This window comes from Populus nigra, chromosome 2 (genome assembly GCF_951802175.1).
Source record: "Populus nigra chromosome 2, ddPopNigr1.1, whole genome shotgun sequence".
NCBI classification, from domain to species: Eukaryota; Viridiplantae; Streptophyta; class Magnoliopsida; order Malpighiales; family Salicaceae; genus Populus; species Populus nigra.
The window spans coordinates 36,633,982-36,703,799 of NC_084853.1; the positions used below are offsets into that span (position 1 = coordinate 36,633,982).

At 33.9% G+C, this 69,818-nt stretch overlaps 8 protein-coding genes across 15 annotated transcripts; 3 read left to right on the forward strand and 5 right to left on the reverse strand.

The window, feature by feature from the left end:
- Positions 1-11,667: 11,667 nt before the first annotated feature.
- LOC133681633 (ribulose-1,5 bisphosphate carboxylase/oxygenase large subunit N-methyltransferase, chloroplastic) lies at positions 11,668-15,974 on the reverse strand. The gene is made up of 12 exons (XM_062104725.1): positions 15,523-15,974; positions 15,268-15,431; positions 15,056-15,139; positions 14,887-14,944; positions 14,638-14,691; positions 14,067-14,138; positions 13,884-13,964; positions 13,305-13,477; positions 13,113-13,215; positions 12,902-13,033; positions 12,603-12,725; positions 11,668-11,995 (listed from the first exon to the last, which is right to left on the reverse strand). The coding sequence occupies exons 1-12, from the start codon at positions 15,901-15,903 to the stop codon at positions 11,909-11,911; spliced, it is 1,512 nt and encodes a 503-aa protein (XP_061960709.1). The 5' UTR covers positions 15,904-15,974; the 3' UTR covers positions 11,668-11,908.
- Positions 15,975-16,406: 432 nt separating this feature from the next.
- LOC133681704 (uncharacterized) lies at positions 16,407-19,472 on the forward strand. Its single transcript, XM_062104812.1, has 6 exons — positions 16,407-16,905; positions 17,064-17,209; positions 17,702-17,870; positions 18,628-18,723; positions 18,895-18,977; positions 19,078-19,472. The coding sequence occupies exons 1-6, from the start codon at positions 16,531-16,533 to the stop codon at positions 19,208-19,210; spliced, it is 1,002 nt and encodes a 333-aa protein (XP_061960796.1). The 5' UTR covers positions 16,407-16,530; the 3' UTR covers positions 19,211-19,472.
- A 1,300-nt stretch (positions 19,473-20,772) lies between these two features.
- LOC133682946 (uncharacterized) lies at positions 20,773-25,228 on the reverse strand. Its single transcript, XM_062106473.1, has 6 exons — positions 24,975-25,228; positions 24,197-24,850; positions 23,902-24,107; positions 22,395-22,786; positions 21,432-22,259; positions 20,773-21,225 (listed from the first exon to the last, which is right to left on the reverse strand). Exons 1-6 carry the CDS (start codon positions 25,226-25,228, stop codon positions 20,773-20,775), a joined length of 2,787 nt encoding a protein of 928 aa, XP_061962457.1.
- Positions 25,229-27,457: 2,229 nt separating this feature from the next.
- LOC133683174 (indole-3-glycerol phosphate synthase, chloroplastic-like) lies at positions 27,458-30,906 on the forward strand. Its single transcript, XM_062106716.1, has 10 exons — positions 27,458-27,731; positions 27,809-28,042; positions 28,131-28,307; positions 28,874-28,948; positions 29,089-29,133; positions 29,239-29,403; positions 29,722-29,800; positions 29,969-30,051; positions 30,206-30,274; positions 30,565-30,906. Exons 1-10 carry the CDS (start codon positions 27,579-27,581, stop codon positions 30,646-30,648), a joined length of 1,164 nt encoding a protein of 387 aa, XP_061962700.1. The 5' UTR covers positions 27,458-27,578; the 3' UTR covers positions 30,649-30,906.
- Positions 30,907-33,629: 2,723 nt separating this feature from the next.
- LOC133681430 (protein NOI4-like) lies at positions 33,630-37,214 on the reverse strand. Of its 2 annotated transcripts, none has more exons than XM_062104475.1 (3): positions 37,052-37,214; positions 34,778-34,966; positions 33,630-33,995 (listed from the first exon to the last, which is right to left on the reverse strand). In XM_062104475.1, the coding sequence occupies exons 1-3, from the start codon at positions 37,055-37,057 to the stop codon at positions 33,954-33,956; spliced, it is 237 nt and encodes a 78-aa protein (XP_061960459.1). In that variant the 5' UTR covers positions 37,058-37,214; the 3' UTR covers positions 33,630-33,953. The 2 variants fall into 2 exon arrangements, with proteins under 2 accessions (XP_061960459.1, XP_061960458.1); XM_062104474.1 differs by lacking the exon at positions 37,052-37,214 and adding an exon at positions 35,054-36,747.
- Positions 37,215-38,885: 1,671 nt separating this feature from the next.
- On the reverse strand, positions 38,886-43,284 carry LOC133683163 (acetyl-CoA acetyltransferase 2). The gene is made up of 15 exons (XM_062106700.1): positions 43,128-43,284; positions 42,573-42,622; positions 42,270-42,368; positions 41,986-42,159; positions 41,769-41,874; positions 41,544-41,682; positions 40,941-41,018; positions 40,794-40,859; positions 40,598-40,683; positions 40,170-40,269; positions 39,940-40,050; positions 39,813-39,854; positions 39,522-39,608; positions 39,290-39,393; positions 38,886-39,150 (listed from the first exon to the last, which is right to left on the reverse strand). Exons 2-14 carry the CDS (start codon positions 42,598-42,600, stop codon positions 39,304-39,306), a joined length of 1,206 nt encoding a protein of 401 aa, XP_061962684.1. The 5' UTR covers positions 42,601-42,622; positions 43,128-43,284; the 3' UTR covers positions 38,886-39,150; positions 39,290-39,303.
- Positions 43,285-46,446: 3,162 nt separating this feature from the next.
- Positions 46,447-53,702, reverse strand: LOC133682511 (protein ACTIVITY OF BC1 COMPLEX KINASE 7, chloroplastic). Of its 2 annotated transcripts, XM_062105873.1 has the most exons (19): positions 53,497-53,702; positions 52,948-53,195; positions 52,550-52,914; positions 52,219-52,362; positions 51,952-52,077; positions 51,486-51,573; positions 50,871-50,964; positions 50,309-50,402; positions 50,088-50,142; positions 49,827-49,918; positions 49,515-49,685; positions 48,549-48,605; positions 48,353-48,436; positions 47,982-48,066; positions 47,675-47,736; positions 47,504-47,578; positions 47,268-47,372; positions 46,972-47,113; positions 46,447-46,848 (listed from the first exon to the last, which is right to left on the reverse strand). In XM_062105873.1, the coding sequence occupies exons 2-19, from the start codon at positions 53,159-53,161 to the stop codon at positions 46,775-46,777; spliced, it is 2,127 nt and encodes a 708-aa protein (XP_061961857.1). In that variant the 5' UTR covers positions 53,162-53,195; positions 53,497-53,702; the 3' UTR covers positions 46,447-46,774. The 2 variants fall into 2 exon arrangements, with proteins under 2 accessions (XP_061961857.1, XP_061961856.1); XM_062105872.1 differs by having other exon boundaries at positions 52,550-53,195; positions 53,497-53,701.
- An 8,355-nt stretch (positions 53,703-62,057) lies between these two features.
- On the forward strand, positions 62,058-65,033 carry LOC133682164 (nudix hydrolase 2-like). 6 transcript variants are annotated; one of them, XM_062105433.1, is made up of 10 exons: positions 62,058-62,590; positions 62,740-62,779; positions 63,108-63,300; positions 63,424-63,489; positions 63,566-63,703; positions 63,789-63,866; positions 63,960-64,010; positions 64,130-64,164; positions 64,367-64,475; positions 64,615-65,033. In XM_062105433.1, the coding sequence occupies exons 1-10, from the start codon at positions 62,404-62,406 to the stop codon at positions 64,795-64,797; spliced, it is 1,080 nt and encodes a 359-aa protein (XP_061961417.1). In that variant the 5' UTR covers positions 62,058-62,403; the 3' UTR covers positions 64,798-65,033. The 6 variants fall into 6 exon arrangements, with proteins under 6 accessions (XP_061961417.1, XP_061961421.1, XP_061961419.1 ...); XM_062105437.1 differs by having other exon boundaries at positions 62,060-62,649; XM_062105435.1 differs by having other exon boundaries at positions 62,061-62,590; positions 63,074-63,300.
- Positions 65,034-69,818: the final 4,785 nt, after the last annotated feature.

Genomic DNA, 69,818 nt, shown 5'->3' on the forward strand with positions numbered 1-69,818 from the left:
TTATGACACTAGCAATCAAGGGAAAATAAACTCCAATAAACCATAGAAAAGAAAAATATAGAATGGTTAAATTTAGATTAATACATGAAAAAAAAAACAAAACTTTCTGCACTGGATGCGAATCAGCAAATAAACACATGACTAAGAACGAAAGGTTAAAAAATAAATATATCCATATATATTCTATCAAACATATTATAAGAGGTAAAGAAGCAAGAAATATTAAAAATGAGAAACAACCAAATCAAAAGCAACCTAAAATGGGTTATATAATCAATTAACACAACAAAATCTCATTAATGGTGTACTATACATCCCTATGCAAACTGCAAGCATTGACAAGTGCAATCCCACCACTAAAAAAAATAAGTTTATAAAGTATTCCTGATAATCAACTAAATAATCTTAAACTGAATTCTTTCCAAATAAAATCAAAACAAATGAATCAAAGAGGGAAGTAATGAAGATAAAGAGGAAAAAAGGGTTAATAAGCAAACACTTAACTTGAAAATCATCAACCTATAACCGAAGAAGTAAAACTTGAAGTTATGAAAAGCCAAAAATAGTACCTAGGATGCACATCGTGAATTTAGAGTTTTATCTCCAAACCTCCATAAACTATCAAAGCTTAAATGTTGTCTACATGTAACCATAAAGTGTGATTTTCAACTTTTATAAAGTTATTTACAATTTTAAATTTATCTAAGTAGCAACTTAAAACCTATATCTTACTCATGCTAACCTTTTATATAGATATTTTCTATAATACTAATGACTTGAAATTTTCCAAGCTTCATGGAGAACGATTTATTCTTTTTGGTGATGAATGTTGACTATTAAAGCTTTGAATTACAATTTTTTCTTCCTTAACATTTATCCAATTTGAAACATCAGAATATGAGCAAAGATGGAAAACATGAAAAATACACTCTTAAAATAAAATTATATGTTGAAATATGGAATTATGAGATGTTCCAATATTATTATTATTATTATTATTATTTTCTACTTTAGTTTATATTGAGTATATGAAAATGTTTGGGTTTTTGGTTCTGTAAAGAAGTAATCGAACCAATGAGAATTTTAAACTAAAGGTGTTGGAAATAGTGAATTTTAAACTAAAGTAATGGAATTGTTGATTCCTCACATCTTTTAGGGTTCTTTTTTATTTTAGAAATCATTAGGAACAAGGACTTGTCATAAATAAAATCAACTAGTTTGTGACTACATATTATTGATGCGTATTTGCAAGTAGTTAAATTGTGGGTAGTCTCTTGTATAAGAAAAATGGTGCTAATTTGTTTTTTAAAAGGAATGTTATTATGTTTTTTAATCATTTAATTTGTGTAGATGCTAAGAAGAAAGTCAGTAGTGCATCGTATAAACAAGATTGTTGCTAATTCTTCCAGCAGCACTTCTGACAACCATGAGTTGTTAAGTGCCAACCATGAAAAGGCAATTGAGGCACATACAGCCTCTCTCGACACAGGCTCGTCGAGTGTGATAACACCTTATCGAAGGGGGATCGTTCAGAGCAGGATGTATACACTGAGAAGTACATTGCCTAGTGGAAGCCCGACCACTTAATGTAAGTTTGTTTTCCTTCTTGCACAATTAAAAAATAAAAAACAGTAAATAATTTTTGAAAAAGAAATTTCAATTAACGAATGAATTTTAGGTTTAGAAATGTTGAGGATGCTCGCACGATAACATCGGTGATGAAATATTTGATGGAAGTGTCCTTGTTTCAATGCAGTCAAGTTTTCAAAAATCCTGAATGGAAGCTCATGATTGATCCATGGTTCGTAAAGTTCAAGGTTAATATGTACTTAAATAGTTTATTATTATTATTATTATGTTAATTAATTTAGTTTATTAATTTTATTGACTAACTCTTTTACAAATTTGACATGCAAGGATAGGGCTACCAATATTGTTGCCAAGAGAACTTGGAAGAATCATATCGCAACCAGGTAAGATTGAATTCAAAATGTTATATTTTTTATTTAAATGTTTAATTTTTTTTAATTAATTAATTAATAATTCATTTCGATCATATAAGTTGCATGATTTTTGGTATGAGGGATATAAAAAAGCAAACAATTATGCTAAAGAAAGAGGTCTTCCATGCTAGAAAAATATGGTGGTTTGAAGGGGTTTCAGACCTCCATATATCTTGAAGGATATATGGGAAAAATATATTTAGCACGTGACGTTCAAGTGTTTTATGTAGTGGTCACAATCTAGTGCGAAAAACTAGAATAGGGAGATTCACGGTTTCATTACCACGCATACTAATGAATCCATTATGTTCATTTCCATTGCAAAGCGGATAATGAGATTCTTTTTTTTATTACATCTATTTTTTTTCTAAATTGTTGTTTTATATGAAAATGTTTAACTAATAACAATTTTCTTTTGCAAGCTACGATTCTTGGACGTAAACAAGACTGATAGAGCTTTTTATAGAAACTTACATGTGAAATGATGATCATTGTAAAGAGGTGTAACAACTCATGGATAGTTGAGCTCAAAAGTTCATGGTATGTTGGGTTTCAACAAGTTATTTTCTTAATTTATTATATTTTTTAATTAGCTAACTTTTTTTTAGAAAACATAAAATGTCCGGTTGTAAGAGAAATATGAGGATGATCATTCGACCAATCCAAAAATCGATATGGATTTATGGTTAGAGGTAAGATCCTCCAGTGGAGTCAATAAAAATCAGGTTTACAATATCTCAAACACCATGACTTAGGAGTTGTAGATGAACCGAAGTGTTTCAACCATTGGATGCTCGCAATTGATTTCAAGCACTCATTCTCCAAAGTTCCAAGCAATTTTAAACCAACATGTTGAAGCTCAAATGACTAATCTTGTTGTTGAGATAAAATAACTTAGTGCTAAAATGGTCGAACTCTAGTGATTGTACATGGAGCTAAAATCACACATAAGTGGTATTTGTGGTCCACCTTATCGCCTCCCGGTCTCGACAAAAACCTGCCTCCTCCTCCGCCTTCTCATTTAACCCTTTTCTTCTAGATGAATTGTATTTAACTGATAGTTCTTTAAATTTGTAACAAATATTTGATTTTTTATTTGATTTTAATTTCTTTTAAATTTTTTCTACTTTTTTATTATATTTTTTTAAAATATATTTAAACAACTTACCGACGTACTTACCACATAATAAGCCTGTCGAAAGATTCCAAAGAGTTGGAAAAGAATTATAAGAAATGCCACTGACACTATTTGATCACTAACAAGTTAATTCCAGCGGTAATATGAAAATAAATCACTGATGGAATTACAAATGGTCTTTTTTGTCGGTGATATGTCATCTTCACTGATTAAAATACTGATGGAATGATGTCAATAAATTGTTTTTGTTTGGTGTGCTTTTTTATTTATAGATCAATTGATGATTATATTACCGACAGAACAGAAATCATTGATGATAAGTTTTTGAATGAACAATAACCATCTATGATCCTGTCGGTAAAAATAGTATCGACGAAATAAGTGTCTAAAATACTGATGAAATGTTTTGTTGGTAAAATGCAAAATTTCGATAGTGAATTGTATTATTGCCATAACTTCTACCAATGCATTCAAGTACAAGCCATATTTTTTTAATCTTCATCAACCATCATACCATTATTATCTTTTTTTGCTACATCTATAAATTCATTTTTTTCTTATCTACCCCTTCTATCATATGCAAACCTTTTTGCATTATAATGATGCCCTAGTGTACACTTCTCTCTACATCTAAAACAGTGCCATAGTCTTCTTTTTTAGCTCATGTTAAGTTTCAGGTTGTCGTTTAAAACTAAGCATTAGCTCACCTCTTGGCTTACTAAAAGATTTAGAATAAGAATTACCTGTTGGCTTTCTTAAACTACATGAAGGATTGTTTCTTTGCATTAGTTTGTTCTTTTTGGCCAAGTCATTGTTGGATTATTCTTATCACTTGGCTTGATTAAAGGCTTGTATCAATACTACTACTTTGAGAATCTTACGTATTGGCTTTATATTCTTTTTAAGCTCACTTATGAGACTAGAAATGTAGTAAGATTATGACAATAAATGATTCAAAATATTCATCAAAGACTTAAGCATTTCAAATCTTTCCATATACTTCTTCACACCTTTATTCAGCACAAGTTTATTGAATTCTTCCACCATATCTTTCATATTTCCAAACCTCATACAAATGGCTCTTGTGAATTCCTTTTAACTAGCATGATCTTCTTCTCTATACAAGTAACCTCCGTACCATATTTATACATTACCTTCCAAATACAAAGAAGCTATCTTAGCTTATCGATGCACTAGGGTGAAATTAATTTTCAAGAATTTCTTGCATTTCTTTTATCCATTCCTTTAGTTTTTCTCCTTAAAAAGTTGGTAATCCCACATTTGGCAGGGCTATATTATACTCTATTTTTTGAAATTCTTGATTTCTTATGCCTTCTCCTCATTGATTCATTATTTGACTAGAGATCAATCCTTTAGAAACTATATTAGCCCTTCCTTTCCTATATATCTACTCCTTGGCATCCCGTTAATGTCTTTAGTGTAGCCATTGTAGCATCCACCTACAAACTGAATCGATCATTCCTCCTGGTTTGTTCTTCTGTCACTTCTTGAAGTTTCTCACGTATTTGTTGAGTATGTTCATCCATCTTCTTTCAAAGCTCTTCTAAAGTTTTGATTTTATTATTCTCCACTATTATTAACTAATGTAACCTTCCTTTTACCCATGGATTGTCTACTCTAATACTAATTTGTTAAGGCTTCCCTTAAAAATAATTATTGTGAAAGAAATATAAGAAAAAAGGAGAAGAATTAGAGAGAAAAGAGAAACAAATGCAATTTTGCATTAATGTATTTTTATTGCTTGACTTTCAAGGTTTTTTTACATTGCATATTTATACAATAATTCTACCTCTTAACTTCCTTCCTTCTGACTAATTAACTAATTATTAACAAACTTCCTAACTAACTTCTAACATCCAATTAATTGTCTACATGCATCAATCTTTTCTAACATCCATAATTATTGCTTCCTTGTTCTACTAAAGTCCTTTACTACCATTGCCTTCTTCTGCTAAATTGAAACTAATTATTTTCATGCTAACACCTATTCACGTAACAGTAAATAAACATATATGATAATAATATGGAAATAACATAGAGATTAGGGTTTATATTAGAGGAATATATATGATGTAAGACTACAGAGATGCCTTCGAAATCCTTGTTCGTACGTGATCGATAAAGAGTGGTTTTATCATACAAGTAGTCTGGAACCTATTCAAACACACTAATGAGTTTAGTTTATCTTTAAAGATGATGAAAGGGGAAAAGCTATGTGGATGGTTGTCGTAGTGACTAACCTGAGGCATATCAATGAGTTGTATATTCCTAATTAGTCTACGTCATGAGTTGTATGTTCCTACGAAATAATTATTTAATTTTGCAAGATTATAGGCCCATAATAACATTCCTAAAATAGTTTCCTAGGCTTTGTATATATAACCTTTTGTTGTTATACATAAATGATGAATAAGAGAGCATTATTTTCACCAAATCTGATATGGTATCAGAGCAGTCAACCTTGACTATCTCTTGCCTTAATTTTATAAATCGCTTCTGCAATAGTAGCCATCATACAAACCCAACAACATCCTTCATAGTAACAACCATTATCTATACAGTTAAATCATTCACATTCCACCCCACAAATAAAAAGAAATATTAATTAACTTTTCATTGTTCCTTTAGCCAAATTACTCTATTTGTTTTTTCTTTTTTTTTTCTCATCACTTGTAAGCAATATCATGGCCGATGATGATGGTTCAACAAACATTAATCAATCCTTCATGTTGAAAGACTCCAACACTGCCATATAAAAAGTCATGTTGCAGAGTGACACCTCCAACTTCTTCGCAGGAATCAAACTAGATGAGAATAATTATTCTTTATGGCATCAAATCATAGAAATGAAGATAGTTGGGTGAGAAAAACATGGCTATCTGATCGGTGATATTGCCCAGCCTGCAGTCATAAATTCCACATTTAATAAATAGCGTGCAAAAGATTGCCAAATCAAGAGTTGTTGTTTGATGTCATGCAACTTAATTAGATTAAAAGGTTTATTCATTATGACACAACAAAGCAAGTCTGGGATACAATCAAGTAAACTTGTTCAGATGGTGCTGATGAAGCTAAGATTTTTGACCTTCATAGAAGGTCATTCATAATAAGACAAACTGGTGCATCAATTACAAAATATTACAGTAAGCTTACTAAGATTTTTCAGGAGCTTGATTAATTAAGTCCAAGCACCATGGAACATCAATCAAACATTGAAACAAGACAAAAAAAAAGGTTGATTGTCTCTGAGTTTATATATTTCTTGCAGGTTCGGACAATAATTTTAATCAAATCCGAGGAGAGATTTTGAGGGTGAAGCCTAAGCCAGAACTTGAGGCTGGATATGCACATATTAAAAAGAAAAGTAACTGATAGGGAACCATGTTTGAAGCTTGTGTAACCTCTAAAGTCACAGCCTTGGCTACTACCAGGTCCAAACAATCTTGGCTGCACAACTATAATGTCGACCCCGCTTGTAACCGATATCCAATGAAATGTACCAAATGTGGTTTAGATAATCGCACAATTAAGGGTTGTTATGAGATCATTGGTTATCCGAAAGGATGGGTTCACAAAGGGCATAAAAGGGATTCAAACCGAGCCTCATTTCCATCCATCTAGTCTTCTCAAAAGACTACATTAGAAACTCTATCAGGTACATTTGACTCCAAGGCCTTGGTTACCTCATGTAACTCTTGCACATCTTCATTTACTTGTAATAGATCATGGATTATTGACACCAGTGTCACTGTTCACATGACATTTAGTTTTATTAGGTTACACTCTTCCATACCTTCCAGCCAAACACATATTGTCAGTGCCAATGGCACCACCTCCCGAGTTGTAGGAGAAGGGTTTTTATATTTTACATCCTTATTAAGTCTTGATCATGTATTAGTTGTCCCTTCAATTAACTATGACTTGTTATCCGTTCCTCAAATCATTGATTCCTTTAATTGTACCGTGTGTTTTTTGCCATTGTATTGTCTATTTCAAGATCTTCTCACCAGGTCTGTGATTGGATGTGGTACTAGAAGGGGAAAGTTATATTATCTAGACTTGATAGATGACACCACTAAAAGATTGAGTCATGCACATCATATGAGAGGAGGTGGGTTTATCAGGATGAAGAAAATTTGGTGATGGCATAGACGATTAGGGCATGCCTTTTTTGGTTATCAGAAACTTTTATTTTTAGATTTGTTTTCTCAGTTTACTAAAGCAAACTTTCATTGTGAAACTTGTATTTTGGTGAAAAGTCATTGTATTTCTTACCCATTAAGGTTGAATAAAATTTTTATGCCTTTCATGATTGTCCATTCTAATGTTTAAGGGCCATCACGAGTTCCTACTATTAATGGTTATAAGTGGTTTCTGATGTTTATTGATGTTTGCACCCGGATGACCTGGGTTTGTCCTTTAAGACAGAAAAGTAAAGTCACCGTCAAATTCAAAATATTTTATTAATATGTTACTTCTCAGTTTGACAAAAAAAAACATGACACTTCAGTCTAACAATGAAGGACAATACATCAACCATGACCTATATAATTTTTTAAGTCAACATAGTATTGTTCATCACACCACATGTGTATATGCATCATAACATAATGGTGTCGCAAAGTGTAAGAATCGACATCTCCTGGAAGTTGTTCGTGCCTCTTTATTTGAGGCTTGTTTACCTCATCATTTTTTAGGGGAGGCTCTTTATTCTACTGCTTACCTCATTAATAGAACACCATCCAATACTCTTCAGTATAAAACTCTATTTCAGACATTAACCACTCACATCACCATGCCATCCATACCAATTCTCGAACAACATATCTTTGGATGTGTTGCTTATGTTTAGGTGTATCCATACCAGCGTGGCAAGCTTAATCCATGTGTTATGCGTTGTGTCTTTGTGGGTTATATTGACACTCAGAAGGGCTATAAATGTTTCCATCCTCCCACTTAGACCATGCACATTATCGCAGATGTGACTTTCCATGAGAGTGAGTTCTATTACTCGGGGGAGTCTTTAAGCATTCTCTGCGGTAGGAAAGCTTTATCTTTATAAAAGATACTCAGATCATCCAAATTCAATAAAAGGTTTTGGAGCAGTCAGTGTCCGAACAACTAGTTACAACGGTGCAACAAGATCAAAAGTCACTAAGAACTCCAGATACTGGTACTGGTTCAAATAATTTCCCCTCTACAACTCCTACTACAGTACCATAACTACTCATCCTATTAGGTCCTAAAGATTTACCACAAGTACTTAAATATTCAAACTCCAACTCAATCACTTTACCTGAGTCAAGTAATACATGAAACACAAGTTATTAACTACCTCCTCATATGACTAGAGGGATTCCTAAACAACAATATGACCTTGACCCTAAAATAAATGTTAAATACCCTATTACTAATCATGTGTCCCTATATAGGCTATCTTCATCATGTACATAATTTATATGTCAATTATCCACTGTATCTATTCCAAGTAATTTGTAAGAAGCTTTAAAAGATCCCACGTGGACCCAAGCAATGAATGATGAAATGGAGTCGTTCTAAAAGAATTCCACTTGGGAGATAACTATCCCTTTCAAAAGGGAAGAGAACAGTGGGTTATAGATGGGATATATACAGTAAAGTTCAGGACAGATGGCTCCATTGAGCGATCAAAACAAGATTGGTGGCGAAAGGATACACTCAAACTTATAGGATTGACTATGGGGAACCGTTGCTCCTATAGCCAAGATCAACATAATTCGAGTACTTCTCTCTCTGGCAGCAAACCTAGACTAGCCATTACACTAGTTTGATGTCAAAAATGTCTTCTTGCATAGCGACCTAGAATAGAAAATCTATATGGATTCCCCTTCGGGATGCAAGATGGGACCTGCTAATTTAGCAAGTCAATGAAGGAGTTTGGATACAAGAAAAGTAACTCAGATTATACCCTTTTCTTAAAACATAAAAAAGGTAAAGTCACTGCTCTTATTGTATATGTTGATGACATGGTAGTTACAAGGAATGACCTAGAGGAAAAGGAACCATTGCAGCACCACTTGGCAAGTGAGTTTGAAATGAAAGATCTTGGTACTCTAAAGTATTTCTTAGGCATCAAAATGGCTCGTTCTGAATAATAAATATTTCTATCATAACAGAATTATATCCTTGACATTTTAACTGACACTAGAATGTTAGCTAGCAAACCAACATATACGCCAATGGAGTTGAATCATCAACTTGGTGAATATCCTAATTAGGTACCCACCAACAAATAAAGATATCAATGCCTTGAGGGTAAGTTGATTTATCTAGGACACACTAGACCTGATATAGCATATGTTTTAAATGTGGTGAGTTAGTTCATGCATACACCAAGTGAAGCCCATATGAATGCGGTAAACCGAATTCTGAGATACTTGAAGTCAGCTCCTAGAAGAGGATTGATGTTCTCACGACATGGTCATCTAGATATCAAGGGTCACACTGATGTAGACTGGGAAAGCTCTGTTACTGACAAGCGATCTACATCTGGATATTTTACCTTTATAGGAGGCAATCTAGTATCTTGGTGAAGTAAAAAACATAATGTAGTGTCAAGATCAAGTGCTGAAGCAGAATATTGAAGTATGGCACATGAAGTATATGAGCTATTCTGGATAAGGAATTTGTTAAGGGAACTGAGGTTCAAACCCAATGATGTTATGCAACTGAATTCTGACAACAAAACTGCAATAGACATTGCACATAATCTAGTACAACATGATAGAACCAAACATGTTGAAATTACAGACATTTCATCAAGGAGAAACTCGAGGCAAAGATTATTGAGGTATCTTTTGTTAAATCTAAAGATTAACTTGCATATATCCTCACCAAAGCAGTTACACGCTGAGTATTTCACAGCTCACTTAACAAGTTGAGCATGAGCAATATATATGCTCCAACTTGAGGGGGAATGTCAATTAATTGTATATTCCTAATTAGTCTAAGTCATAAGTTGTATATTTCTAATTAGTTTGAATCAACTATTTAACTTTGCAAGATTATAGACCCATAATAACATTTCTAAAATAGTTTTTTAGGCTCTGTATATATAACTTTATGTTGTTATACATAAACGATGAATAAAAAAGCAATATTACTATGGGTTTAATTATGGTGGCCATGTGGATATTAGGCAAGAAGCCTACCATATGAAACATTTACTTTTACAGGGAATCAACCTAGACATAACTCTAGATATATTTTCCTAATTGCTTGCCAAATAAAAAAAGGAAGAGGTTAGAGAAGCTAACCTGCAGACTATTGGTTCACCTCTTTAGTAACCCCCTCCTCGGGTAGTTTCAGAAGTTTGCCTTCCATGTTGTAGGAATCTCTCCTTTCATGATGCTTTTGGTCATAATTTGGATTGGTGTCGAGATATGGTATGGATTGTTGATTTAATCTCATGAATATCTTTATTAAGAGTAAATCCACAAGTTCAGAAGCCCAAAGTGCTTCTCCCGTAGCACCATCACCATCCTCTCTACAACTTTGCGCTTACCCACTCTCATTTATTGATCTGGTTTACAAAAAGTAGTAGAGCGATTGAAAAACGTGGTTTGAGGTGAAAAAAGTCATAAAAGAGAAAGAAAGGATGTTGTAAAAGAGAAGATGAATCCATAATAAAAAGAAGAATGAGAAATTAAGAAATAAAAAATGAAATCATTGTTTGAATCCATAGTAATAGTAAGAGCTCTTAGTCTACAGTATAATCCCGAGCTTGTTAAAATTAATGTTAATAGTTTTTTCTTCAATTAAATGTGTTATGTTTGAGAAATATCCTGGTTTTATTTGGAACACTGTTTTATCTTATATAATCTCCTGGCATTATTGAATTTAATAAAAAATATTTGCAGCAAAATCAAACACCATAATGGTAATTGCTCACTTCTCATTTCATGCTTTCTAAATCGTCCAATTGGTAATGAATAAATCATAGTTTTGAAACACAGCCTGGCAAGTCGACCCGAGACCCGGCCGACTCGAGGCTGGAACCGGGCCGGGTTGAAAAAAAAATAAGAAAAGAAAAAACCCAGCGTGACCCGGCAACCCGGTTGACCCGACAAGACTCGGTTAAAAACCTAGTTACAACCCGTTGACTTTTGTTTTTTTTACTAAAACGTCGTTTTGATATTTAAAAAAAAAAAAAATTGACCCGGGCAACCCAGTCAAAATCGGAAATCCAGGCCTTCCACCGGTCTAAAAACTATGGAATAAACAGTGCAATCGGTAGCAGCATGCCACGAACGGATCATTTCATTTGATCCTTAAGCCACTGCCTAAAATCTCTATTGAAGCAGTTCAGTATACGATCAGCCCAGTACTTAACAGCCATGCAAGACATGCAAAGCGGTTTCCTGAAACGAACCACATCTGTCACCAAGGAACTAGAAGCCACCTCCCTCAAGTAACAAGCCCTATATCTTCTCATAATGAAAATATTTGCGCATGATATCAAGGGTATAGTAGTTGGAAGCTATTTGATTGTTCATAAATGTCTCTATGGTATTACAATACAATGAAAAAATGGTTTAAAAAACCCAGTAAATACTTCAATTACTCAAATTTTACTTCAAGGACATGCATGCAAAGCCTGCACATCAACATCCTTTGTAATGCCTGGCCTCGACTCCTGTTTCTTTGCTGTCTTGCTGCCCGATCAGCAAGAGAGATCCATCTCTGATTCTAAACACACACTATGAAGTTATCTAAAAAGGTTTCTGAACCCATTAAAAATCTTCAGACCTCTCAATTCACCGCTCCTTATATCCCTCAATCTTCTCCTCAGTACCTGATGAATAAAACATTAAGAATAATATAAAAGCAACTGGCATGATAGGCCATCTGTGAAATTATAAAGAGGGCGTGTTCGTGTCATCTGTAAGCATACAGGAATATGTAACATTTCAGAATGCTCACTGATTAGCACATTGAAAAGGGTTTCGACAAGATATCTAATTCATGGTTTGCACTTTGCAATGGCTTGTTGATTGTATGCTTATAGATTATGGGGCAACTACAGATGCACGATCTCATTCTAATCCTGATCAGTCATTGATCATCAAGCATGAGATGCCATGTTGCATAACAAGAAGATCAGATAAATTTCAATTGGTTAATCATAATTTGCACCAGCCAAAGGAAAGTAAATGATACTAGTAACGCAGTGTTGGGTCAAATAAGTAGCAGGTAGATCTAATACGAACACTTAACAGAGAAGCCATGGCCTAACTAAACGTATATGGCAAAACAAGTTAGTGACTGGATTCAGAACCTGCCAAGTGAGAGTTGAAATAAAAGCTTTAACTAACCAACAATTGATGATAATAAACATGGAATGCATAACACTCAAATAAGAATTATCATGCTGCAAAAGAAAAAGGGATTTTTTTTTTTACATATTGAGCACGAAATAGTATTCTGCGTTCACTGCTACACAAGTCCACTGCTAGCTGTTTCAGGAACAATCTTCTGTTAAGTTGCTTTGGAGATGTCACATCCAAATCCATTGATCCACTTGCCTATGATAAAAGAATAATAAACTAATGTTAAAAGTAGTAAGTAAACGAAAGAACATTGATTCTTGCACTTGCATCCATGTAATGCCATCATTACATCAGAATTTTGCTATGATAATTACAGTTATTCTGTACAACGCATAAGCCACAAGGTTAGAAATAACAACAAAAATTCTCACCTGCAAGAATTTGGTGTATTTTGATATGCTTAACTCACAACTATCCAATATGAATTGCAATGCTTGTTCCTCGATATCAGGGTATGTTATATTCTTGTTGGTGGTTGTCTTATTTGATGCTGCAGCAGCCATCTGGAGTAACCGTTTAGAGTTTAGACAGAAGCACAAGTTCTAGACAAATTTCCTAACTAAGAAGATAAATCTGACAAACCTCTTCGAACTGCCTGCTCATGCTTGGAGGGCTGACTGCCAGATAAGCATATGCCATTAACTCTAACGGCCAACCAGTGACTTGTAGAGGAAAACATTGAGATCTGCTAGTTGAACAGAAATATGTAATGTCACACAACGATTTAAGGATGAACAGTGATTGAAGATGATGCTGCCAGCTATCAATACTTACGCTGACAAACCGTGCTTCTTCAGAGCTTGTAACTTTTCTTTGTAACATTTATCAGATTTTTTCAGAGACAATGACAACTCCACTGAATCACTAGGATTGGTGCCCTCCCTTGGAACAAATCCATAAGATAGCAACAGCTCTCCATTAGATTTCCTTCCATATGATATGAAAACCTGCACAAAATGGCATCCTTATTGCTCCTTTATCTGCTACACTTGGATCTAGTAAATTGATAGTGAAGTTCATAGCACCAATTTTTTATTCATCTTAGAAAACTTTCCATTACAGAGAGAAAACAGTTTTGCATGACCACCTCTTTCATTCTTATGTTCATGCCATCATCTCAGTGACAGCACTTTTGTGAATAAATATATTTAATAGTTTAAATTCAGAATCTATTTTCAAAGCATTTTTTTTTCATGAAAACAACAAAAATAGATTTTGATTGTTGCTCTTTTCCCTTACAACGTTGTCATTTAAGAACTAGTCTTACATTATCAATGCAGTTCAATAAACGGTTTATCTAGCAATTCTCATAGCAACTTATGACTTGAGTTTCACAACGAAAATCTCATTTACCTGCTCACCTGGCTGGTATGGTCGATCTGTTGTAAATACCACTCCCTTTGATGATTTATCATAATCCAAAAAGGTCTCCACCTAGATCATCCAATTTCAAGTATGCTTATTAAACATTGATTCTTGTACTATGTAATTAGCTCATATTTCCAAGGAGAAATTTCTGATGATTAATCAGCATACCTCAGAACTGTGATTCAGCATATCTGCCCAGGGAACCAAGGCAACTCTTCCATCCATCGATGGTAAACGAACCTATGTAGAAGAGATAAATCAATTCCACACAAATCACTATTTAAACACTACTATTAAGCCTTCAGATTTAAAATTCAATTGACAGAAAGGATCTAATATGTAAGTACAAGTGTTATAGAAGGCCTGCAAGTCATTCAATACCAATTCAGCAAAAAATGAGGTATCCTCGAGTTTTTCCATTAAAACAATTACATTGATTTTTATATTTGCAGTCTTAGTAGCTGATTTCATGAGTGATCATATCAAACACGTCAAGACTGAGCGCTGTAGCAATTTATGGTAAAAAAGAAGACAGAAAGACAAAATGAAAGACAGAATTTCATATTTCATTTTGTTCAATTCACACATCAACATGGAGATGATTTTACATGACAAGCTTGGTTTACTCAATCTCTCAGAAAAGCAATCTAATGCCACCCGCTTCCAAAACGTCCTTCATAGCTCCTGTATATGGATTGGGAAACAAATTTACAGAAACAGTGTTAACTAGATTACTTACCAAGCGAGAGAAGAGAATGCCAAACGACCACTTGAAAGTCTCCATATTGAATACCTGTAAGTCATATGTAACGGAAAAATCAAACAAACGGTGAGCTGTATCAACAGTATATACAGCATTCAAGCAACTAATAAAGCTTACAGAGGCTCTCAAATCTCTCGAAAAGACACATAAGTTAGTTTACAGTACGAAGGCAAAGGATGCCAATACTTGGAAAATATCATATTCGACAAAACGCCTCTTGCATACCTCTTCAGGAAACAGATGAGGATACTTGGAAAATATCCTGAGCCTTAAATCATTATATCTGCCAAGAGGGACTAACCAAGTGTTAGGGAGTATAGAAATTCCACAGCAGATAGCATAGAAATTCGGCACATGAATAACAAAGACAGCTCACAAACAAATTAATCCATACGTTCCAGTAACATTGGTAATCCTTTCAATTGCCCGCTCTCTGATCTGTGAAGCTTCCAGATACGTATCTAGTTCCGCTCGTGTCCTGAAATGATATAGAGAGGCTATAGGGGAAGAAACTGAGAGGAGACCCTTTCGGTGTAAAAGGAAACCTCTTGAACAATTCTTTACACCAGTATATGATCTATCAAGTATCCAACATGAAAAACTTACCAGTACAAAAGAGAATAGGGCTGCCTAGGTAGGGCCGAGATGTAATTGCTCCATCTTGATGATTTCTCAAAACTTGCTTCACTAATCAGATAGGTTGCAAGCAATGGCCAATCCGGTACAGAGTATTGTTTTAACACTTCACCTGCCTCAGGGCAGCTCCACTCCTACAAGGTAGAGCAAATTATATCCAGTTGCCACTTGCCAATGATAGCATATTTTTCTTTTATGAACAGAAGAAAAGGAAGAAGGGTTTACAGAGTCGGCAGCGATGACAAGGGAGGGAGGCACGAAGAGCAGCATCTCACCCTTCCTAATATTCTTTAAAGCAACCAAACCTCTCTCTCCCACTTCCACTTTTTGTATTGCCATTTTCTGAGGAGGAAGGCCTGAGTCAGACAACCATTTCTGAAGGGCCTCAGCGTTCTCCAGAGAATCGATGTCACAACCCCATGGCACGGTCTCGGACACTTTTGCTGCTGCTTTGGTGTCACTGCTTGTTGAAATTGAGCACTGAATTGCTGGGTGCCTTTTGTGCAAGAAAGGTTGTGAGTAAGAGACTTTTTTGTGTGTTTTGTGGAGAGAATGGAGTGAAGGAAGAAATGTAGTGTTGAGAATAATTCTACAAGCTTCAGCCATGTCTGTGCACAGTGTACACCACTGTACAGACCGAGAGACTGAAGAGAGAAAGCACCTACCTTATCTATGCAACAAGGTAAGGTGATGAAGATAGATTCTTGGCTAAACTTTATAAATTAAGACCCCTCAATTATTGATCGTTTTTTATTTCAACCCTTTTAGTTTTTATTTTACAACCTCCTCCACCATTAAAACTTCCATCATTTTAACCACTAAATCGCCTCGATCTTAGAGGCAATCATTTTAATAATTAAGCCCAAATCAAGCTAAATAATATTAAATTTAGTTTTTTTATGTGAAATCTCTAAAAGAAAAGGGTGGAGAGGGTCCAGATTCAAACACTCTATAGTTCAGGTATTAAAATGGAAGAAAGGAAATATAGAGGTGCCAATCATAACTTTAATTCGTTTTAGGCAGAGATTCTGGTTGGCTGTGAATGGGTTTTAATCCTTCTTAAGCAAGCGTTCCTCCTCCATCGTTGAAACGGTGTCATTTTGTGAGATTTGTTGGAACCTTTGCTCAAAAAACTGCACCGTTCCCATCCCAAGCGATGTCGTGCACGTGCAATCAGATAATTACAAGAGAGCATAGCCCGAAAGAATCTGGCGAGTTTGCTTTCCAGCAAAGATGGTTGCTAGCACAAATCTCATCATCTCCTGCAACTTCTCTTGTCTTCCTCTCAAGGTTAACCCAAAGCCCAAATCTTTACTCAAAACTCATTACACATCTTTACTGTTTTCAAATACCAGTACAAGAAAAGGCTTGAATATTTCAAATTTAGTTAAGCCCCAATACATTTATAACAATAAGAAGGGTGTTCTTCAGACTTGTTACAGCACCTTAAACTCTGACAACAAGTCACCGGATGACCAAGTTTTAGATAAAGATGCTACGGGTGGTGGTAAAGAGGGAGGAAGGGACTGGACAACCTCAATTTTGCTATTTGTCTTCTGGGGTGGGCTCATTTACTATGTTTTCAACCTCACTCCAGACCAGACTCCGGTAATTTAATAATATATTGCTAAATCTACGACAACCTCTTATTTGTTTTTTCTGTTGATTAGACTGATTGGTTTTGGCTTGTTTTAATCACTTTGTTATGTCCTTCTAGATAAGTTGAAGAGTTAAACTTAATGGAAGTTGAATTATAACTTTTGCAGTCAAGGGACATGTATTTCTTGGAGAAACTTCTCAATTTGAAGGGAGATGATGGCTTTAGGATGAATTCTGTGCTTGTGTCATTGTGGTACATCATGGGTCTTTGGCCTTTAGTTTATAGCATGCTTCTACTTCCAACAGGCAGAAGGTAAATTCCACCCCACCCCCCGATATTAAGGGTGCTTGGCTTTTTGTTACAGGGTCTGAACCTCTAACAAGGTTTCAGGATGTTAACGATACCACTGGGCGCTTAGGCGTAGCTTCCCATTGCCTTTCCTCTGTTTGATACTAATTACTTAAAATTCAGTGAGGACAATCTTTTAAGTTACTGGGATGTTCAGAGAGACAGTCACTATTCAGTTTGACCGCATCTTTTTATTATGCCGTTGGTTTATCAAGGGAAAGCAATTGCATGAGTGTAACTTCTAATTTCTCATTATTTTGCTACAATGCATTATACATCTGGTCTCGAAAATTGCACGCTATGTATAGGGTCATGAGCTTTAAGTCTTTATGCATGCATCTGACTCTGGTTAGATTGAAAGGGAATGGCATGCTGCTGTATAAAAAATCATATAATTTTTTTCTTGTAAATTTTGGGACGTTGCTGAATCTAATGGATCCATTTCTTGTTATGCAGCTCAAAAACCAATATTCCTGTTTGGCCATTCCTTATTCTTTCATGTTTTGGTGGTGCATATGCTCTTCTACCCTATTTTATTCTCTGGAGACCGCCACCACCTCCTGTTGAAGAAAATGAGCTTGGAAGATGGCCTCTTAATTTTTTGGAATCAAAGTTGACTTCTGGAGTAAGTTTTCATTGATTGAACATCTCAATCTTCTGTTTAAAGCGTTTGAGATGATCTGTTGAGTGCTAACTAGGTAGAATTTTAAATGCTTCACAAATGCTGCTTAAAATTATAGTCCCATAATAAGGTGTTATCTCTCTCAACTTCATGTGCTCATGCACATTGTACTTCTACCTGTTATTCGATCACAACATAGCAATTCATATAGTGTGTTGGGCTGAGATGTTTCTTCTATCTTGTGGTATAATATAGTAAAAAACCCCGTGATGCTGGAACTATTTTCTAAGGAAATGTTGGAGACAATATCAATTAACATGGACTTCATACATCTTTAGAATTTTGAGACAGTCAGTGTGATGGATAAGGTCTTCACTAAGTCTAATTCAGCTTGTACCTTGTCAAATTATCGAGAAAACGATTAAGATCAACTTGGGAGGTTGAAAAAGAAGTTTCTGTTGCACCTGGTTCTGCCACTTCTATTTTCCCCCCCTTGCCTTTGATGCTTTCTTCCTTTAGGGAAAAAGGTGATGTCACCATAGCCAATTTAGTTGTATTCATGAGTTATTCTTCATTAAACAAGCACTTTACATTTAACATCAATTAAGAAAAGCTTGATTCTCGCCCTTTTCTTGTCCATTAATTTAACTTGTTATAAATGTTCATCTTTCTTTAATTTCCTATACTAGCAAGTGACTGGAATCTATTTAACTTTCTTTCTTGTGTTAAGGAAATGCAATTTAACTCTATTATACTTCAGATATTACTGGCTGCAGGGCTGACTATAATCGTCAATGCAGCTTTAAATGGTGGTGAATGGAAGGAGTTCTACCAGTATTTCAGGGAAAGCAAATTTGTAAGTGTGTTTTGTGTTTGATTTTGTGCATACTTGACATCGGTTAAGGCTAAAATCGATGCAGAGCTGACAATTAGCATCCTGGTTCTTTGTGCATTTATGTACTGTATTGTTACCGTGGTTGTATTAGTCAAAATTGATGCTAACTTACCTTCATCACCTCACTCGCAGATCCACATCACATGCCTTGATTTTACTCTATTATCTGCTTTTGGCCCCTTTTGGGTTTACAACGATATGACTGCCAGGAAGTGGTGAGAGCTTATATAAATAATGATACCTTAATCCTTTTATTGCTTTCAAATCTTTTTAAGGTGAGATTAGCTTAGCACGATTAATTGCTGTGTCTTACAGGTATGACAAAGGTTCATGGCTTCTTCTCATATCACTGGTTCCATTCTTGGGTCCTGCATTGTATCTAGTCCTCCGGCCATCACTCTCAGAAATGCCTGTTTCACAGAGCCCCACTTCATCTGAAGAGCAGTAGCACTGGAGTTTTTACATTTTCAGCCATATCTACTAGGAAGGCAAAGCTTGTAACACCAATAATAAGAATTTAGTTGTATGAAGCACACAGTTGGGAATCTGTATTGCAGAAATTGGTGGGAAGTTAGCGGTCGGATTTAGATGAAAGAAACAGATTGAATGAATACACAAAGGATCAATTTACAATTTCTTTTTCTGGAAGAAATGTTTTTGTAATTTGCCTCTGTTTGTTTTGTAATCAATAGGAACTCCCTCGTTGACCATTACGTTGCGTTGATGGATGGATGTATGGATTATTAGCTATAAGAAAAGGCCTGCAACACGGATGAAGCTACCAAAATTTAGATTTTCAAACAGAGGTGAAAATGCTGCCAATTATCTTTATCATGCAGGAGATTTTGCAAGGGAAGAACCACTGCTGATACTCTTTCTCTGGAGAGCCAGATTCTGTAAGATAATAAGCGTTTTGTTGGGGCTAGGAAGTAGCAAAAAAAACAGCTTGCGCATTGTGCAAGAGTACTAGAGCAAGCTGCATGGTTTTAGTAACGCCAGGACAGCAGCCACGACATGTATGTTGCACAGATGGGTTTAGACAGGCTTGCATGATACTGCCACGTACATGTTCCTAAGGAAAAATGAAGAAGACAAAGATGTTATCCATAATTGTGTCTATCCAAAGGCACTGCGTAACTTTTTCCTTGTTATTTTGGCAATTGTGGGTCTTACAAAGTAAGAAAACTGGTTTATTAGAATTACTTTATCTTATGTACCAAATACTCTAATAAAATTCTATATACACTGATAATAATAGATGGGTTAATTAAACTCGTGGTCCCTTTATTATGAAAGTTTGATTAGTCGAATCCCCTTACTAATAATTTAATTGCAAGCTTTCTTTCATAATCTATATTATATTTCATTAACAATCAAGGACTTTGACTTTACTTGAGTTTCGATTCGGCTCGTGGCTAAGAGGTGTTATTGATGAATTAAAAAGTTGTTCAAGCTAGTATAAAATATAATTTTAAAGTTCATCGTCTAATAAATGAAGATCCAACATTGTTTTGCTTTTTCTCTAGGCCATTTTGCTTCTATCAGATCCTTTGCTAAAATATTTGAAAAGATATTTTATAAGCATTGATTGACAATACATTTTTATGTTTATATATGTGCTCGGTACCCAAGTAGAAGCTCACGATTATATGGCATGACATAGCTATATATAATCAAACTTGATGTTATATGAAGAAATTTAAGACAGTGTGTTCTACAGAAAGAAAACTTCAATCATGTTACTGATCTGTTATTCTATACATGTATATATAGCAGGAAATTATGTGGCAAGGAAAGACAATCTTGCTCATAATTTCTCCAAGAATCTCGTTAGGATTTTAGACTAATAATAACAGAGCGTAAAATCATATCTAATCTAGGTAACAAATAAATTACATTAGAGAATATTATAATATTGGAATATCTGCAGGATCTCTGTATCAATAGTTGCAGCTGGAATATCTTCTTCAATATCTGTTATATTTTCTGCATTATCTTCAATACTCCTCCTCAAGCTGGATCGAGCGGATTGGTAGATCCAAGCTTGCTCAACAACTGGTGAAATTGAATAGATGACAACGCTTTTGTGAGCACATCAGCTAATTGATTATGAGAACGAACATACTGGGGTAAAATAAGTTTGGCTTGAACCTGTTGACGAATGTAGTGACAATCAACTTCGATGTGCTTTGTACGTTCATGAAACACCGGATTGGACGCAATATGCATGGCAACTTGATTGTCACAAAACAATGTCATGGGAGTAACCCCATGAAAACCGAAATCAGCAAGAAGTTGTTTAAGCCATATCAATTCGCAGGCAGCAGAGGCCATAGCACGATATTCTGCTTCAACACTTGACCGAGCAACGATAGATTGTTTCTTACTTTTCCAGGACACCAAATTACCACCAATAAACATACAATATCCAGTGGTAGATCGACGATCAAGAGAGTTTCCTGCCTAGTTAGAATCAGCATATCCCATGATGTTGTTATGACCATTGAAAGTTATAACTATGCTACGACCAATAGTGCCTTTCAGATATCGCAAGATAAGTTTTGCCATACCAAGATGTTGAACTGTTGGAGCATGCATATAACCACTGACAAGACTGACAGCAAATGTAATATCCGGTCGAGTGATTGTTAAGAAATGAGTTTTCCAACAATTTGCTGATAGTAAGTGCAAGAAACAAGAGATTTACTGGAAGAGTCCAATGTTAATTTACTGTCTAAAGGGTTGGCAACAGGCTTCGTGTGCAGCATATCGACATCCTGCAATAAATCAATGATGTATTTACGTTGATTGAGAAAAAGTCCTTTACGGGAGGCTGCCATTTCAATGCCTAAGAAATATTTCAATGAACCAAGATCTTTTATCGAAAATTGCTGCTGGAGAGACCGTTTAAGCTGGGCTATGAAAGCTTCATTACTCCCTGTTATAATAAGATAATCGACATATATCAGTACAGCTAGTGTATGATCAGAAACAATTTTAATGAACAAAAAGGAATCTGCAGAGCTTCTTGTAAAACCGAGACTCTCAAGAGCAATGCTTAATTTTGTATGCCAAGCACAAGAGCTCTGCTTCAAGCCATAAATAGATTTGTGAAGCTTGCAAACCAACATAGAGTTTCTACTGTGAGGATGTCCGGGAGGAAGTTTCATGAACACTTCCTCTTCAAGATCTCCATGTAAAAATGCATTGATGACATCCATTTGGAAGAGAGGCCACCCTTGGTTGATAACAACTGAAAGTAAAACTCTAACAGTGGTCATCTTGGCCACAGGAGCAAATGTCTCCTTGTAATCAACACCAAATTTTTTAGTAAAACCTTGTGCCACTAAACAAGCTTTATGGCGATCAACTGTCCCATCTGATTTAAACTTTGTCTTGAATATCCAACGACATCCAACAGCTTCCTTTCCAGCAGGTAATGAGACTATATTCCATGCGTGATTTTCAGTAAGAGCCTTTAATTCTTCATGCATGGCCTACTGCCATACGGGCTGTGATTGAGCTTCTTTAAAGTTTTTCGGTTCATGAACATTGGATATAGAGGTAAGGAATGTACTATGTGTTGGAGACAGTCGATGATAAGATATAAATTTGGAAATAGGGTACCTCACGTTGTAGGTGACATAGTCTTGCATGCGTGATGACGGTTGACGTGTTCGAATAGAAACTCTTCTAGTGAATGGCAGAGCATCAAGAGCATCAAGCAGTTCTGAGTTACTGATATGGTCACTTGTGGAATTGCTGGAATCAATGGCAGACTGGAGGTGAATCTGTTGGTCAATCTGCAGAATATCATTGCTGGGATTAGAAGCAGGATTAGTTGCAGCTGGAAGTTGATTCTGTCCCAGACCATCATTGTTGGGTATGAATCCAGTGGAAGATTGAGTGTGTTGGTCCGAATTGGGAAGAACACAATCAATACTAAGAACAATAGACAGAAGATGATTAGTGTTCTCAATACTGGGCAAAGGAAAAAAATTGGACAAAACTTCTCCTTGTTTTCCTGCAGTAAAATATGGTGTGCCTTCAATAAATCTAACATCTCTGGACACATACAATTTCTTCAACAACGGGTCATAACATTTATATCCTTTTTGGGTTGTGGAGTAGCCCAAAAAAATACACTTGCTTGCTCTAGGATCTAATTTATCCCAGTGAGTAGCTGATAAATGCATGAAACAAGTGCAGCCAAACACCTTGATGTGTGATAAATCCGGAACCTTATTTTGCAAAACTTCAAGAGGAGATTTAAATTCCAGCACTCGACTGGGTAAGCGATTGACAAGATAAACAGCAGTAAGGATTCCATATGACCAGAAGTGTTTTAGAACATTCATTTGAAGAATGATGGCACGAGTTTTTTCAAGCAGGTCACAATTTTTGTGTTCAGATACCCCATTTTATTGAGGTGTACCAACACAACTAGTCTGATGCACAATTCCGTTAGAATGTAAATATTTTGACATGTCTTTGGACATATATTCGGTGCCATTATCAAATTGAAGGATTTTAATATGAGTAGAATACTGATTAAGGATGAATGAATGAAAATCCTTAAAGCAATCAAATACGTCATGTTTAGTTTTCAGTAGATACACTCAAGTGACTCTAGAGAAATCATCGATGAAAGAGATAAAATATTTAAAATCATCAATAGAAACATAAAAGGGGCCCCATACATCTGAATGAATAAGTTTAAAAACATGAGTGGTTTTTGACTTTGAAAGGAAAAAGGGAAGTCACATAGATTTCGAAAAATGACAAATCTCACAATTGAGAGGTTCTTGTATTGGGACGGATTTTATTTTACCAAGAACAAACTCTAAAGGGTGCGCTAGTCGACTATGCCATAAGAGGTGCTCATGTGAATAATTAATGGTTGCTTGAAAACTCCTGGGGACTAGAGATTTATGAGAGATATAATAGAGACCATGTAGAAAAAATCTTTCACCAATCATCTTCTTGGTGACAAGATCTTGAAATACAACCTTCGATGAGGTAAAAATTACTTCACAGTTGAGAGTAGCTATAATTTTACTAACAGAAAGCAATCGAAATGGGAAAGAGGTAAGAAAAAGACATTTGATTCTATCTTATTAGACAGTAGGTTGATCTTACCTTTTCCCTTAACATAAGCATTTTTTCCGTTAGCAACAGACACAAAAGTGGGACGAACAAAGGATTTAAAATCATGGATGCTGGTTAACTTATTGGACATATGATCAGTGGCACCCGAATCAATTATCCAAAGATCATGCAAATTTACAAGTTCTAACGCAGTCATAAAAGCAAGTAGTTTACCTTGTTTTCCAGGTCTATCTCTGCTAGAAAATCAGCAAAGTGGCTAAGGAGTGCAGCTGATTGCTTCTGATCCTGACTAGTTTATTGATCAGGTGACTTGCCCTGGACTTGCTTGTCTTGCAAATAATTTGCAAAATCAGATATCAAGGTTCCCGGAGTAGCAGGAAAAATCTCGGTGTGGTTGGAATTATTATGGGCAAGGTATGACTTAGAATTGTTTGCACGTCTTGTTTGCCTCCTGAAATCCTTTGCAAATTTAGGCTTGAGTTCGGGATGTAGAAGCCAGCAACGATCCATATGATGACCAATATTATGACAGTATTGGCACTTGGAATCAGGTTGTTTCCCTTTGTAAGCTTTATTCTCAGATAGTGACCTGTACTGACCATGATCAGCATTTCTAGAACTCTTGTCTCGCGGCAGCAACTTGGTTTGATAAGCACGAGTATCCGACACACCAGCTTCCTGAGTCATTACTTTTCTGTGTATTTCTTCACGTTGAATGGTGGCACACACTAATTTAAAAGTGGGTAGTTCAGGGTTCATTAGAATGTGGCTTCGCAGATCTTTAAAATCTGAACTGAGACTCGCTAATAGCTGAAAAATTTTGTCCTCCTCAGTCCTTTTTCGTAGTATGGTGGCATCTGTAGTGTGAGGTCTGTACATTTCCAATTCATTCCACAAGTTTTTAAAACTACCCAATAATTGAACAAAAGGTTTGTCTTCTTGGTGAAGGCTGGCAACTTCACGATGGATCTGGAAAATCCTGGCAGAATTGTTTGATTCCCATACATGTCACGAATAGCATCCCATAGATCAGAAGATGATTCTGAGAAACTAAATATTTCAGCAAGGTTTCTTTCCATGGAGTTGAGAATCCATGACATAACCAGTTGGTCTTTGAACAACCATGCTTCATATTCCCCGGATCATTCACTTCAGGAGAAACAGTTGAACCATTGATAAAACTCAATTTAGATCTTCCATCAAGGGCAATGGGTACAGCCCTTGACCAAGAAAGGTAGTTGAACTCATTCAATAATACAGAGCTTAATTTGTGGGAGGTGTTTGTGTCGTCTGAGTAACTAACTGGTGTAGAGAATATGGAGCCAACATCAATGGCTTCTTTCAAGTGGCCTTTCATGGCAGCACAACTGACTCTGCCTATGGTAAATAAAAAATTTAGAGAACCTGCTTTGATACCATGAAGAAATTTAAGACAATGTTTTACAGAAAGAGAACTTTAATCGTGTTACTGTTCTGTTATTCTATACATGTATATATAGCAGGAAATTATGTGGCAAGGAAAGACAATCTTACTCATAATTTCTCCAAGAATCTCGTTAGGATTTCAGACTAATAATAACAGAGCATAAAATCATGTCTAATCTAGGTAACAAATATGTTACATTAGAAAATATTATAATATTGGAATATCTGCAGAATCTCTGTAGATCTCTGTATCATTAATTGCAGCTGGAATATCTTCTTCAATATATATTGTATTTTCTGCATTATCTTCAATATTATCCTTTAAAATATATTTTGTAGGATCATTACATTGTTTATGGTAGATGAAACCATGCTAGTCAAAGATTGTATCGAATTTGAGCTTCATTGGAAGATGTATCGAGCAATGTTTTTGCTTTATGCATCTTGATGTTTTTGGGAGTTGGGTGGGCATGGGGAAATGAACTTTACCACTTGAGCAACATGGCGAAAACTTAGGATATCATTTAGAAGAGGCTGAATTAAAGACGTTCATGATCCAGGAAGCTAGGAGCACTGCAATACTCGCATGCAAAAACCAGCTTGTCTCTAAAATCAAGATAGATAGGCACTGTGGGGCTGGCCTGAAAGCTTGTGTTTTCTTTTTATATGATGCATAATTTGATGTTGGTGCTTGAAAATGTAATGATTGGGAACGATATATATATCAAGCTACAACGAGGCCGGGAAGAACAGGTTATCAGCTAGCAAAAGGCTCTTATGAAAGCTACGTACGAGGCATGCATGGCCTGCTATAATTAAACGCAGGGCCGGTGAATACTGAGAAAATTAAGCACCTGAGGTTGAAGGCTCTGATACTCTTATGATTGTAAAATCATTTGAATGATTACTACTGTAAGAATCTTCAATGTTCATATGATTAAAAGACGATTTTGTTGAAGCTTGATGAACACATTTGGCTGAGTTAAATTCAAAAGGTTTATAAATCGGTGAAATAGGCTTGTTCGCTTCAACAACAGCAGAAGGTTAATCATCCTTGCTCCGAGTTGGCTGTCATCACAAGTGAGCATGAAATATTAGAAAGAACCTGTTCACAGAGCAAGTGACCTTGCAGCATATACCAAGATTATAAGTACTTTCCTCGGAAAAATTACAACAACATTTAACAGTTTTATTGATGAAACGATTTCATCGGTATAAAATTACCATTTTATTAATAAAAAATTTACCAATTAATTTTCCAATAAAAAAATCCGTCGATATAGCGTTTGTTGGTGTGAGATAATCAGCAGCATGCATGCCATGACTTCATTAATTGGCCATTGGCAAAAGAAAATAATCTAAAATAGCAAAGATAAAAATGAAAATTTACCTGTTTTGTTTTTATAATATAACGCGTGGTGGGTTATAAATATTTGAGAATTACACCAAGGGGACTCAAGGAAAAGTGATAATAAATCTTGTTGTTAATTTTTTAATAATTAATAAAATTATAATTTAAATAGAAAAATACAGATGTTTATATCGTTTGTTACTAGTTTATTATTTCTACTTATTTTATATTTTAATAATTTTTTAAAGTAACAATTAAGATTAATATTAAGAGATAAATTAGGGCCCGTTTGGGATTGTAGTAGTGGTGACAGTACAAAGTATTTATTGTTTAGAAATGCATTAAAATAAAAAAAAATAAAAAAAAATATTTTTAATATCAGCATATTAAAATATTTGCACCGCGTTTCTAAACACATTATAATCCCTACAATAAAAATAAAAAAAAAACATGAATGAAACATTTTTTCCGAGAAATATATATTCTTTGCTCACAAAGTGGGAAGAATAATTGATTAGATTATTGGACCTTCTTGTTATATTTTTTTAATTTTAAAAAAATTGTTAGAAATTATGCATGATAAAAAAAAATTATAGAATGTATGACTTGTTCCATGAAAAAAAAATAAAGGGTTTTAAATGTATAGGTAATAGAATCCAGATCCAATTAATCAAACCCCAAAAAAAGGTAATTAACCCAATAATCAAAGGTAGATATCCTTCCTTATCAAGCAAGCATAATACATGTGAGAAATGTGGATTGGACGACAATCCGTCTGTGCATACATTCACCAAATGACATCTCCCTCCCTCCCCTCTTGTTTTTATTAAGCTTCAAAAACAAATCACCAGCCCACCCAAAGCCAAGCCAAGCCAAGCCATCCAGTCCAGTACCTTTCGAGTTTCAAAAGAATTGCAGCGAGAGAAAATAAATGGCGGGGTTGATTTCTTTGAGATCAACAAGGGTTCCTTTCCTTACCAAACCCAAACCTTCTCCTCTCCATCACGGGCCCAACAACTTCTCCATGAACCCAAACCCGGGTTCCGGGAATCGGTTTTCCGTTACCTCCATTAAAGCTCAACAGGTTTGTTTGTTATGTGGATTGATTAGTTTTCTGAATTGTTATTATTATTGTTATTAATTGATTTATTTAATTTGCAGGCTGAGGCTTCAACAGTGAACAAGGAAGATGAGCTAAAAGCGAAGGAATGGGAAGTGAGGATGCTGCAAGAAGAGGTAGCTGCTAGCCAAGGTATAAGAATCAGACGAAGGCCACCCACTGGCCCACCTGTGCACTATGTGGGACCCTTTGAATTTCGGATTCAGAATGAAGGCAACACTCCTCGTAACATCCTTGAGGAAATTGTTTGGAACAAGGATGTGGAAGTTTCTCACGTAAGTAATAATCACTTCATTTTGTTATTTCTTGATTTATTATTTTTTTGTTAGTGAATATATGAATTATGGTGGATACTGTTTTCAGATGAAACAGAGAAAGCCACTTTCTTCGCTAAAGAAATATCTTGAGAATGCTCCTCCCACAAGGGATTTTGTTGGAGCTCTTAGGGAAGCAAATCATCGAACGGGGTTTCCTGGTTTGATTGCTGAAGTCAAGAAGGCTTCACCAAGTAGAGGGATTTTAAGAGAGGATTTTGATCCTGTATGTATATGCCCCTTTTGTTAATTAGCAATACAGGCGGGTTGTGTTTGGCATCATCTAATGCATGCTTTCACCACGACTAATTAGTATTTTCTGGTTCTATATGTTTTTCAGGCTTACACATTTCTTTTTCATGTTTCCCTTGTAATAATTGATGAGCTTTTCTTGGTCAAGTTATGTTTTCTGAGTTGTTGTTGTAGTTTTCTGAATCTGTTTTTTTCCAAGATAAACTTACAGTTATTTTCTTAGACCTTTCTTGTAATGCGATTTTCATACAAATCTATACGATTGTGTTTTTATTGCTGCAAGTGGTGCTTTAATGGTTTCAGGTTTTTTTTTTTTTTTAATTTAAAACTGGGAATAACCTTAAAATAGGGATGGCTTCTGCAATTTTGGCATTTTGAATGGTGTGCAAATGTTTTTGAAAAATCAATGGGGGGTTTCGTAGTAATAATGCATTTTCCCCAAAAAAGCCTTCTAGAACTGAAACTATGTTCCAAAAGCCACATTGGCCTGGTAGTAATCTTGTTAGTGATTTCATCATGACTGACTGTTTCTCATGATAGGTTGAAATTGCCAAAGCTTACGAGAAAGGAGGAGCCGCATGTCTTAGTGTTTTGACAGATGAAAAATATTTTAAGGTATGATTTTCTTCCTGGACATCCTTACCAAGCACATTCATTGTATTTTTCTTTCCTTTTTTTATTACTAGGATGTGTGGGTACTGTAGCAAAATCATTTTATATGTTCTTTTAATTCGATTTTGCTTTGATAAACGAAGGGGAGCTTTGAAAACCTGGAGGCAATAAGAAATGCTGGAGTAAAGGTATGCTTTTGTGTTCTGCTATTGCTCAACATGTAATGTATTGTACATGCTTGCCTACATCAACGAGAGCATAAAACATGATTCTAATGCTAGCAAATTGTGCAGTGCCCCCTGCTTTGCAAAGAGTTTGTTGTGGACGCATGGCAGATCTTCTATGCTCGGATTAAAGGTGCAGATGCGATTCTTTTAATTGCTGCTGTTCTTCCTGATCTTGACATCAAATACATGACTAAGATATGCAAGATGCTTGGTTTGACTGCACTTGTGGAGGTCTGAATGGTGCTCCTTTTGGAATTGTTACACTTTTATGTTACTTTTGTCTATACAGGCATCCAATGCAACATTTTCTTTTATTACATGCTTTGGACAACATTTGCAATTCTTTATACAGACTTTTGTTCATCGTATTTCTTATTTGACCAATTATTAATCTGATGGAACATAGACAAGTTTCTAACCAATCCTTTAATTTGTTTTTCTTATCATGCTTTGTTTTTTGTAACATTCAAGTATAACAGCACCATTGACATAAGAAAATTTGTTTGGTTGGTGATCTGAAGTGTTGTTGCTCTTGCTGTTTATCCATAGGTCCATGATGAGAGAGAAATGGATCGCGTACTTGCAATAGAAGGGGTCGAACTTATTGGCATCAACAATCGTAACCTTGGTATACCTTTCAACATCTAAAAACTTGCTTTTTCAAGGACCTCATATATGAAGCTTTCACTTTCAAACATTTTCAATTTTTGTAATTATGCATGTCATGTACTTTGCCAAGTTGTTCTACCACCTACATATACGACTGACAATATTTCACATATGTGTGCACTCTCAGAAACATTTGAGGTTGATATCAGTAACACAAAGAAGCTTCTTGAAGGAGAGCGCGGTCAGCTTATCCGTCAAAAAGACATAATTGTAAGTGCCTCTTGTCTTGATGAGTGGTGGCAGCTTATCTGATTGTGACCCCCTGATTAGTTGGACTAGAATCCATCATGTAAATGTGTTGTTTCTGACTGTGTGGTGTTCTTGTAAACTGTTGTTTTGATGGGTTCTTTGTTGGACTGTTCAGGTTGTTGGGGAATCTGGGCTATTTACTCCTGATGATATTGCTTATGTGCAAGAAGCTGGTGTCAAAGCAGTAAGTCTACAAATTGAAAATTCCATGCTAGATGTAAAGTTATGCAAATGTTTGAAACCACAGTATATTGTCTTGCCCAGTCATGCAGTCCTTGATGGCCTATAGTTAGAAACAATAATTATGTTGTGACTCGGACTTGTTATGGATTTTCATCCCAGTAACTTGATTTGTATTACCCACGCATGTGAATAACAAATCCACAGTTTGTTATGTGAATCCATAAAGCTGCATTTGCAATGGATAATTATCTAGTGTATATTAGATGTTGAATTTGTAATGCTGTCCTGCAGGTTTTGGTTGGGGAGTCAATTGTGAAACAGAGTGATCCTGGGAAGGGAATATCAGGACTTTTTGGTGAAGATATCTCCTTGTAAGCTCAAAGTAGGAACATCAACCTTGTTGTAGCTGGCATAGAGTGAAGTTAAACTGAGGCACTTGTTACTTACATATACGTGTTCCTGCATCCTTATTTCTCGCCATGCTTTCCCATGATGTCTTGAACTGTAGTGGGAATCATTTTGGGGTTGGTCCAAAAGTTGTATTTGAAACATGTACGCAGTGTTCATTACAATGGAAGAATTGTAAAATTAATGATAGATTTCTTATGAAGTAGCGCATCTGGTTTTTTTCTATTTGATTTGACCGTAAGGAGTGTTCTTGGTCCAAGCTTGCATGGGAGGAATAATATGGAGTGAAAAAGCTTTACGAGATTGGTTGTTAAAGTTGTTGTTTTTGCTTATGGTTTATGTATTTTATTTTGGAAGGGTCAATACAACCAAAGTTATAGCAATGTGCACGGGATAATGGCGGGGGAATTTCCTGCTGCGCGCATGGAAACATCGATTCCATTTCTTACCTTCATAGACCTGCTCGGATTTGAATGTGATGTTTCAAGTCGAACCATATTTAAGTACTAGAGATTTAGACGCTCAAAGGGCTGGCTGGATTTGTTGTCTGCCTTGGAAGAAATGGAACCAGTCAAGAATTTCTATGGCCTTCTGCTACAAGGCAGGTATGCTAACTTCCAACCTGAATTAGTGCTCCATTTCTTGTGAGAAAGCATGTGAGATTATCCATTCTCCGAAAGAGTAGAAGAAATTAGTGTCTAATATTTTGATTAAAGTCTGTACTAATGATACAAAGAGGAGCCAAATAATCCGTCCCATGGAGGCACGAGGAGTACTTGATCGTCTCTGTAATCATAGGCTATATTCATGAAGAGTACTTGAATTTTCACAAATTCTGCCAGTAAGCTTGATTAAAGTTAATTGGATAGCCATCCTTTAATTAATTATATCATTATTAATAATTAATCTAATTTGAACAAATCAAGTGCCATGTGCTAGGAAATACTGATAAAAAAACATTTTTCTCTCAGTGTGACAGTCAACAGTCAAGTCAAAAGACTCAAAACACTCTTCTTTCCTACACGTCAAAACCAAAATTTTCAAAAACTGCAATGTCGGTAGCGAATCAAAATACATGGCCACGCGCCTCCTCCATTGAGCTTCGGAACTTGATCGATTAGGCTTGGTACAGCGTCTTCATGGTCCTCGAAGGCGAGGAGCTCATCGTGAAGTATCAAAGCTTTGGCGACAAAAAGGACTCCTTTTTCGAGGCTAGAAATGTTAAGCTCGGCTTAACAAGATTGAGAAAGAAGAGAGAACAAAAATTGAGAGAGAACAAAAAGAAAAGAGAGCAGAGGAGAAAGAGCAGAGAAGTGAGATTAATCTTCTGTATTTTCATGTTCTTCAACACGTTTCCATACATCAGTTTATAGACAATGATTTTCCCTCCGATTACAATTGATTTAACCCCTTTATTCAACTACCAACTACTAACTAACTCAACAGCTAACTACCTCCTAACTAATAGCCATGGTCTTCATGTTTTTTACATTCAGCACATGCTGCAATTCTTTGCTTGAAGGCTAGCAATTCTGTTCTGTACTGGAAGCAATACTGGAGGCTTGCACTCTTTATTTGTAAGCTAGTAACCTTAATTCCATGGTAACTTGAATCATAACAATACCCTTCCCTTGAAAAGATTCTTGACCTCAAGAATCCATAGCAAAATCTGGAAACTGTATGCTCAATTCCTCTAGGTCTTCCTATGCTGTCTCTTCATGAACACGTGATACCATTTAACCAATCTCATAACAACAACCCTGTATTCTTTCTTCTGTTTCTAGGAATTTCTCCTTTTCATCCTGCCTTCCCTGAATCAAATGAATCCCTTTAACACTACATTTATGTCCAGGTACAAATTTATCACCACATTTAAAGCATAATCCAAGTTTCCTTCTCTGTTCATAAAGTGTTTTTATATTGTTTCGGACTGTATTGCTCATCAACTCTATGCTGGTTGAAAGGTTTATAGGGTGTAATACCTGTTGGTCTTTCATTGTTAAATGAAGAACTAATTCTAGAAGTAATTACGTTTCTTCTTGCAACTGCAACAATTGATTCTTCTTGCTATTTTGCCTGATCAAAGGCTTGTATTAAGGTAGCAGGCTTGACAAATGTTGGATTGTTTTTTATGCTTGACATTCAGTCATCACATTTGAATGCATCAAATTTGCAATTTGATTCATTTGGAATGGATTGAATAGGATATAAGGTGTTCAAGTAATCATAACTTAATGTGAATATTCTTAAGGTTTTTTGTGAGGAAGATATTGCAGTGATTGGTGTAATGACCTGAACATCTGTTATCATTCTATGTCAATTTGCTTTCATTTCATTTGCAATTCTTCTGGCAGTTAGCTATCTGTGGTTACTAAGAGGTCATAACTGCGCTTCTTCTCTGGACATGCTGTGGGAAACAGAGTCTCTAGCTTTATCTTCTTCGAGGATTTGGGGCAATCTATCGGTCAGAGAGGAGGGATTAGCCTCTAGTTTGAAAGAGAAGGGGAAGACCTCTATAGGTTGTAGAAATTCACCATTGAATCTCTTCATCCATGTCCGTTCATGGAATCTGTCCAAAATGATATCTTTGCTTAGGAAACTTGGCGTTCTCCATTCAAAGTTTGTGAAGAAACTAGATGGGAAATTTAATTGAGGAATTTTTGAATACTTTAGGGATCCGATTGAGACAAAAAATTCTCTGGGATTTCAATAAAGGCAAGTAAGGTCCAACAATGGAGGTTAAGGTAAATTGCCTTGATATTTTATTTCTTCTCTATCTTCTGAGTCTCCACCATTACTAACATTTTCTCATCAACTATGATAAAACAGGGACACGGAACCCTATCAACAACACACAGCCTCCAAACCCTTGGGTTCATTATGGCACCAAAACGTTGCAGTGATTTCTCTGGTATTTCATCCTTCATAAGGTATAATAAGCACACAAATACACACAAGAAAATCATATCACTCGAAACAAAACATAGAATGTCACAACAGTATTGCCTAATGGGACATATTGAATGGAGCAGACAAGCACAAACCTCAATAATCACCCATCGGTATTCATAAACAGAAAATAAAAGTGTTCTTTCATCACATGCTTCCCCAAGCCCTCATCATTACCAAAGCTCAAGCCACAACAAATAGATTTCTGCAGGACCCATCATAGCTTCTGAAAACAGCTCCAGTCTTCTGGATTGTATGCTGGGGCTAGGTGTAGATAAATAATATCTTGCCATCAGTGCTCTTACAATGCAAGAGCCACTTCATTATTCTGCATGAGTAGCTTGTATGCAGCAAAACCATTTTTTCTGCAAACCAATAATAAATTTTAAAGTATCAAACATGATGCAAACCTACAATTTGTTCAATTTAGCAACTGTTAATAAAACAAAGCATTTTATTGTTGCTCATTGATGTGGTTTTTGTCCAGGGGTTTAGTCCCAGCAATTAAGAGTGTTATTGAAAAATTCATGACAACCAAGTGCAATTATTTATTATCTAAGAAACTACTTCAGAAAAAATGGTCCCAAATTCATCCAAATGAAAGCTACTGAAGAAGACTGAAAATACTTGTGAGCAATGATTTACTTTCCTTTTAGTTTTCTACGTCTCTGATATGTAATAGCAACAAGTGAAAAAACCCTAATTCCGAAAGAACATAGCATGCACATTTTAGTAAGATGCACATGCTTAAGATTTAATGAGAGGTAAAACTTCAGACAGAAGCAAAAAATTCAAGAGGCAAGATTTAATTGCAAAAAATAAAATGAAGTAGCATGTGCCAGAAAGTTGGGATCTCCGTTAATTATTTTGAATTGCTGAAGCAATTCCCACAGTAGCACTAGCACAAGAAAAATCTTCATGACTAGAACAACGTAAAATTCAAGAGGCAATCAGTAAACAGTATTGAGAATTATTTAAAAATATTACTTTCATTAATGTTAAGTGAATGAAAAATACATCCAAGTTCAAGATTAAGGCATGGGACTGGTAGCGTGATGTGTGAGATGAAAATGCTTCCAGCTGATAATGGCAGAGTATTTAACCAAACCCAAACCAGCGAAATAAAATAAGAAAGGTTGTTGCTTACAGTCTGAGGCTTTCCAAGAGTATTGGTAGCACCAGGCTTGTATGTGGAACTATCCTTTGCTGGTGAGTCAGGCTTGCCACCTGTCTTTTTTTCATTCCTAGCCTTGTTGAAGATTACTGTGAATCCCTCAGCTGATGCTGGGTCGTTGACATCCCATTCCCCGAACTTTGGCAATGGTTGGTCCTTTTCCTGAAGAGGTTCAAAATTCACACGAAAAGTCAGTCATCTCAGGACAAGACAGCAAAAGGGATAACTGGAAGGCATAATGATATCTACATTATTTCCCATCACTTTTTTCCCTTCTACTGGCAAACAAAAAAAGGATCTTGCTGATCTTGTAAAATAAGGAATAGCAAAGTATAAAAAAATAAAAAGAGAGAGGGAACAGCAAAATTATATATTAAATGCAAGATTGAAACAGATACATCGGAACTTGAAGCAGATACATCGAACCTTGCATGCACTGAAACACATGCCATTAAAGCAAATGGTAATATTCTAATTTATGACCTGGGAGACATTCGATGTTTCTGCATCCTATGTATAGAAACATAAACATACCCACATGCTCACAAAGACACAAACAAATATAATAGCATGCATTCCCAATCAATTAAAATAAAATAAATCCATAACAAAACAAGAAAAGAAGACCGGTATATTAGGTTCATCAACACAAAAAAAGGTGGCATCTTGAATAATAATTGACCAAGCCCAAAATAACCACAAGCGAGCAGATGGCCTCGTAGGCAAGATTAGGTAATTTCAAGGTACAATCCACAACTACATAAATGGCGCTACTTAGTAGATATAACACATGGAAATGTGGTAACCTCCATGATTCTTAAGGAATGAAGCTACATTCATTACTTTATCACAAGGCTCATTCTGGAAAACAACTTGATTTAGAAAAAAACAGCAAGGCCACATAGATAAGCAAACATACATGCTCTCTATAGTGTTGGTTACAGAAATTTTTATCATCCATTTATATCCTCGTCCACATACAACCACTACTGCTTTGACTATAAAAATCCTCTTCAACTTTCTATAATTACCCTCTTGGAGTCTCTCACAAAGGCTTCTAGTTCAACAATGTTTACTGTGACTGAAATATTTTGTTTTTGGTTTTTCCATAACCGACATCAAAATCTAACATAAACATGCAATCCCAAGCGTGCCACATCATGTCATCTGGGCCAAGTTTAAGGTTGGTATAGGGTATTCATGTGTACAAACCCTGTTTGGAAGTGTTCATCTTTCTCAGCAGAGAAAAAGAATGGACTGGGACTTCATATAAAAACACAAGATACTAAATCAAAACTCAACTCCCATTGAGGAATATGATCAGGGTAGGGTGCGCTCATTCAATTTGTAGTATCAGCAACACTTTATACGCCTTTAACAAACTCATTTTTCACCTAAAATAAAGCCCTCGCTCTCAAGCTTCCCATAACATCCATGTACACCTAAGAGGTAAGCCCTGTTAACATGATGTTGTATTCATTTATAAGGCAATGACCACCACTAAATAACTCTTTAAAAATCCATGCTGGAAGACAATCTCTACAAATGAATAGAGCTGCATAGATAAATTTGCATTCGGTTACAATTTGCCCTTCGCAATTGTCAGAAAAAGGAACCAACATTCCCCATTCCTAGGTTCATATAGCAGGATTGATTTCTATATCTGCATGTTAAATAGAGGGAAAAAAAAAAAACAGGATGTCAACAAATCGAACAACCCAGTTTAGCTTGGATCGGTTAGACTTGCATACATTATTGTAGCGAACAAACACGTATTCAAAAACAATTAGCCATCGAGGCATAACCGCCTATCATTTCATTAGCTAAAATACATGGAGGCCGTGATCGCCCTTGATTTTGACAAGGCGCAAACTAACAACTCATTTTCTTAGGAAGACACAGCACGACCCAACCTGGTAAATCATCACTTGCGGCAATCTTCTAACATTTCATTTCATTTTCAGACAACATAAATAAGCATCATTTATGCAGGAACTTTGCGCAATCAGCCCAAATTATAGTAATTATATATAAAGAATATATCATCAGAGCTAGCTGCAATATTTATGAATTACGGTAGAAATTAACATGAGAAATTTAAAAAAAAAAGAAGAAGAAGAAGAAGATGAGAAATGTTAAAGAAAAGGAATAATAAAATAAACGCCGCATAAAATACAAAGAAGAAAAAAAAAAGATGGTTAATTATCATATGAAATGAAGAAGAGATTTTTCGGGTGGAGACAGTACCGCCATTATTTAGAAAGAGAGAGGAAGGGAGGCGCCGCTTGAGTCTCCTCCTCCTTCCTGTTAGCTGTTTCTGTGATGATGGTGATGATGATGATGATGACGATGACGAGGGAGTTCGCGAGGGTGAGTGGGCCAAGTTGGGCCGAAAGAAATGGAATCGATGGTAGTTATAGTCTGTGGGTTGGTGGGGGCCCACAAGGAACGAATAATAAATAAATAAATAAATAATAAGGAAAGGCATAGCGTAAACTTGTTTGGGTTAGGGTCTAGAACTTCAATTGCAGTGTTAATTAATATCCAGCTTGGCATTGCCGAATTGAAAAGCAAATTATCATAATTTTATTGATTATATTTCCAAGTTGAGCAATAATATGGTAGGTACCTCCTCTTCTCTACACCCTTTTTTATTCATATCAATTATCCATGCAAATTCAAATGATCATACTCTTTATTAATTATATATGATTTGATTTTCTATTAACTCATCTTCACTACAATTACAAAAAAAAAAAAAAAAAACTAATAGTTACCATAGCTACGGGGTGTAAACATCGTGGTGGACTGGAACAGTATTAGATATTATCTTTTATAAAATTTTATTTTATTTTTTTTTAAATAGTATATAATATAATATTTTTAAATAAATTTATTAAACCAGGTCAACTATAAACCAATATTTATCTCAAAATAAATCCATTCTCTTCACTATTTTAAAGGGCAATAATTTTGGTTTTTTGTTTCTCTTACATAAACATACAATGAGAACAAAGAATAATTATTTTTTATTTTTAATTATATGGGGTGTAACTCAACTAGTGAGGCTTTAAATTTATTTTTTAGAGATCACTAATTCAAATCTCACAAACCTTAGGGCTATTAGAGGCTTACATACAGGAGCGAAACTAGCAGGAGACAAGCAGTGGCCCGGGTCCTTGCAAAATATTTTAGATTTTTTTATTATCTAGTGTTTAAATATAGAATAGTATAATATTTTTTTTATTTTAAATAAATGAATTTTTTAATAATAAATTATATCTTGAGATCTATCTAGTATCAAATAATTATAACTTTGTCTTTATTTATATAATTATTAATTTTAAAACCTTTAAAATTAATCAAGCAGACATCCATAATAATCTAAAATAAAAATTATCTCTTATTTCTTGCCACGATGCCTTGTTTTTTTTCCGGACTTCGCATCTGCTTTTGTTTTCAAACCCAACAGTCCAGATGGTCCCGGACATTGTCCCATGCCCAAAACAAAAGGAATTCTACACTCCAACCCAGATTTATTTTTATTTTTTTCGGAAGAAATAGATTAATTACACCTCACAGATTACTATGCGCTGTCACATGATATGGCCTCCTTTACATATTTTTATTTTATTATTATTTATTTATTTTGCTTTCTCTGGCTCCAGCTCCTATAACCTCTTAAAATAATAATGTGGGTCCCCGCCCAGGACAAAGTCCACAATCTTTCCCTTCGTGAATCACGATGGCCTGTAATAGTGGACCCATTGTTTATTTTTGTATTTTAAAAATATTTTAAAAAAATTAATTTTTTTTTTTAAATTAATATATTTTTAATATTTTTAAATCACTAATATCAAAAATAATTTTAAAAAAATAAAAAATATTATTTTAATATATTTTTAAATAAAAAACACTTAAAAAACAACAATATCTACTCCATCAGATAAGTCGACAGACCAAATGTGACCAAAATGAGAGCAATATAAGCTATAACAAAAAATAATTTGAATTTAAAATAGATAAAACTCAATTTATTTTACTTTTTATATTATTCTCGTATAATCATAGAGCAACCATGTAAAACTCGAAATAATTCTACATGCTATTTTATTACAACCTCTGAACTGGTTACAAACGTGTTGTAATTTTATTGGAGAAAAAAAAATATCAAAACGAGGAGAGAAAATGATAGCATCTGTTCTTCTGAAAGCTAAATACAACGACTAGTCTAGGTTATTAGAGAAGAAATTGAAATGAGAGACGGCTGAAATTGAACGTTGACTTTGATGTCGACGGAGCAGAGGTTTATCTCACTTGATCGAGTCCCCATCCTTGTCTACCGCCTGAAAGAGACAGTTACGTTATCGGACTAGAAATCTTGATTTTTCACCCACCACCATTATCAAGTGAGGGTCTTATCGTTTGAAGAATCGCATCAAGCCATCATCTACGCTAGGTATTTGCACGAGATTTTGTACTCACCAGATATTGCAAGTCTACAGAAGCTCTACAACTACCGCGGAGGCACCGCCGCCTCCATTGCAAACACCGCCAACACCATATTTACCATGTTTCTGCTTCAATACCTACAGTACCATGACAACTGTACTAAGAGTCCATGCACTCACATGAATACGGGAGGGAGAAGGGGCGGGGGTAGCAAGATGTTATTTACAGCTCAGTAGCAATTCAGTAGAGGTTGAAGAAAGCATACCCCTAAAAGTGTGACCAAGATACGAGCTCCGCTACAGCCTAGTGGATGCCCCAAGGATACAGCTCCACCGTGTACATTGACCTTTTCCTGTAAGCAGGATAAAAGGGGTGCTTCGTCAACAAGAATGAAATGCACAAATTTCAATGTCAACAAACATGATAGAGCTAAATGAGATGATATTGCAGTCATTCCTGAACATTATTAATCCATGTATCTTGAATATTAAAATCTATACAGGTGCTGAGTAACACTGTATGCACACAAGCATTGGCAGAGGTCAAAAGCACTCACTGGATTAAGTCCAAGCAATTTCTGATTCGCAAGAGCCACCACCTGCATATAGGGTGACATAAATGGTGATTTTTATCATCAAAGATAGATGACCAAAACAAGCAGAAGATAAAGAATGGAAGCTCACAGCAAAGGCTTCATTTATTTCATAGCAATCAACTTGGGAAGCATCCAAGCCAGCATTTGAGATAGCTTTAGGTATGGCAAGGGCTGGAGCTGTTGTAAAAAGCTCTGGCGCCTGCACAGGGAATTGCACATGATTAAGCAGTGCGTGGCACTAAAAACTCAAAAGACAACGTGATTTAAATTACACAGTATCAAGAAAATAGTAATTTCCCACTCAATTTAATGAATTACCTGAGCAGCATCAGCATATCCTGTAACCTTTGCAAGCACCTGCAGTCCAAGCTGAAGTGCCTTCTCTCCACTCACTAGAACTAAAGCAGCAGCACCATCACTGTTAATGAGAAAATTACACTTTTAGTAAAACACTTGGGCACTTATTACCATGATTTTAACATGCTAGAGGTTAAATAAAAGCTGAAAGAGATATAACAAGGAGAAACAATGTTTATAGCTCTTCAGGAAAAATATCCGTTGGGTATGGTGTTTGGAGATGCTCATAATGATGAGGAGGGAAGTAAGGTGCTGGCATCTAATGACTACACTGTGCAAGAGAAAGACCTCTAGTAGAGTCAAACATATAGCCACTTCTCATATTCTGACCTAACTGAATAAGTAAAAGAAGATGGATAAGTAAATTGAAGGTGAGAGAAATATTAAACCTTATGCTAGATGCATTGCCAGCAGTAACTGAGCCTCCAGATTCTTTGAAACTTGGTCGGAGCTTCCTCAATTTTGCAGCATCAAACTGGCATAGCATAAAAGCAACATAGAAAATTTAAGAGCAGAGCAAGTTGGATACTAATAACTAATTCCCAACATCAGAAGCAAGGACAAAGGACTGGTTTGGAAACATACCTTTCCTAAACCTTCATCCTTATCAATAATTGTTGAAGGTCTTCCTCTTCCTCCAGGGACTTCAACCTGTGCAATAACAGTTTAGATACACAATATTGACAAAAGCAAGCAAAGGAAATATCTTCAACATAAAAATAGATTTCTAACCGGAACAATTTCCCATGCAAAGGCACCACTATCTTGTGCAGCAATACCACGCTCAAAGCTCTGAATAGCGTAGTTATCCTGCATAAATCACCAAGATCCTAGTAAGAAACTGGTTTGAAATTGAAAAAAAAGGTCGTATGTTTGAGGTTCTACGTGGTTGTGAGGACAGCAGAGATTCAGAGACTTGTGTCCATTAATCTAGCGTCTCCAGCTTTTATCATCATGCCCTCACTGGTAAAGCTGCCCCTGATACAATGATACCAGAGGACTGAAGGCTTATGGTAACCATGGGTGTAGACAGGCAGGCTACTAGAGGGAAAAGAAAAGGCAATGGGAAAATGTGTCTTCCAGAAACTGAACTGAAAAGAGGTAGAAAACAAGCCAGCAAACTGGCTGCGTAACAATTTACCAGTCAAAATTGGGGTTTGTGGCTAAAACAAGGCTAGGTTTGATCAAAAAACATCAAACTGTCTATAAGAAAATCCACTGACCACAAGAGCATAATGTAGATTTGACACCGTATTATGAAGAAAATACGTATATCAAAAGCCATATCTAACAATGAGGTTCTGTTGACAGAACCCTATGGGATTAATACAGTACCTGGTCGTCCCTGGGTATTGAATGAGTATCAGCGCATAATTCAGCACAATTTCCCATTCCATAATCATTATAAACATCCCACAAACCGTCTTTGAGCATTCCATCAACCAGTGAATCGTGTCCAAGTCGGGATCCCTTCCTGCTTGAGATAATTGAATCGTAAACTATTCAATGGAGTTTCAAAGTAATGGAACTGACTAACCGTAATGAGTGTGTCACACTAACCTTGCTTCTGCCAAGTACTTGGGGACATTTGACATGCTCTCCATGCCTCCAGCAACAACAACATCATTAATACCCAACTGGATACTCTGGGCTGCAAGCATGGTTGCTGCAACATCCCCCCCCCCAAAAAAAAAAAAAACACCTAAAATGCTTTAGTGATATTTTCTTGACATAAAAGGAAGAAGTAATTAAGAGATCAACATGATATCACGTGCACCTTTCATCCCTGAAGCACAAACTTTGTTAATGGTCGTGCAAACTACTGAATTAGAAATTCCTGCGCCTAATGCAGCCTGTCTAGCAGGAGCCTGTCCTAAATTCGCACAGAGAACATTGCCAAAAAACACTTCTTGCACAGTTGAAGGATCAACATTGGCCCTTTTAAGAGCAGCTACATATCAACAAACAAAGGAGAGTATTTAGCACCAAATGCCAAAAAGAATGCTTCATAAACAGAGATTAAGCCAATAAGTAAACAGCACAACAAGGCTGTATTCTGACCTTCAATAGCTATAGATCCGAGCTTGGTCGCAGGTAAAGATGACAGTGAACCCAGAAAGGCACCCATTGGTGTACGGGCAACACCAACAACACAAACATCTGCGAAAAAATTTAAATCAAGAAAATTGAACAGCACATATAGAAACTATATTTGAAAGTTTTCCACCAACTTCATAAACTGAAATGTTGATAAAATAAAATAAAAATAGAGCATCAGGACTATACAAAGTTTCAGCCATAAGGATTACATTCAATTAACATGCATGTATAGATTTATCAAAAGAAAGAGAGAAAATACGGCACCTCTCGGCTTTATCTCTGCACAAGTCATTGAGAATAATGGAAATGAAAATCTGCAAGAGATTACAAACCCAATTAGCCTTTGATTCCAATTAAAAGAAAAATAATTATGGTAAGCATAAGCATAAGCATAAACATAAATGAGCTGTATAAAAAAATTTTAAAAAAAAAAACGACACAAGCTTTAGATGATCCGCCTTTTAAACAGTTGATATTAATGAAGTAGTTAGTTAATCAGTTAAGGAGATCCGAAATCAATCGTAGAAAAAGCATGAGACATTGGATTATTATTATTATTATTATTATTATTATTATTATTATATAGTTTCCCAACGAGACGCGTATGCTTTAATTACTTGAAACACGAAAGATACTCACATCAAAGGCTGTTTGTTCACTGAGAAAATATAGAGAAAAGAAAAGCTAAGAAAACAGACAGATGGATGGACGGATCATAGGATGAATAAACAGAGGTAAATGAAATGTTTTTTAAAAAAAAAACATTACAGAGAGAATTTATTAGAGAGGAGAGTAATAAAAGAAAGAAGAAGGTTATACCTGCAATACGAGACGCAGAGGACTTTTCGAGAGATCCTCAAGAAATGAATGCAGAGAGATGGAGAGAGGTTTAATGGCAGGATTTGAAGTGAGACTTCTGTATATATAACACAAAAAGAGAGAGAGACTGGGAGTGTTTGGAAATAGGCAACTGCCCACCTGCAAAATAATTAATTTAATTGATTTAAAATAATATTTTTTTATTTTTTTAAAATTACTTAGAAATAGACAAATGCGCACCTGCAAAATAATTAATTTAATTTTTGATAGTCTATTAATTTCATTTTTTAAAAATTAAATTTTAATATTATTATATCTAAACGATTCAAAAACATAAATTAAATTAAATTAAATTAAGAGGCATTTTTTATCTTAATAACACTTTTTGTAAAAAATAAATAAATAAACTTTGTTTAACACTACGAAGAACGTGGAAAAAAAGAAAGAATTCCAGGGAAGACCAGTAGGAAGATGAAAAACAATTAGTATAAAAAGGTGACGTTTGCTTATATAAGGACTGACTCTTCTTTTTCTTTTTTCTTTTTTCTTTTTTCTTTTTTTTTTCTTTTTGGTCAATATGGGTTGGTTTGACTTGTAACATTTTGAGTTTTAAGTTTTTGACCTACTCGAGATATAACAAGGGTCACTAACCTGGTTTCAAAAACTAATTATTAATATTTTCCATTCATTTTATGTTATTCTATTGTTTTGAAATATAAAAAAATAATAAATAGTTATTATGAAAGGTAATTTTATTTTATTCAAATTATGAAGGGACGTCAATTAAAATAAAGTTTTATTCTTTGGAAATTTTAGAAATATACTTTTCTATATCTGTGTAATACATTGTTAAGAATAATTTCTCTAACACGTGTAATTTTAATATGGATGTTTGAGATTGTGATTATGATTGCTTTTCATTCAGAAATGTATCAAAATAATATTTTTTTTTATTTTTTTAAAATTTATTTTTAACATCAATGCATCAAAATGATCTAAAAACAATAAAAAAAAATATTAATTTAAAATAAAAAACAAAACTAGATTTTTTCAAAATTTTTTAAAAGTACTTTTGAAAAGTAAAATCAAACAATTAAGAAAGATAATAAAACTTTAGTCCCTCTAGATTATAATTTCTATTATATTTCATAATTAAAAAAATTAATTATTTCAGAGCTGTTGATTTTGTTTTAAAAATGTTTTTTAAAACAATTAATTTTTTATATACTTTAAATTATTTTTTTTATTTTTAAATTATTTTAATATTCTAATGTTAAAAATTATTTTATAAATAAAAATATATATTATTTTAGTATATTTTCAAAAAAATAAAAACTTTTAAAGAATTAACCATCAGCATTAAATACCAAATTAGTTGCCTCACATCGATCGCATTAGCGGCCAAAAGCTACAACCTGGCCTAGAAAGATCAAAGATTCCCGGGCGTGTTTGAACATCTAAAAAATACCGACGCTCTTGTTTTTTTCCTCTGTTTTCTTTTTCTTTCTTTTTAATCTTTTACTTCTTTCCCTTTCGTCTCCCTCGCTGTTTTTCATTAATTATTATTATTATCATCATCTTGGTGGGTGCAGCGATTACAAGCTATCACAGACAACAGCGGCTTGACGGCATCTCTCTCAGCAGGTAACGGAAGAGAAACAGTAAAATCAATAGGTACAGAACACAGCATCTTCTTCAAAACTTGATTGCATTTGGTTTCAAGTGGATTGCAAATATCCTTTTCACCCATTTGCATTTTTTATTTTATTTTATTTTATTTTTAAAAAAAGGTCAATGCCTTTTTGGTTTCCACCATAGCCATCATCGCAGACACCGCCATAAATGTCAAGTTAGGGTTTTTCTGCACAAGCATTCACTATGATAAGGTGAGGAAAAAACAAAGTTAGGCTTCCTCTGCAATACACTAAATACTGTTAATGAGGTGATTAGGAGTTGATTGTGCTTTTTTATTTATTTTTTATTAATGATTTCGGCTAATAAAAATACAGCAATGACAAGTCATCAGCTTTTTCATAAGTTAATCGGATAGAAAAGCATTTTAAAAAAAATTAATTTTTTTTTAAATTAATATATTTTTTATGTTTTTAAATTATTTTGATGTGCTAATTTCAAAAATAATGTTTAAAAAATAAAAATTATTATTGGTATATTTTTCTAGGTGAAAAGCACTTTAAAAAACAATCACATTCCTAAATATACTTAGAAGGTGTTTGGCAGTGTGGTATCGGTTGTTTTTCAAATAATTTTTTGTGCCGAAATACATGGTAATAATATTTTTTTTATTTTTTAAAAATTATTTTTGATATCAGCACATCAAAACGATTCAAAAATACAAATCATATTAAATTTTATAAAAAAAATTAAATTTTTTAAAAACACGATTTGCACCGCTTTCAAAAATAAATTCTTAGTTAGCCAACCCAGCTTCACTCTCGCACACCATACTAAAGTCTGATTTAAGTAGATTTTAAATAGCATTTTAAAATTATAATAATTTTTATTTTTATTTTATATTATTTTAAATTATTTTAATAAATTATAATTTAAAATTTAAATTATATCAATTTTTTAATTAAATATTAAAACTATAATAATTATTATTTTTATTTTTATATTGAGTTAGGTTAATCATCAATTCGGTTTCTACCCAACTTTGACCTAAGCGTAATTAATTCTGCATAAGGGGGCAAGAAATTGGATATAGATGTGCCGTACAGTTTTTCATTAAATTTTTAATGTAAATGTATTTGAGTTTGGCATCGCATAATAATTAAATTGGAGTCAAACTTTTCAAATCCTATTCAAGGGGCAATACTAGTGCATGGAATCGTGAAAAACGTTGCTGGGTCAGCAAGCGGCAGATATGTGCTCTTTGAATTTAGTGCTCGTTTGGCTTGCCAGCACCATGTAGTCAAATTTTTTTTAATATTATTATTTTAATTTGTTAGTGTAAAAATTAAATTTAAAAAATAAAAAAAACATATTATTTTAATACATTTATAAATAAATGGATTAGTGTCTTATAAATCCTTTTAAAAACATTAATTAGATTGTTTTTAAAATCGATCACTTAATTTCCATTTGATACATAACCTGATTCAAACATATTACTTGACCCAGAAGAAAAAGAGAGAGAGAGAGAGAGAGAGTTGGAATATGGTCAGATACTGCCAGCCACCTACCCCTACCGTCCAAAACAAGGTATTCTCAGGCATGCAAATTGGGTTGTGGAATGTGTGAGACGCATGCACCGGTCAGTTCACGGCACCCATTACTCATTAAAGAAAAGAACACCCTCTTTGACAATATTTTCTTTTCCTCCATTGTTTAATTGATGTTTTCTATCTTCCTTTACACGGAGTCTTTCTGTTTGTGATTCGTGATCAAACTGGCTAATAATTAATGTATACCTGTCTGCTTGACAAGTTCCTTGCCGCTCAGAATCTTTAGGAATGCCATATCACCACCTCAATGGTCGAATTATATGATTTTGAGTTTGAAGTTATGGTTGATCTCTCAAGCTTGTGATCACTCGGATTAAGAATAGGACAATTGACTACTTCAGATAGATGATTAGTATCTGGTGTGCACCATGCAGCAGGAAGTTTGACCAGTCGCTTCAGAAATCATACCATCTTCTCAAATTTATCAAGCTTCTTCACCCTTTGCATGGACCTTAGAAGAAGTGTCAGAAAAACTCCTGCATTTTCAATGACGAAACACTTTATGCCACGGAATATTGATGAATGATCAGGAATTTCAATGTTTGAAACCAAAAACTCGCGCCGATATGATTTGAAGGTTCTAATGCATGAAAGCTCACCTGCACCAATGAACGATCCATTTGCAAAAACTTGACTGCCCTGGTTGCTGAAGGTTACCCCGAGGTTTAGTAGGGTACCTCCTAAGACTGTATACATGGTCGCCATTTGTAGTATTGTTGCTTTCCGAGCTGCTCTTTCTGACTGGTAAAGGCAGTTTGATTGTGGTGTTAAATTGAAGGAAAAAGATATAAACTCCTAAAAGCTCGGTCTAGCTATGGTGGTGAGCTTTTTCAAAAAACCATTTCAAGAGGCCATCAGACTACATATTCTAAATAGAATAATAAAGGATGATTACCTCAAGCACCCGGACTCGGAGTTTCAAGTCACCCGCTTCAAGTTGTTTCACAAAATCCTCTATTCGTTGGATTCTGTACGGCATGGATATGGTGGAACTTCTAGCCTGAACAAATATAAAAGTACACTTAACACAGGGATAAAATATAACCAAGGAAACTAGAAGCAGGAGTTTCTATCTAACAGCATTTCTAGGGAGGAAATGGAATCTAGGAGGAATAAGAGCGAGGGCAATACATCATTTGCTTGTTTCCTTATTTCCTCTACTAGTTGTGTTCCATTACGTGGCCTTTGTCTTCCATCTAAAAGCTCCTGTAGGTGGTGTAAAGCATCAGTCAACCGTATACAGACCATGAAAGCATTGGGAGAGAAGCTGTAATGAAAACGGGCTAGTAAAACATATCCAACCTGCGCATAAGGGGCAGCAATCTTCACAAAGGAAAAATCTGGATCAAGAATGTACCCGATACCTGGAAGAACACAATGATACCAAGGTAAGAGCAACAAACATGTAGGCTATCCTTTAAACTTTCGTCATTCACAAAGCTAACAAACTAACAAAATATCCCAATAAGATTCTGTGAATCAGCACAAATCCAGGAAAGCCCCTTCAAATCAGCACAAATGTGATAAATAAATAAATAAATATATATATATATATATATATATATATATATATATATATATATATCTGGTAGTAAAGCTTTGAGATAACCTTCAAGCGTTGAAAATGCTCTAATGACGAAGGTAAATGTGGATGGAAACAGGAATGGCTGATCCTGAGCTATTGAAAACAAATCCTGAAAAAAGGAAGGGGAGTCAACCTTAGTGATCAAGGAAGGATCATATAAAATGATTGGGTGAAAATAAACGGGATCATATTATTAAAAAAAAAAAAAATGGTAACATGCATTTACCTGTCACTATAATTAAAGCTGACTTAAATAATAGTTATTTTCTTTTAGCTATTTTGTTCTTTTAGCCATAAACTGACAAGACAAGTGTGAGGATTATATAGATACAAGAGCTATTATTAAGTTTCACATATAGATGATAAATGATTTTGAAGCCATCGTTGTTGCATACCTCCCCAATTGCAGCCAAAGTCTGCTGCTGATCAGGTGTCTGGCTCAGTAAATTGTTCAGGAAAAACTGTACAGATCTCCTCACCTAGGAAAATACCATAATAAAAATGCTTATATGACCACTTGTTTCAAAAAACTGTTTACATATTACTGAGATACATTTCCTAAATACTGATTCAACTGTGTTTGACACCTACAGATGATAAATCTCCAGTGGGCTGAAGTGCTTCAAGATCTATGAGGCTTTGAATAACCTGCATGGTAACTATTCATCAGTTCACACCGCCGAAGCAAGCATAGGAAGTTCATGTATGGAGCTTTTTGAATGATTTTGATTGTGTGTTTCTGGAGTGTGTTGTTTTTCAAATGACAAACAAGAAAGAAACAAGTAATTTCAAAACATGGCTGGAAGTCTTATACATATTCTGCATTCTTTCATTTGGTGTCAATATCACATGCATCGTCCACAAGATTCAATAACATGCTTAGAGAGTCCAGGTGAAAATAATGATTATTATCATGTATGAGCTAGGCCAGAGGAAGCATCATCTAAAAGTCTCCATCAATTTCAGACAACATATATAGAAAGGTTCTGACTGTTCCAACATCTCCTGTTATTGCAGCTGAAAAGTGATAGTAGAACTTCTGACCCTAGCATCGTAGTGCCAATGTCAGCGGAACAGTACAGAGAAAAATTTTCTTCTCACAAGTCCAATTTTCAAAATTGACTTTGATTTAAAGAATTTTGGTGAAAGGGAGACGGAATGAGAGTTGAGGACAATGATGCAGAGAAACAGATCACAAATTCTGCATTTTACAACTGAACTCCACATTAAGTTGTGAATCAGAATATTTTATGAACTAATTTTGCCAAGTTCTTGGCACACCATGGTTCCTTCCTAACAAATTCCCACCTGCCAACTCTCTTATCAAGAGTCCAGGAACTATGTAATAAAGTGACATCACAGAGGTTGAGAGATGAAACAGTCATAGCATGTTAATAACATGAATACACAAGCATTCAATGCTGCAACATATACTAATTTGAGGCATTGAAAATAAAAGATGGCAGCTAGTTTGCATTAAAATTGGGGCTTCCCATCCTACAAATCATTCTAGAGCTTGAAAAATGTCAAGGAAACATTAGTAAAAAAAAAGCAAACCTTTTTTGCATCTTTTTCATAAACTGCATAGAAAAGTTCAAGCAGCCTCTCGCGTGTAAAAGTTTTGATCTCTCCCATCATACCAAAGTCATAATAGATAAGTGATTCATCCACATCAACAGCGAGATTTCCAGGATGAGGATCAGCATGAAAGAAACCAGTTTTCAGAATCTGTAGTATGACCCAAACCCATTAATTAATAGGAACATATATAAGGGAACAAATAAAATCCATTTTACAGTCATCACTGCTTAGGTTGAAAGTCAGTAATGACTTAAAGTCATGTGGATGTATCTGAATAGTGTCATATACCTGAATCAAATATGCTTCAATGGCCCGTGATGAAATTCGTGAACGATCATATCCCCGTGAATCTAGCATATCTAAACGATTTATCTTAACCCCTGCACACAGAAGTAAAACAACATGATGTCAATTATCACACACTTTTTTTACAATTTATAAAACGTTTTTAATTATAACAAGATCTTAACATAGACTTTAACTGCCTTAAAATATAAGGGCCTTGACATCAACTGGAGCATTAGAAAATGAATAAGTTTAGGTTGATACCCGGTACATACTCCAAAGTCAAAACCTTCGTGGCAGTATAATCCCAGAATACCAGCTAGAAGGAGGCAAATGAGATTTAAAATAAGTATTGTTCAAATAAACAGAATTCAAGTGTACAGTCCACTTTCACTGACAAGTTCAGAATTTAATCTGTTCATAATTGTAAACTACGAGATCAAGGAGAAAGAATAAATTAAATTTTTTTGTAGCAATAGGCATACCGGCACTCGGACCCATTTTATATTCCGAAAATCTCGGCGGAATCTGTCAGCATTTTTTCCTTCATTAATATAATCAATCTCCTCGTACAAAATCCTGAAATCAATGTAGCACTAGAATGATAGGGAGCATTTCATAATTACATATATGAACAAAAACACATGCCATTCTTTACTTGCATCACTTCGATAAAGATTAAATCCTCAAGTCCCTGTTATGTCCAAAGCAACAAAAGCTATATTTGTGGAACAATGCAATGTTGAAACCCAGCTTGTCTTTTGGATTTCAAACCAAATATGAAATGTCAAGCAGAATAGCACAGGCTAGGACATAGATTCATATTAAATAAGTATGCCTTATTGTGTTTAATGTACAATTAGAGTTCCACAACTGTTGCCAATGAGCCTATGGCTCAGCTAGCACCCATGTCCCCTTCCTGCCAAGAGATCTCCACTTTGAGCCTCTCCTTTGTAACCCAAATAGAAAAAAATTCCTGAATTTTTATCCATAACCATGATAAAAATAAATAAATAATATGACAAGTAATAAATGCCTATGATTTACTTTTTGCATTCTTCATATATGCCAATCCAGTCTCTACTTGGACCACCAAAAGTCTCGCTTCTCTGAAAGTACTCTGCGATTAGCTTTAAATTTCCTGGGTGGAAGAAGAATAGAGTTGGAGAAACAATCAAAACGTTAATTGTACAGGGTAAGCACCACTATCTATGGAGTAAGACATAATAAGAGTATAGCCCCCAGCCAAACCTATAGAGTCAATATATGCACCTGTAAATTAACATGTGAATATATTTTTTAGTAGTGCCTCAGAAGATATTAAATCTGACTCGAGCATAATTTTTATTTTTTGGCAGTTTAAAAGCATGTCAATAGACACGCCCTTCTTAGTGCTTTTATTACAGTTTTAGTATACTCCAAGCAATTCATTTCCTCTAATGAAAATTTCAAAACCAACCAAAAAGAATCCCAAAACTAACAAAGTGCATCAAGCTAATGATGAACCTATTTTCCAGTAGAGCTCAAAAAAGAGAACAAAGCTGCAATAAAGAAAGCCATGAAGCAGAGAAAAAGAGTAAAATCATGTTTGGTATTACATAGTTATAAGCAGGTACAATATCCTTGTCTAGAAGTGACAATAATATAGCACACATAACTCACTTAAGTCAATGTCAAAAAGTTTCTTGAGACCAGGCCTTTGAACTTTCACAACTACTTTCTCCCCATTATGCAGGATGGCGCGGTGCACCTAAAGGCACCAGATAAATTTCAATCAGCAATATAGTGAATTATTCACCATAAAGAAAATAATTACAGAGAAAAGGTTTCAATGGCCCTAACAACTAATCAATACACCACTCTTATGGGAATAGAAGTAGAAGCAATGAAATCTTAAATCGGTGAAAGCAAGAAGCCTTGTCTGCATGTTTTCTTAATTTTGCTTGAGAAAGGTATTCATGAATTCTCTAAATTTTATAGAAGGAGCTTCTTATATCTGCAAATCATATCACATGAAAAATATCTCCATGACATTATATTTTCAAAGCTCGATAGCGTACCAAGTAAATTTCACAGAAAGTCAAATACAGACACAAACAAGTATGACAGGCAAGCATAAATCAAACACCTGACCAAGACTAGCTGCAGCAATTGGCTGGTCCTCAAACGCCTTAAACAGCACATCAATTGGAGCTCCCAATTCTCTCTCAATGAAACTTCTTGCTTTCTTTGGAGAGAAGGCAGGCACCCTATCCTGGAATACATCATGCGACCATCATATCAAATTTATAAGAAAAGCTCAAAGACTGCAAAGGATAAAATGACTGGACTACTCCATATTAGCATATAATGACAAAATAAAAGATATTAAACAGAAAAAAAATCAAAGAAGTACCTGCAACTTGGCAAGCTCATCCACAAACTCTCGGGGAAATAGATCTGACCTTGTTGAGGATAATTGTCCAAGTTTGATAAAAGTTGGACCAAGCTGCAATACACACTCCCGTAGCCATGAAGCAGTTCTTCTCCTACGGCTTTTCTGAATAAGAAAGACCACCATCGACATGAAAGGGGGGAAAAAAAAACAGAATTATAATCAACATAATTTCACACAGAATTTCATCCATTAGAAAATACTTGCAGGCGAAACAGAATTTCAAAACATAAGGCATGAACAACAACACCATATAACAGTTTTAACTCTTCAAGGGATTATGAAAAGTCACCTGTTTATCTTCTGTGAAACCTCTCACGTATGCCCATTTGGCATTGTCAAACGTAACACGAACACGCAAGGCCAGAACAAAGGACCAAATGTCAATGGTCCTTCGAAAGTCATTGTAATTCTCATCCGCCCAACTGAAGCCCTCATCTGTTGGAAGAACCCTAAAATCCTCCAGTGGTGGAAGTTTGTCAGTCTGTCTAGATCTTGTTGACTTTACAAGTGCAGCACTAGAATCTCTCTTAGCTAAAGTTGCTCCATTAATAACCTGCTTCGTTCCATTCTGTATATCTACTCTGTTACCATTTGGGGTTCTTTTCTTCATCACCTCACTTGTAGGCACCATCTTTATCACTCTTCCATTGGACCCTAGTTTCTTTGGGTCTGGTGGTCCACTGGAACCTAAGTTCTTTGAAGCCGGCGACTCAGTTTGTCGCATTTCAACTTCCATTCTTAATTTATCAGAGAAAATCAGGTTATGCATTTTTCGGTCAAACTTCACAAATGGGTTCGAAACGGAACTCGAGAAACTGAGATTGTCCGATAATATCCTTCCTTCATTCATCAAATCAATATGACGACAACAACAACCTTGTGAAGCCAGTATTGCCGCCATTGAAGCAACAAAATGCCACCTGAGAATATACAGCCTATACGATAAAAAAAAAAAAAAAAACAGATTAAAGAGACCCCAAATACTGCTGAAACTGAGATACAAGTGAATAGTGATTCTACCCTGGCCTTGAAGCTACGAAAAACAAAACCCTTTTGAAAAGAGAATTGACCATAAAATTGGAGGCAGAAAGAATCAAATATCTAAGCAGCCAGGCGGCTAATATATAATCAAGCAACTGAATAAGGCAAACAAAATTCAGAAACAAAAACATGAATGAAATGAATAATATTTTGTAAAAAAAAAAAAACAGAAGGGAGTGGATGAAAAGAACTAACCAATTGAGCTGGAGAAGAGATCAGGAAGACAACGAGTTCAGGGGGGCAGATATTATTTGTTTCAAAAATGAATGCTTGAAGCCACTGCCTGTTAGTGAGAGTGATTTGAGAGAGAAGACGCTCCAACAGAAACAGAAGGGGAGACACAAAGAACGTGGACGAGAGGACGAAGCGTGTACATGTTTCTAATTTCACAAGTTCAATTTCCTTCTTTTGTTTTTTAAGGCAAGACGAAGCGTGAGTGAGATTATTTTCTTTTTTCTTTTTTCTTTTCTTTTTTCTTTTTGTGTTTTGGTGGTAAGCAACGGCCCAAAATAACAAAACAGAAAATCGATATTTTCGTAATATAAACCACCACCACCAAATTTAAATATTTTCAATTGCTTCTTGTAGTATTGTCTAGGAATATACTTGATTTTAAAATTATTTTCTAAAAAATATATATTAAAATTATATTTTTTTATTTTAAAAAATTTATTTTTATATGAGCACAATATATTAAAATAATCTAAATATATAAAGAAATAAAATAAAATAATTTAAAAATAGCCGCAATATCAAATATCTATGCAGTAGCTTCTTGTTTAGTTTTTCAATTATTTGGGTTTGGTTCGTCTTCTTTCGGATCCATCAATTAAACAAAAATCATGAAAATAGAAGGTATATTTTTTTGAGCCCTGTAGTTGTATCAAGTTTTTAATTGAGTCCTTCTCAATAACACAAGGTGAGCAAATTATTTGATGTTTCGGAGTGAGGGGCTGTTTTATGGTTGTATTCATAACTAGAGGAGACCATTTTCGGTTCAGTTTGGTTTTTATAAAAAAAATTAATCAAATTAAATTAAAAAAAACCGAAACTGGTTCAAACCAACCGGTTTCAGTTCGCTTCGGTTTTTTAGATAAAAACTGGTTCAAACCGGTTTGACTTGGTTTTTTCGGTTTGGCTTGATTTTTTTTCTGTTTTTTCGGTTTGGATTCGGTTCCGTTTTTTCAGTTTCAGACTTATAAAACCAAAACCAAACCAAACCAGTCGGTTTTTTCAAAATTTTAATCAGTTTTTTTTGTTATTTTTTTCCGATTTAATTAATTTTTTAGTTTTTTTATTCTCCATGGCTAAATCTCAGTTATGGTTGTAATTATAGCTTAATTGTGATTACAAGGATGATAATAATTTATTCATCAAAATTCAATACGGACATACATATTTATTTTTTTTGATTTTTTTTTCTCTGCCACAACTGGTGTTGTTGGTTGTGAATAAAAAAAAATCAATTTTTATACTTGAATCTTTAATCATTAAGTAATATTTTTTTTATAAATATATTGAAATAATATTTTTTCAAAATTTATTTTTGTTATTAGTACATTAAAATAATTTAAAACATAAAAAATTATTTTAAAATAAAAATTATTTTTTTTATAAAAATACTTTCTAACCACACCACAAAATACAAATAGTCTCTCAATTATTGTTAGTATTTGCGTGTCTGATTTGGTTTTTCTATTATATGGGATTGGTCAATATTTAAATAATTATAGTTTATATCGCTGTACGAACCTGGCTTACAAGCAACAAAGTTTAAAAGGGATTCGAGATCACTTCGTAAAAAAAACCTTCAAAACTTAAGCAATAAAATAAAATAAAATAAAATAAAATAAAATAAAAATCCTTGATTTTTCGCCTTAAACAATATGTTTTTATTTTATTTTATGAATGTGCCTCTTTTGTTAGGTTTTTGTTGAGAAATTGATGAAAAATCCCTTCAAAATCCTCTCTATTCTTCCTTGCAATTCAAACTAAATAAAAAAATAATCTTTAAAATATGAATCCATACATAAAATCATAAAGAAATAAAGTTTAAAAAGAAAATTTTTTTTCTGCTTGAACATCATCATCATCAATAATCACTCATATAAAAATTCAAACTGAAAAATAATCTTTGAATCATGAATCCATACATAAATTATCATCCAAAGCATAATATTATTTATAAAAAAAACCCGAAACAATAAATTTTAAAATATTTTTTATAAAGTATATCTATAAAAATTCATTCAATTTACCAAAATTACCCAGCCACAATCATCAATATCACTAATATCGCTATCACCTCTATTATTAGCAATAATAAAAATAACAACATCAATGATATAAAGAGTAGTAGCACGAACAACAACAAAAAAAAGAGTTTTTTATAGTTTTTTTAATTAAAACTTTTTGAAATTAGGGTGTAAAGAGATAGACTGGTTAGTGTGTTGTGCAATATTGTGAAGTCCTTTTTGAAATATATCTCTACTTAATTTTATGACAATTAAAATAGATATTCGTGAAAAAAAATTATTCAAACTCTCTCTCTCTCTCTCACTCTCTCTCTCTCTCTCTCTCTATATATATATATATATATATATATATATATAATGAAGAAATCCCTTTCATTTTTCATGTGTTTTTGTAACAAAATTATGTCTTTTTTAGTAGTAACATATATTTTTGAATAAAAATGAATACATATAAAAATTCAAATGATTTAAATTAAGGAGGAAACAATGTATCTCTTTAATCAAAACTCACTTTCCTTATTCATGCTTTTTTTATGAATTTTTTTATACTAGAAGTGCTATTTTTTAAATGAAAACTTATAATGATCTAAAGAGAGAACTTCAATTAAAAAGAAGAAGAAGATGAAGATGATTACAACTCATATATTTTTTTATTCTATGGTTAAATTAGTAGTTTTATCATGTAAAAAAAATGATCAATCTAACTACTTATAATTTGTAAAAAACAATTATGTTATGATAAAAAGACTATATTATCCCTAATATCTAGTTTAAAAGTTTAATAGCTAAGGGACAATTTTATCACCACATTGTTATAAGATTGTGTTTTTTCGGATATCAACTTCTTTTTCTCCTTTAGTTTATATATATATATATATATATAGTTATTTAATGTAGTTTTGAAGAGACAAGATGATGGGATTGAACCCGTTATTTCAACGTGATGGTAAATAAACCCTTCACGACAACCTAATTCTACACGTTTTATATATGTTTCGTTACTAAATAAAATAAAAAGGCAACATTAGAAAGCAATTTGAAGGTAGATGCATGCTATACAATTACTTATATTATATTAAACTATGTGAGAAATCAAATGATATTAATTTTATATTTTTTAGATTAACGTGGGTGTCCGGATTAGCTTGCATGCACATTGACTAATCCTACGAGCTCTGAAGTTAACGACTATGTAAGCCTCAAGTAGCCCTGAAGTTTGTGAGACTCGAATCGGTGACCTCTGAGAAACAAATCTAAAGTCTAACTAGTTAAGCTACACCTCTCAGGATTAATGATATTAAAATTTTGAGACAAAGGAAGTGTTGTTTAGGGTAAAAAATCAAGGGTTTTTTATTTGTATGTTTACAAGGATACTTATTTTTTCACTTGAATTCAGGGTTTTTTTTTTAACAGTTTGGTCAATCAATAATTTTTTAAAAAAAATTCAAGGATTTAACTAACTGCTTGTCTCCTCTTCTTTGTGAAAATTTCTGATTTATCAACAAAACAAAAGTCATGAAAAAAGCCCACGGAAAAAGTTAATTTTGTTGAAAATACGTTCCATTCGATGAGAAGAGTCTTACCTAGATGTTCTTTGACCTTGACGCCTAGGCCTCTTTTTTATTTTCATTGATTTTTTCCTTAATTGCTTTTCACTTTCAATTTGATCCTTCAATTTTAGGACTTTATTGGATTTTTTTCATTGTTTTTTTTTTAATTTAAACAAAGTTTTATGATTTTTTTAATGTACAACATTTTAGTTTATAATTGGTTTACAAATAAGATTTCAATATTTTTTCCCTAATATTAGGAAGCATTCTCTTTTTGAAATTTTTTTATTAAGTTTTATTCAATTGCTTTCCTATACGTATTTTTTATTGTCATTTTATTAAATAAAATATTAGTCGTAAGAAACAAAGTTATTAAATACAATTGACTTTATGACTGTGTTTCGAGATTAGATATTTACATTCATATCAATCTCTCAACTATTACATTTAGTCTTTGATTAAATATCAGTTAGTTTTTACTTAATTTTCACATAAAATGATAACAATCTTTCCTAATATGTGCAACCTTATATAATATTTTTTTCATTTGATTTTATTAAATTGCTTTCATGTGTATGTCTATTTTTATTATCATTTGATTACATAAAAAATTGATTCTAATAAAAAAATATTATTAAACACAATTGATTATATAACCTGTGTTGCGAGATCATATATTTTGATTTATATCTATCTCTTGATTTCTCCAGTTTAGTCTTTAGCTATCGTCAATAAGTTTTTTATTATTAACATAGATAATTCTTGATTTATTTAATTAAATACATGTATTGACTTTTTGGTTTACAATTATGATTTTTTATGTCAAAAAAATATATTTGAAAAAATTGCATATTTATTTTTTTATGTTAATTTTTTTTTATCTAGCGCACAAGAAAACATGGTTCAAATAACTAATATAATTTCTAATGCTTTTTTTTAATTATATTTTTTTATAGTCATCATAGCTACATTCATAACTAAAACCCAAACCCAACTTGTGGTTGTAACTATAGCTTAATTGTTACTATGATAATAATTTACTCATCAAAATTTCAATTTACATATTTACATATATTCATACATGCTTAGTTTTCTGGTTGGAATGAACCTCCTTTTATGATCATATATATGTACATGTACATTCATTATTTTATTTTAAAATTTATAAAAAGTGTGTTTTATATATATATTTCTTAATTTTAATTTCAAGCTCAGCACACTTATAAAAAAAGAAGAAGAAGCTTGTTGGGCCAGGCCTGAGCCCAATCCGTACAAGTGGGTATTGTTCTCGGGCTCAATAAGCCCAACCCATGTGGTGAGGCCAAGCCTAATTCAAATCTAAGGGTGTGTATGACACACCTATTTTTTGAAATTATTTGTGGATCCCTTGCGTATTTTTCCAATAATTTTACATAATATTAGACTGTAGACTTACACTGTAAAATGTAAATTTGCTATTAAAAATATCAAATTTTTCTCAAAAACAAATTTCAAAAAAATTTCAATAATTAAAAAAAATTCCTTTATTTCAAAAAATAAAAAAAATATTTTTTCTTCTTTAAGAATTTTATTTAATATTGGATTGTAGACTTACACTATAAGAAGTGGATCCGGTGTTAAAAATACCTGATTTTTCTTCAAAATTTCAAAAACAAATCCAAAACAATTCCTCATTTCAAAAACAAAAAACAAAAAAAAAAGTGTTTTTGTCTTTGTGCATAAGGTCAAATCTTAAAAGTCTTTCTTGCATATTTTATAAAAAAGATAAAATCACATTTTTGTCATGTTTTTTTTTAAATACAAAATTGATAATGTAACTGGTTTATAATTATCCATTAGGATTTGATCAAAATATAAAAAATCCCACATCAATTATTTTGTTTAATTAATATTCTAAGTGTAGGATTTAGTTGTAAACTTTAGGATTTTGGGATATAAAATTACAATGTAAAATATACCATTAGACATTAAAAATACAAAATAGAAAATAAATACGATAATAAAATTAGAGGCGTTATAATGTTTATGATTTAACCTGATGATATAGAGACTTCCTTAGAAAAATATATCTTTCTTGAACTTTAGATGAGACCAACATATATAAATATAACTTAGATTATCAATCAATCAACAATGCAACTTACTTTAAGTAAGGTATATTGAGGGCAATGCAACTTTCCCTTCCAAAACTAGTCTCCTTACTCAGACTCTGATAGACTATATGTTTTCTAGTGACCATAATACTGGATGGTGACTCCTTCAAATCATAACTTTATGATTAAACCTAAAATCCTTTCAATTTTAGAAAGCAAATTCATCATTCGACGCCCTGCATATTACGACATTGTATATTTTTAAAAAATATTTGTTCTAACCACCTAATATAAAAAATATAAAAGGCATAAATTTAAAACAAAAGTGGATGTTAAATATTTACATATTCATTTGTCTTTTGCTCTTAGAAAAAATATTGGCTTAATAATTTAGTATTTAATTCATATTAACAATTCTTTCATTAATGATCGATTTATTTATTTTTTAAATTTATTTTATTAAACACAAATAGCTTCTTCACATTTATTAATTAAAAAACTATGATACAATAAAATGTTTTTGTAACATTGATATATTCTTTTATTATGTTAAAAATTAATTTTGAATCCTACCCATGATGTACGTGAATTTTAAAGCTAGTTATTTATTACATCTTAAGTTATTTTTTCATCTTTCATGAATAAATTAATAATTCTCAAAACACATCAAAAAAAAAATCTGAAAAAATAACCCAAAAAATGTAAAATAGTTTCAGCATTTTATTTCTATTTTCTCAATGCTTTCAATTTTTTCCGGGTTTTTTAATAGCAGTTAGCCTAGATTAACTTGATTTTTTTTTTTTATTTTATCCTTCAACATTAAATTGATTAAACTTCATAAATTTTTTTATTTGCTTTCTATGATGTTATCATGGTATCATGATCCGGGTCGTAGATTTAACAGGTTAACCCGGGTAGATCTAATATATTGTTGTATCAATATTTTAAAAAATATATCATCCAATATTTTACCTTATCAATCTTAAAATAATAATAATTATGCATTATATTTTTAGTTCATAATTGAACTTTTTATTAGAAAACAAAATAGCAGTTTTTATATATTAAGTAATAAGCTAAAGGGTGTGGGGATTTTACTGTTCACTCATACCCAAAGTATTGTAGATTACAGTAGTAATCCACAGTGTATTTTTTTTTCCGTTTGTTTTTCATTTTTTTCACTTTTTCATTTATTTCCCTGTTTTATTTTGTTTTTTTGTTTTTTTTGTCACCTTTTCTTTTCTTTTTGTCACCTTTTCTTTTTTTTCTTTTACTTTTGTTTTTGCACTTTTTTTCCCTTTTTTGTTTTTGTTTTTCCTAAAATTATCTTTGTCAATTTTACTTTTTTAATATTAAGCTGGTTAAAAAAATTTTTGTAATTTTTTTCCTTTGAAATACTTTGGATTACGATGGTATTTTCCCACATAGTTTTTCTATTTTATTTTTTTATTTTCTAAAATTTTATTTGTCAATTTTATTTTTTTAATATTGAGCTGATTGAAAATTTAGTTTTATAATTTTTTTCTTTAAAACATTGTTGATTGCTGCAATGTTTCTCCACATGGTTTTTTTTGTTTTTGTTTTTTATGATTTTCTCCAAAATTATCTTTTTCGATTTTATTTTTTAATATTGACTTGGTTAAGAATTACAATTATAATATATGAGGGAAACACTGTAGCTTTCCTCGCAAATTACTGTGGATTGCTACAGTGTTTTTTTCCACATAGTTTTTTTTTAATGTTTTTTTTCTAAAATTATCTTTGTTAATTTAATTTTTTTTAATATTAAGCTGGTTAAGGATTACAATTACAAGTAAATACAAGTAAAGTTAAATTATGTGAGAAAAATATTGTAACTTTCCTCACAAAACACTATGAATTGATATAATTTTTTTTTCAGTTTCTTTTGTGTTCTTTTTTTTTGTAATATTTTTTTCAAAATTATTTTTGTCGATGTTATTTTTTTAATATTGAGCTGGTTAGAATTTAACTTTGTAATAAAACTTTATCATATGGGAAAAACACTATAGCTTTCCTCACAAAAAACTGTGGATTACTACAGTGTCTCTTCACATAATTTTTTTTTTCTTATGATTTTTTCAAAGTTGTCTTTGTCAATTTTATTTTTTTAATATTGAGTTGATTGAGAATTACAATTATAAGTTATTACAAATAAGACTAAATCATGTAGGGAAGTACTGTAGCTTTCATCACAAAACACTGTGAATTGTTACAATGTTTCCAGTAAGGTTTTTTTGTCCCTATTTTTTGTTTTTTTTTTATTTTATTTTTTCAAAAATTGTATCTGTTGATTTTAGTTTTTTAATATTGAGCTAATTGAAAATTTAGCTTTGTAATTTTTTTTATTTAAAACACTGTGAATTGTTGCAGTGTTTTCCTACATATTTTTTTTTTATAATTTTAATTTGGTAGAGAATTTAGCTTTGTAATTTTTTTCTTTTTATTAATAGAAAAACTAAAGCATGCGGCGAAAACATTGTATCTTTCCTCACAAAATACTTTGGATTGCTACAAATCATTTTGTTCAGTTTCTAAGTTTTTGATTACCAACACAACTTTTTTTTTTCTGTCATGAAATATTGACTCCATCATACCTTTAGTTTTTATTACTTATCTAATACTGGTTCATAATTATAACACTATTAAGTATATTTGTTTTATAAACCCGCGACAATACTCGAGCATGCTATTTTATTTTTTATTAAAAAGAAATTGATAAATTTACAAGGATAAATGATGCAGTTATATATTTCTAAACCAAAACATATAGAAAAGAAAGTTAATATTTACTTACTGTCAACAAGTTTATCATGTAAAAGTTGGTGCCGTTTTTCACTCACAAAACTTTTTTGTTTTTCCTCTTTCCTTCATTGCAGGGACAGTGAGAGGAAGGTGGAAGGAAATGAACTGGAAACGCAGTTTGTATGAAGCAGCCAAGCTGTTCTTTTCAAAACCCCTTTCGCACGTAGTGGTCTATACTACAGTACCAAACCGTGTCAAGAATTTTTGGTCAAGATCAAGAAAGATTTACCATTCAAAGTATCCTGGTCAGCTGATGAACCCTAACCCCACGAAGTTTTCAGGCGCCATACATTTAATATAAAAGAATCCGAAAATTCAGAGAAATACAGATCTCTTTCGTGAAGTAAGGTGGAAGCTATCGAAAGCAGCTCGAACCTGCAAATGCTGTATATTAGCAATAATATTTGGCTTAACATTAATGATAAGCAGATGATCAGAATCAGGTATCGCAAACTCGTGTTTCTTCTTCCGAGCAAGAACTCTCCGTCACCAGTTTCTCTACCTCCAAATAGGCCTCGTCTGTCGACCACCCTATTATCTTCATCTTCTCGTCATGGATTTTCGAAAGGTATTTGAACTTTGGCTTTCCGATGACTACTACACTGTTGTTCAACAAAAGTTTATCAGGTTCCCAGAACGTCCTTTTCCTCTAGACATTCCTTTCTCTCTTCTTCAGACACGTACAAAAAAGCTAATGGTTAATTGGGTTGAATGCAGGCACTTCTTCATGTCATTCTCTTCATCTTCACAATGAAGAGTGAGATACGTTTTGCCTTGTTAATTAGGAGTTTTAGGACTTGTTTTAATTACTTTTCCATATTTTTGTGAGCTAGAAACAGATCACTTCACACTGAATAGATTTGTTTTACATACCTTCCATAATGCTCGAACAGGAAAGCCTTTTTGTATGGTTATGTCTGAATAAACAGCTTCTATTTAGCATTGATTGTCTGAATAAACAGCATTGATTGTCTGAATTGGAAGGTGTTAATAATGTTCTTTGTTTTTTCAACTCAAGCACTATTTAGCAGCTGATTTTCCGTTCCTTCAGGTAGCAGTTATTTCAAGGCTTTCTTTTCGCCCAGGAAAATTCCAGCTTCAACAAGTTCATTGTCTATTAAGGAGCAAATTGAAGCTGAAAGTAGAGTCGAGCATGTTGGATTACTCAATGCAGTTGAGGATTTGTATGAAGGAATTGTAATAGAAATGAAAGAACCTGTGGACTCTACAGAATTTATCCCTTCACTCAGAGCATCCATAGTAAAATGGAGGCAACAAGTAAAGCTTCTTTAGTGTTCATTAGTCTTTTATGCTTTCCCTTTACTCTCACTTGACTCGATGATAATTTAATCTCCACTTACATAACACACAGTATTTTTCATTTCGTGACACTCCTTTCAGGGCAAAAAGGGTGTATGGATCAAATTGCCTATTGGACTTGTCCGTCTTGTTGAACCTATAGTTCAGGTAATTAAGCACATCTTTACAGCAGCAACTAGTGCTTGTTCATAAACTTTAAAGTAATATTTTATGAGTTGTGTAGGAAGGATTTAGATATCATCATGCTGAACCAGACTACTTGATGCTGGTGTATTGGATTCCTGATACTCCTGATACTCTTCCAGAAAATGCTTCGCATCGTGTAGGGGTTGGGGCTTTTGTATTGAATAGTAATGGAGAGGTATTCGATAATTATTTTCAATCTGTCCACCTTCTCTTTGGATAAGTTTTGATGGCATTGAATTCTATAATTTGTTTACGAGTAGGTTCTTGTAGTCAAGGAGAATAGTGGAGGATTTAAAGGCACAGGTGTATGGAAGCTACCTACAGGGGTGGTTAATGAGGTGAGGAGGATCGCAAGCATTTTCATTCCCTGCAGGCTGTAGTGTTGTCTTTTACAATGTTCTACCTCGTAAATTAAAAATTTCCATCCACAGGGTGAGGATATTCCTTCAGCTTCAATTCGAGAAGTTAAGGAAGAGACAGGAGTAAGTAATCAATCTGCACTCTTTTAGACTTAAAAATGGGAGCAGCAAGATGGTGAAATATCTTTAGCTTCTTATTTTCCATTCTAAATCTAAGGTCTTTGGTTTTCATCCTGTATCAGATTGACACAGAATTTATGGAAGTTTTAGCATTCAGGTGAGATGTCTGCTTTGTAATGAATAGACTAGTTCATCATGCATAAATTGTTTCCAGGCATTGGTGCTATACAAGGAATACAGATAGTCTTCCATGTGCTTCATTCGACAGAAGAATTCCATTCTTTCTCAGCATAATCAGCCTTATTTTTCCTACCTCAATTCCGTACCTTCACAATTTCATCTCTGTTGTTCGCTCGCAGACAAAGCCACCAATCATTCTTTAGCAAATCAGATCTATTTTTCATTTGCATGCTAAGGCCACGCTCTTTTGACATCCAGAAGCAAGATTTAGAGCTCGAGGCAGCTCAGGTATTTTACTCTGCTAGTTACTTGATTGTATGTAAAACAAATGATCCTCTGGGTGAGGTCATGCCTAGATTCAATAGTTTCTCGGTGCCCACCTTAGTTTTGTTTCATTTTGCTTTTCTCAATTGTATTTTTCTCTCAGTGGATGCCAATTGAAGACTATGTGAACCAACCTTATAACAAAGAACATCAGCTCTTCAAAAATGTTGCCGAAATATGCAAAACTAAAGCCAAGATGGACTACAGTGGGTTTTCTGCAATGCCTGTAGCCCCAGATTCTGGTAAAGAAACCAACTTGTACTTCAACAACAGGGATTTCAACTAAGCTTCTGCGAAAGAGATCCACGGATTGTTACAGAACTGTCGCTTACAAACTGTAGAACTCTTTAGTTTTTCCTGTCTACCTTGTTGTTTTGTGAAATGTCTATACATAGACAACTCTCACACAAATGGAAAGCCAAAGAAAAAAGGAATAATTCTTCGTTTATGAACATGCTTCACAGCAATGAAGGCCTGATGAGCATCCTGGGATTGAATACCATTTGGCAAATCAATTATTAAGTACGGTGATAACGATGAATATGTGATGATTAATGCTACATGAAAAAAAAGTTAGGAATTTTATAGGAATAGACAAGAATCGTGGGTCATGTATTTTATCTGTCTAATCAATTAAATTCCTCAAAATTCGTTGTTATATTCATCTTTATCTATGAATATGACCTTTTCTCAGGATTTTTGGGATTGAAGACATCGAACGAAAAGTTGCTAAATGATGAGCGAACTTCACATCTTCTGCTCTGTAAAACCGGCCAAGACTTTAACTGTACTCAAGAGAAGAATGTCTTGCTACTGCGAACACATTTTCACAAAACAATATATTAAAAAGCAAGTTTTAATGCCAATGTAATAAAAAGACATAACAAATAGTATTGAGAGAATTAAATAAAAATATATTAAAATAATAAAAAATAAAGACTTTGCTTTTAGAAAATTATGCATAGGTTTATATATAACTATTAAGAAATCAATTGCTAATATTACCATGGAAGAAGCTAATATTATTATAAAATAATGGTATAATTGGATACTTATTTAAATATAATTTAAATAATTTTATTTAAACATATTTGAATTAAAAAAATGATAAAAGAGAAAAAAACATGCTTGTGCCATGCACACTTACCCTAGCATGAAAACCTAGGCATATACAGTTGTTTGTTTTTTTTTTTAACTTTTTTCTTAAGAGGTGGATATCATCCGCTCTAATTGTTTATTTGTTTAATTTGGTGAACGATGCACACCTAGTCAAATGATGCATTGATTGTCAATCTTCTTCTTCAATCATTGAAGGTGGCTCCAGTTATTAGAAAATTAGGATTTAAATTTTTGGATTTGAAAACCTAGATTTTCAATGATTGTTTTATGCAATATTACAGAAAACTTATCATATACATAGTATAATTATAATGTGCAGTGTTTTCCATCATTATTATTGTACACAACCCTAAACACACACACACACACACACACAAAGAATGACTATTGCTCATACTATGTAACCATTACCATTTCATACAGTTATATCGTTTCTTCTATTCTCTAACTTGGTATCAGAGCATACTTGGCATTCCTCTTCATCTTGGACTCTGCAAGCACCTAAAATATAGACTCTCATATGTCTGCAACCATTTCTATCTTCTACTGCACCTGGTCTCTCTTCTGCTGCAACAATCCTTCCCTCTAATGGTGTCTCTTCTGTTGCAATAATATCGGTTGTGATTGTTATTCCTTCTTCTGGTAATGAATCACTCTCCTTTGATGTTCATTATTCTAATGCAGCTATAAATAACACCTCAGCTATTGCCTTCCCACACATCTACTCTACTGTAATGGTTCCTTCCTTTGATTTCATAGCAGTAGCCAGACCTTATCACATGATTGTTTTTCTTTTAAACACTCAACAAGTAATCTCTTTAAAATTATCAAACATAAACTTCTTATACTAGAGGATGCAGATGAAACCTTACTTGTCAGGCCAAGATGTGTACTCGTATGTTGATGACTCTTTCCCATACCCTTTTGCGTATATACCATCTGCTGGTATGGCTTTGTCCAATCTTAATCTGTCATGTCTTTCATGGAAGCAACAAGATCAATTGATTATGAGTGTCATTCTGTCGTCTCTGTCTCCTAAAGTGCTACATAGTATTGTTGATTGCCAGACATCCCATGGTCTATGGACAACTTTTGAAACTGCTCTTGCTTCACCATCTAACTCACGGATAATGCCATGGCTCATACTAAGACCTAAGGCAGAATGATAACACTATTAGTGCTTATTTGTAACAAGCCAAGATGTTATTTGATGAGCTTGTTGCTGTTAACATGCCATTGTCAATGAAAGATTTTAACCTATATGTATTTTGTGTATTGAGAGGAGAATTTTGGGACCTAGTAACCACCCTTTCCACTAGAGCAGAACCTATTTCATACATTAAACTTCACAGCCATCTTCTCACACATGAGTTTATGCACAAGGCTTCTCTTCAACCTGTCGTGACAACACCATTGCTACTAACACCATCTCAATCTCCCTCAGCTTTCCTCTCATGCCGTTAGTTATGATCTTTAGGTAACAATTATACCTAAACTTCTGGTTATAGGGGTTGTTTTTGTGGAGGATGGAAGATTCATAACTATGGCTATCTCAATCATGGAACTAACGGGTATAACTTTGGTTAGAATATTAACAATAATGGTTTTGGGTCTGGATAATTTGTTGGACAAAATTTTAGGCAATAAGGCAATCTTTTTGGGGGTTTCGGTCAATCGTCCAATCCGTGAAAAATAAAATGTCAGCTCTATTATAGTTTTAGACATTCAGCACAACAATGCTCCCAAGTATCCACTCATAATATGCAAGCCAATGCTAATTTGATGTGTAATACTCAATCTGAGAGTACTCCTATTACTTGGTTTCCTGATACAAGTGTTAATCAGCATGTGATACCCGACAGTAGAGATGATCATAATAGAGATGGTATTTACATTATGTCTGAGTCCTCTATCACCTCGTTGCCTCAAGCTTTCTTGATTGCATGTCGATCCAATTCTGCTGATGTCTAGCACTACCGACTTAGGCATTCTAGTTCATGTATTTTAAGTTTTTTAGTATCAAACAAAAAAGTGTCATGTACGTCAAAACAATTTCATTTTGACTGTCAAGCTTGTCCATTAGAAAAATCATTGCATCTATCTTTAAGACCTACAGATCACAAAATGTTAGCTCCTTTTGAATTAATTTTTAGTGATGTTTGGGGACCTTCCCCTATGTTATCCTCAGATGATTTTCGATATTTTATTATATTTGTTGATGTTTATACGAAGTATATTTGGTTTTTTTCTTTAGTTACCAAATTTGATGTTTTCACTATTTTTCATCAATTTCAAACTCAAGTGAGCATCAGTTCTCTTTAAAAATAAATATGTTCAAACAAAATAGGGTGGCGAGTATCGCAAATGAAATACCTTTTTCAAATCTATTGGCATTCACCATTGTTTAATCTGCCTACATACTGATGAACAAAATGACATGGTTGAACGTTGACACCGATATATGGTTGAAACCGACCTTACACTTCTGGGTCAATATAAAACCCCTTTAAAATTTTAGCATTATGCATTTGAAACTTCTGTTTATTTAATAAATCGCATGCCAACTTCTGTTCTTAGTTACAAGTCACCTTTTGAATGCATTTTCCGGTCGACTCCTAACTATAGTTTTGCTTCACATTTTTTGGTGTCTTTGGTTCCCTTTTCTTCGTCTGTATAATGCTCATAAACTCGATTTTTGTTCCTCTTCTTGTGTCTTTCTTGGTTACAACACTTCCCACCTAGGTTATCGCTATCTTGATTTGTCTTCCCATCGTATCTATATGGCCCGTCATATTCGATTCCACGAACACACTTTCCCTCTAGTAACTTCTGAACATAATAACTCTCTCCTACAATTAGCCACCAGAACATGTTTACCTCAACTATTCTCCACATTCCTTGTTTTCTCTTCCCATTTATCACCGTTTCCTATCTCTGTTTCCCTTACCCAACCTGCATCCCCTGCACGGCTGCACCAGCTCTATTTACCCCTGTTTTGAATCCCCTCATGAGCGTTAGTCCACACCCTTTATCTCCACATGCATATATTTTTATTGATTAGTGTCTAGGTAAAAATTTGGCTCTAGTGACTCATTATGCTTCACCACAATCATTAGCGTTATAATGGACTGGTTCTGTGTTGTCTCGCCTACTGTTAGACACTTCTTTTCAGCTTGGTCTAGACTTGGCCACCTCACCAATAAGTCTCCCTAATGTTTCTCCTCATGCTTTGAATTTAGTCACTAATCTTTCGCATTTTGATCTTCAGCAGGTCTCAAATAGTGGTGCTTCAACATCTTTTCCTCTGGCTCCTCACTAGCACATAGTTGTTCTTAGCCCATGGACAGCCAGGACGGCTAACCTTAGTTTTACCTCTGCTCCGGGGCATTCATCTTCCATTACCCAAGAACCTTTCACCTTCTAGGAGGCATATTGCTCATTGTCTTGACAGCACGTTATGCAAGAGGAAATCTAGGTTTTGTATGATAATAGTATATGCACTGTAGTCCCTTACCAACCCTCTATGAACTTGGTTGGAAGTTGATGGGTTTATAAGATCAAATGGCGTGCCAATGGTAGTGTTGAGCGATACAAAGCCTGACTTGTGGCCCGGGGGTTCACTCAGTAAGAAGGGATTGATTATTTCAAGACATTTAGTCCTATAATCAAGCCTTCCACCGTCTATTTAGTACTCATAATCGTTGCCTTAAATGGTTGGTCGATCCATCAGTTGGATGTTCATAATGTTTTTCTAAATGACATCCTTTAGGAAGAGGTATACATAGACTAACCCCCTGGTTTTGTTCACTCTTCTTTTGCTACTCATGTATGTCATTTTTATAAATTATTATATGGTCTTAAGCAAGCACCTCAGGCCTAATACAAATGATTAAGTGACTTTCTGCTCTGCTTTCAATTGGTTTCCAAGCATCTAAAGCTAACACCTCTCTCTTCATCCTCTCTTTTGGTGGTGATCTATTCTATTTACTTGTGTATGTTAATGATATTCTGTTAACCGCGAGTAACTCTGAGTTACTCCACCGATTAATTACTTTACTGAGCTCATAATTTAAGCTTCAGGATTTAGGTACTGCGCACTACTTCTTAGGCATTAAAGTAAAAACCACCTCCATAAGCATTCTACTAAGTCAACAAAAATATGTTACTGATATCATTCAACGAGCATGT

Bases quoted from the DNA above. Each gene is read 5' to 3' on its own strand.
- LOC133681633 (XM_062104725.1), bottom strand. From the start codon at position 15,903: ATGGCTGAAGCTTGTAGAATTATTCTCAACACTACATTTCTTCCTTCA. The intron at 14,692-14,886 runs GTATGCAAGAGG...TATGACTTACAG, and splicing joins CTCATCTGTTTCCTGAAGAG to GTATTCAATATGGAGACTTT. The intron at 13,034-13,112 runs GTTTGTCAGATT...CGGTTACTCCAG, and splicing joins TGAGCAGGCAGTTCGAAGAG to ATGGCTGCTGCAGCATCAAA.
- LOC133681704 (XM_062104812.1), top strand. From the start codon at position 16,531: ATGGTTGCTAGCACAAATCTCATCATCTCCTGCAACTTCTCTTGTCTT. The intron at 17,871-18,627 runs GTAAGTTTTCAT...ATTATACTTCAG, and splicing joins AATCAAAGTTGACTTCTGGA to ATATTACTGGCTGCAGGGCT. The intron at 18,724-18,894 runs GTAAGTGTGTTT...CCTCACTCGCAG, and splicing joins ATTTCAGGGAAAGCAAATTT to ATCCACATCACATGCCTTGA.
- LOC133682946 (XM_062106473.1), bottom strand. From the start codon at position 25,228: ATGAAAGGCCACTTGAAAGAAGCCATTGATGTTGGCTCCATATTCTCT. The intron at 24,108-24,196 runs GCAAGTCCAGGG...CTGATTTTCTAG, and splicing joins GCAAATTATTTGCAAGACAA to CAGAGATAGACCTGGAAAAC. The intron at 22,260-22,394 runs GTGAGGTACCCT...GTATGGCAGTAG, and splicing joins AAGACTATGTCACCTACAAC to GCCATGCATGAAGAATTAAA.
- LOC133683174 (XM_062106716.1), top strand. From the start codon at position 27,579: ATGGCGGGGTTGATTTCTTTGAGATCAACAAGGGTTCCTTTCCTTACC. The intron at 27,732-27,808 runs GTTTGTTTGTTA...TTTAATTTGCAG, and splicing joins CCTCCATTAAAGCTCAACAG to GCTGAGGCTTCAACAGTGAA. The intron at 28,949-29,088 runs GTATGATTTTCT...TGATAAACGAAG, and splicing joins CAGATGAAAAATATTTTAAG to GGGAGCTTTGAAAACCTGGA.
- LOC133681430 (XM_062104474.1), bottom strand. The intron at 33,996-34,777 runs GTAAGCAACAAC...ATTGGTTTGCAG, and splicing joins CTCTTGGAAAGCCTCAGACT to AAAAAATGGTTTTGCTGCAT.
- LOC133683163 (XM_062106700.1), bottom strand. From the start codon at position 42,600: ATGACTTGTGCAGAGATAAAGCCGAGAG. The intron at 40,051-40,169 runs GTAATTCATTAA...TTCCCTGTGCAG, and splicing joins GATATGCTGATGCTGCTCAG to GCGCCAGAGCTTTTTACAAC. The intron at 39,394-39,521 runs GTATGCTTTCTT...ATGGTACTGTAG, and splicing joins TCTTGGTCACACTTTTAGGG to GTATTGAAGCAGAAACATGG.
- LOC133682511 (XM_062105872.1), bottom strand. From the start codon at position 53,161: ATGGCGGCAATACTGGCTTCACAAGGTTGTTGTTGTCGTCATATTGAT. The intron at 52,078-52,218 runs GTACTTCTTTGA...GATGTATTCCAG, and splicing joins ATGAGCTTGCCAAGTTGCAG to GATAGGGTGCCTGCCTTCTC. The intron at 49,919-50,087 runs GTATCAACCTAA...TTCTGTGTGCAG, and splicing joins GACTTTGGAGTATGTACCGG to GGGTTAAGATAAATCGTTTA.
- LOC133682164 (XM_062105433.1), top strand. From the start codon at position 62,404: ATGCTGTATATTAGCAATAATATTTGGCTTAACATTAATGATAAGCAG. The intron at 62,591-62,739 runs GTATTTGAACTT...GGTTGAATGCAG, and splicing joins TCGTCATGGATTTTCGAAAG to GCACTTCTTCATGTCATTCT. The intron at 64,165-64,366 runs GTGAGATGTCTG...GTTCGCTCGCAG, and splicing joins ATGGAAGTTTTAGCATTCAG to ACAAAGCCACCAATCATTCT.